The sequence below is a fragment of the Bidens hawaiensis genome, unplaced genomic scaffold, assembly GCF_021521415.1.
Source record: "Bidens hawaiensis isolate Kalapana, Puna unplaced genomic scaffold, B.hawaiensis_p1.1 tig00017050_1, whole genome shotgun sequence".
Classification (NCBI taxonomy): Eukaryota; Viridiplantae; Streptophyta; class Magnoliopsida; order Asterales; family Asteraceae; genus Bidens; species Bidens hawaiensis.
This window is the reverse complement of record NW_027492581.1, coordinates 535-72,623: the sequence shown is the minus strand read 5'-3', so window position 1 is coordinate 72,623 and position 72,089 is coordinate 535. Positions and strand designations below refer to the sequence as shown.

Sequence of the window (72,089 nt, the reverse complement as noted above, 5' to 3'; positions counted from 1 at the left end):
TATCGTTTCCCTTTTGGGTGTGGGGTAATTTAGTGATAAAGTCCATAGCAATGTCTTCCCATTTCCAAACGGGAATCGGTGGTTGCTCGAGTAGACCAAAAGGTCTTTGATGTTCGGCTTTAACTTTTGAGCAAGTAAGACATTTAGATACGAATAACGCTACGTCCTTTTTCATAACCGGCCACCAAAAGGTAGCACGAAGATCGAAATACATCTTATCCGCACCAGGATGAACGGAATACCGCGAATTGTGAGCTTCGTCGAGTATACAAGTACGAAGGTCATCGCGATTTGGAACCCACAATCGATTGAGAAAGTACAAAAGACCATCGGGTTTGGTTTCGAGTTGAAGTTCGGCTCCACATGACATTTCGTCGTACATGTTACCTTCTTCAACGGAGGTACGTTGAGCTTGGAAGATTCGAATTTGAAGATCGGTTTGAACGACAACGCTTAGAAGCAGAACGGATTTAACATTAACCTTTCGACTTAGGGCGTCGGCGACAACATTCGCTTTACCGGGATGTTAACGAATTTCGCAATCGTAATCACTAAGTAATTCAGCCCATCGTCGTTGTCTCATATTGAGATCTTTTTGGTCAAAAATGTGTTGAAGGCTTTTATGATCGGTAAAAACCACACATTTCGTACCATAAAGGTAATGTCTCCAGATTTTGAGAGCGAAAACAACGGCACCAAGTTCGAGATCATGAGTCGTGTAGTTCTTCTCGTTGACCTTAAGTTGCCTTGATGAGTAAGCGATGACTTGACCTCGTTGCGTGAGGACACAACCAAGACCTTGATGAGAGGCATCGCAAAATACCACAAAATCGTCCTTTCCATCGGGAAGGGTTAAAATTGGGGCATTGCAAAGCATGTCCTTGAGAGTACAAAAGGCTTTTTCTTGCTTCGAACCTCAATCAAATGGTTTTCCTTTATGAGTGAGGGAGGTAAGAGGCAAAGATATCTTGGAAAAGTTTCGAATGAAACGTCGATAATATCCGGTTAAACCGAGGAAAGATCGAATTTCCGTGGGAGTCGTTGGAGTTTTCCAATCCTTAACGGCCTCAATTTTAGCGGGATCAACATGAATACCTTTGTTGTTTACGATATGTCCCAAAAATTGAACTTGCTCGAGCCAAAATTTGCATTTGGAGAACTTGGCATAAAGTCGTTCGTTTCTAAGAAGTTCAAGAATGGAACGCAAATGATGCTCATGTTCGGCTTTGGATTTGGAAAAGATGAGAATGTCATCAATAAAGACAATAACGAATTTATCAAGGAATGGTTTGCAAACGCGGTTCATGAGGTCCATAAACACCGCAGGTGCATTTGTCAACCCGAAGGGCATAACCAAAAATTCGAAATGTCCATATCGAGTACGGAAAGCAGTTTTTGGAATGTCTTCTTCGCGAACACGCAATTGATGATAACCTGATCGAAGATCGATTTTGGAGAAGCAAGTTGCGCCTTGAAGTTGGTCGACTAGGTCTTCGATTCGTGGCAAGGGATAACGATTTTTAATGGTGAGTTTGTTAAGTTCCCTATAATCGATGCACATACGAAACGAACCATCCTTCTTTTTCACGAAGAGAACAGGAGCGCCCCAAGGAGAAGAGCTAGGATGAATGAAACCTTTATTGGAAAGTTCTTCGAGTTTGTTCGATAATTCTTGCATTTCTGACGGGGCTAAACGGTAAGGAGCCTTGGCCACGGGTATCGCGTCGGGCACAAGATCGATTCGAAATTCAATCGGACGAACGGGTGGAAGACCGGTGACATCGTCGGGAAAGACATCGAGGAAATCACGAACAATAGAAATATCTTGGATTTTCCTTTTCTTTTTGTCTTTTGTCGCCAAGAGAGCTAGGAGCGGAGCATAGTTTTGGCGTAAGTATTTTTGCGATTGAGAACACGACATGAGATTAAGCCTTCTCGAAGTAGCTTTTCCGAAGACCTTAAGGATTTTACCGTTGACAAGCAGAATGCGATAGAATTTATCGAAGCAAACAACTTCGGCACGGTGCAAAGTTAACCAATCCATGCCTACTATGACATCGAAACTTCCCATTTGCATCGGGATGAGATCGATGGAGAATTTATGGTTAGCAAGAACGAGAGTACAATCGAGGACGACGGAATTTATGGTGATGGAGTTCCCATTGGCGACTTCAACAGAAAACGATCGGGAAAGCTTGGTTCGAGACACGACAATTTTCGACTCAAATTTCAAAGAAATGAAACTTCTATCGGCACCCGTATCAAATAAAATGGAAGCCAAATGTTGGTTCACTAAAAACATACCATTCACAACATCGTTTGCCGCTTGAGCTTGATTAACATTCATCATGAAAGCTCGTCCTTGATTGCCTTGGTTGACTTGAGGTGCTTGCGGCGGTGGAGGAGGTGGTGCTTGTATGGCTTGGATGGGTTGGATGAGTGGTGCATTGAGTTGGGAAAGTTGAGGTTGGTAGGTTTGAACTTGGTAAGCTTGAGTTTGGTAGTAAGGTGCGGTTATGGTTTGGTTAGTAAGGATGAGGCGAGGACAATTGTTGCGAAAATGGTTAGGGTCACCGCAATTGTAGCAAGCTCGGGGTTGTTGAGGTTGGTTTGGTGGGTAGGGTGTATATCGGTGTTGAGTATTTTGGGGAAAAGTTCTTGGTTGGTTTGGTTGGTTAGGTTGGGTTCGTTGTGCGGATCGGCATGTGGTGTTGAGATGACCAAGTCGGTTACAAATGGTACAATGGCGACAAGGCATGTTTGGTGGGTGATTGAGTTGGCAAATGTTGCATAGTGGGGCGGGTACCGGTATAGGGTTTTCGGGTTTGGGGTGGAATTTGGGTTTGTTGTTGAGGTTAGGGTTGGGTAACGGCATAGTTTCGGTAGTTGGTTTTGGGTTTCTTGTTGTTGTTCTTATTGTTGTGACGGGAAGAGTTGGAGTAGTTAATGGCTTCTGGTGCGGGTTCAACCTTGGCTTGTGGTGCGGGCTCGGGTTTGGCTTTTTCGTTTGGTTTCTTGAGGGTTAGGGTACATGCTTTCACATGATTCTCCGATAGCGCACCGGCTAGAATAATGGCATCCTCAAGATTCACGGGTTTGCTACTCATGACTGAGTCCCGGATTTGCATAGGTAAACCCCCAATGTATTTGTCAAGCTCACGCTCAGCCGGGGTAACCAAATGAGGGACGAGAATGCTCAACTCGTGGAAACTGAGTGAGTAAGCGGCGTTAGCACCACTATCTTGCTTAAGGTTCCAAAATTCCTCCTCAAGCTTTTGAAGTTCGTGTTTGGGACAAAACTTCTTCATCATGAGTGCTTTGAGGTCGGACCATGGAAGAGCCATAGCCGTTTCCGACCCTTGGAGATGCATGACACTACCCCACCATGTTAGAGCGGTTTTTCTAAACATGCTTGAAGCGAAATTTGTCTTTTTCACTTCGGGGCACTCGCTATATCTAAACACATTCTCTATAGACTCAAACCATTGCAACAAGGTAGTCGCACAGTTCGTACCCTTGAATTCGGTTGGGTTGGCACTAGTAAATTGCTTATATCTGTAGGATACGGGTTTGGGTTCAACAGGTGCAATAACGGGTGGAGAAGGTTGGGTAGCTTGGATTTGAGTTACAAGTTCGGGAATCACAGCGGCCATTTGCTTGATGATAAAAGTAGCCATACGTCGGTTGGTGTTCTTGCGCGGTCTTAGTGGAGGCATGCTAAAAGATTATAAAGAAATGGAATAAGTTTTAGGTAAAAAGAAATGGATATGAGAGTGTATAAAATAAGAATAAGGTGAAGTTAAATTTTCTTTTTGATTGTGAATCCTAGAGTTAGTGAGGAGATGTTAGTGTTAGATAAAATATAAATCTTTGTATATAAACAACAAACCGGAAACAATCGTAAATGATTTTGAGATTTTGAGGGGTTAAAGCTTAAAAATTTGAGATTTTGAGGTTTATAGAGTCGGAATATCGTACATGAACCACCATGATTTGATATTCTAACTCAAAAAAAAAATATAAAACACAATGTTGGAGTCTAAACATGTGCACAAATCACCGCAACTTTTCATGTTTTCGACTCAAATAACGATAATAACACCATAAATCGGGATACAACGTCATGTCAAAGCACTAGTCCACGAATCACCGTAGTTCTATTGTTTTGACACCGAAAAATTAGGATGGCGACCGGAACGCTCGCATTCGACTACTTAAAGTATTGACATGTATAACACGGTTTGTGGCCTAGAAAACGAGCACTCTAATCCCACCATTCTAGGTAAGTAAATCACCTTCGATTCTTGGGATCTTTTTGTCAAATGATCGTTTTATAATGTCTCGCTTCCTATGAGGGTTACGAACCCGATATAAATGCAACCTTTAAGGGATTATAAACAACGGGATCCAAGTTAATCTTGTAATCCATAAAACACAATGAAAATCTACTTTTGCGTTTTAAGGTAAGGATACCTTGGAAATACTATGAAAGTGTGTGTATTTGAACATTTGGGATATTGGTGAATTTTATACAAGTTTATAAATAATATGCGATATAAACAATCAAAATAGAGTAAACATGTATGAGCACACGTATAGGACCCTAAGCATAACAATACTAGGTCGTTACGTCTAACCACCTATCTTATTGTCAGGGCTCTGATACCAATCTGTCACACCCCGACCAAAGGCGGCGGAATATGCCGAGGCGTAACGATTGTCCATAATCACATGACACTAATTAAAGTGACAGTATTTAATAAACTCATTTCATTTCACAACATCAAAAATATCACATAACAATTATCCATAAAATAACCATAAACAAGATATCACAAAATATGGCAAATTTGATATTGTTCATTTTTACTAATATCCTAAGGTCTTTGATGTCGTTTTCTTCACAATCATAAATCAACCAAGATGCAAACCTGCAACATTTCAGAAAATAAAGTTTGTCAACACAAAGGTTGGTGAGCAATTCATAAGTTTAATCATATTAGTATATAATAAAGATGGCCACAAAACTTGCATACGAAACGATAAATAAAAGTGGTAATTTGGATAAATAGATATCGCTACACACATTAGCGACACCTAGCTATAAGGGGATGCCAAATAGTCTAGGATTTTATAGGTATCGTTAATTGCATTACGTTAACGACACCTTGCTATAAGGGGATGCCAAATAGTCTAGGATTTTATAGTTCCACCAACCAAAAGCGATAAACACATAGGCATATAAGCATAGAACACCAAATCGAGCAATTATTTAGGTAAAGTATACAACTACGTTTGTGGTTTAAGATTCAAATATAAAGCATTTTGTTGAATATGTATGAAATGTCACCCCCAAAATAAAAGATGGAAAATGGGGTATGAAGTACTCACCTTCAAGTGGTAAACTTGAAAGATGATAATTTGGAGATTTGTCGGAACGACGAGTTTAACGCATAATGCCTAAAAAGAAAAGAAGTCTTGAATTTAGAAAGGTTGTCTTGAAGGTCTTTAAACAAAATAAATGTTGAGAAATGTAAATAATTAAAGTTCAAGGTTTAAAATGTAACTATTTAAGAATTTATAATAATAACCCTTTAAAAATGTATGTTTGCTCGAAACCGGGTTAAAGTATCTAACCTTAATATTTACTCAACCTATGTTAAGTAATAAGGTAGGGAAAATGCAAGAATGCAAATCCCTTTGGAATGAAGATACTAAAACGGTTTTTTTTATCGAGTGTTCGGGTTGTCGGTTCGGGTCTTGATAATTGGTCAAACCCAAAGTCAACTTTCCAAAATATTGAATGTTATGAGATAACTCAATAAAATTTAATAAGACTTAACCAAGTATGTTTTAGAACTAACAACGCACGTTAAGCGAGTGTTCGGTTTTGTCGGTCCAAACTTTGTTATGAGATCAAGTTGGACCCAACATTTCCAAGTACTTAAGAAAATATTTAAAAATCAATTTGTAACTATTTTTAAAGAAATATACAAGTCTTGATGGCTAAAAAAACACACTTGTGTGTCTTAAGCGATTAAGAATCGGTTTGGTTTCCACATGTCCAACCACTAAAGAACTTTTATAATAATGTACAAATAAAAAAAATACTTTAAGTTTTACAACCAAAAGTTAACAAAGTCTTTAAACAAAAGTTCGGTTTTCGGTTCGGATCGTGTTTCGGGTTAAGACCGAGGTAAGATTCTACAAACCCATAACCATAGAATTTGTAAAAATGATTTTAGAAACTTAGATCTAACAATAAGCATGTTTAAACAATTAATTAACAAAACTAGTAACAAAGTTCGGTTTACGGTTTAGAGCTATTTACGGTTAAACCGAAGCATAGACTCTTAAAAACCCATAACCATGGAACTTGTAAACATGACCAACAAACTAAAATAAGCAAGATTAATATGTATGAACAAGTTATATAGATGTATATATATCAAGGACACGAAGTCCTCCATGAAGCCTTGCCTTATGAGGTCCGAAACCTCACCGACCGGAATCGGAGAAGTAACTAACAAAGGTAAACAAGGGGTGTATATTATATATATGTTGCACAACCATAAACAAGTATTAATAAGGCTACATAAACTAATTAAGATGAAAGACTAAAATCCTTCAAGAACACTTAAGAAGATAACCTTGAATCTTTAATGTTTGAGAGAGTTTTTTTTTTCTTTTTTGGAGTTGTAGCAAGGGAAAATGAAGAGGAAAGGTGGTATATATATAGGGTAAGGTTGGTGGTCTAATATGGGTGTGAGACACAAGAGTTTTCATGCAAAATGGATCAAGATAAAAACACAAAACAACAAAAAATATAATAAAATAAATAAATAATAAATAAATAAATAAAAATAAAAAATTGGATGTTTTCAAGACCCAACAAGTGTGAAACAATATTGTAACATAAATCCATCATTTTGATTATAACATAAGCTTCGGTTTACAAATCGGGTCGGTTAACATAATAAACAAATACAAAAACGAATACAAACAAGACCTGAAATTGACGAATATCACAACCGGGCCCTAATAATAACCAAGGTATGTAGGGCACCGGACCCTTATAATATCCAAGGTAAGTAGGGACTGGATTCTGAAGTTATCCAGGGTAGGAAGGTCACCGGATCTTTATAGTATCCGAGGTAAGTAGGGTCTGGACCCTTATAATATCCAAGGTAAGTGAGGACCGGATCTTTACAGTATCCGAGGTATGTAGTTAGTAAGTAGTATAAATGTATGAATGTATGTTTGATTAATAGAGGAACAGGTAGGTATTAATACGTATCTTCGGGCGCGTATTAGTAAGTGAATGCATTGTATGTTAATTAACTAGAACTCACTCAGCGTAGTTGACTTTTAGTATGCACGCAAGTGAATAGGATGAGACGGGTGGCTTGAGGGAGACACATGGCGAATAAAGGAAGACTGGCATCGAAGAAAAGAAGAGACACGTGTTATTTATAATTTATGTTTAAAGACTTATGTTAAGTTATTTTAAGACAAGATGTTTATGCTATGTATGAATGGTTGACTTTTAATTCCGCGAAATGTTTTAATTAACTCTGATTTACGAATTGTGTGAATGAGTAAGTCCAACCAGCGAGAAAGTAGGGTTCCCGGGTCGGGGGTCTTACATTACTCTTATAAACTATGGACTGTTATCCATATGTAAAGAGTCATGAAAGTATTTGCATGAGGGTTGGTTCAAATCCTCTAAAACGTTTTGATACAATGTAGTACTAAACACTCAGGCTAAAATACACGTGTCTGGATCCATACATATATGATTTGTAATGGGCACACTACAAACATACTGACCATGAGGCAAGTGACTGTCTCTAGGGCGAGTGAAGTCCGATTATATGGTCTATTGGTATTTTTAGTTCCGATGAGATGAGATGAGATGAGGCCCACTGAGTCGTTGAATGCTATTGGTGTTGTGTCATAACGAAGGTGATTTTGTATTAATGATTGTGATTATGTTATGATGAATTATGAAAATCTTTTATTGAGTCAGCGTTATTCACCAGCATATAGCTGACGTATTTTCCCCACATTTCAGAGAACAGTAAAGGTTAGAACTGACAAGCAAGACAGATTAAAAGATTGAGGACATAGTCATTAGAGGTGATCTGATGGCTCAGATATTTTATTTAAAATATTGTAAAGAATCATATTTTAAAATGACAGGTATTTGAAATATCAAAAACGGGTATTCAATTCCCGAGATTTCAATATAATGATATTTTATTCAAAAAGTCTTCCGCTAAAAAAAACGTAACTCTAATATATTTACAAAACAGGTACCAACTATTGGTCATACGCCTAGGCCCTATGCCGGGGTGTGACAACAGCCTTCTAGTTACATGAACGTCCTCCTCAGGAGGTTGCTCCCAACCTTTTAACAAGCCAGAATCCAGTCCAAACATTTCCAACCTCCATTTTGCATCACATTCAGGTGATCTCTTTACCTTTTTCTTTCTCCTCCTCTTTCCTTTTCTTGTTGTTGTAGCTTCCTTACCATCTCTAACCTCATTCACTCTCTCATTTCATCCTTTTACCTTCATGCTATCATTTAGCTCATTCTTGTCAGTCACAATAATTTCTCTTTTGTGTGATCCTTGCTCAAGGATTCACACTTGTCAACAAAAGGGTTAGTAGCATTTCCAAACAACGATAACCATTTATCACGGTCCACACTTGATTCCCAATACTCCCTTAACACAATCAGTTACCACATGTGCTATGGTAAGAAATGGCCTACCCAATATGACTTGCGGTTGTGTATTATTCACGCGTTTAGCATAGTCAAGTACAAGAAAGTCAACTGGGTAGCAAAATTCTTCTACCCGAACTATTACATTAGTCACCATGCCCCGAGGGAGTATATGAGTTTGGTCCGCCAACACCACGGTGGTGTTTACCCTTTCTAACGGGCCAAATTCATACTGATCATATAAACTACCGGGCAAGATACTAACACATGCTCCAAGATCTAGAAGTGCTCGATCAGTCCCCAATTTGAATTGATAAAAGCGGCACTCCCGGGTCTTGGAGTTTACTTGGGGTGGTATTATTCTCCACTTCCTCATCTCTCATGTTGGTCAATTTACCATTTAAACATTTTTCACAAGTGCAATGTTCACAAAAAGACATTTCATTTGTTTTTAGTTCCGATTCATTTTGGAAAACATTTTGACCGACACAATCACTCTCATCACTAACATCTTCCACCACCCCCTCAAAATGAGGTAAAAGACTTACAGCATTGATCTGCACATTGTTTCCCTTCTTGGAGCTTGAGCAGTAGTGTTGCGGGTTGGTTGTGGTGTCACTAGGAAGCTGACCCGCATTTTTCTGCAATTTAGCCATATCAGAGGCTAGCTGACTAATTTGCTTTGCCATCGCTTCTGAACATTTATCTCTTAACTCGAACTGTCTCTGAGTGTCTTTTTGATTTACTGTCACTAGCTTTAGCAAAGCATCCAATTTCGAGTGCACAAACTCGTCTGAATTACCTGAGGACCCTTTCTGCTGGTCCTGATTTGGATTATCCAATGAACTGTTACCCCAGTAACTGTCTCTGTTATAACCCCGACTGTTCATCTGATTATATGAACTCTGCTGATAACCGCTTTAACGGTAACTTTTCTGCTGTTGGTTCTGACCGAACCACTGAAAGTTCGGGTTTGAGCGACCGGCGGCATTCCCGTATCTAAAGTTCGGGTGGTTCCTCAGGTCCGGGTGATAGGTGTTTGAATTAAACCCTTGGACCTTGGAATCCTCGGTTGAAAGATGAACAATAACACACTGCATATATGAAGATGAGCATTGAACAAAATGCACATTCTCAAAAAACAAACCCACTATACATAAAAGATGAATAAAACAAACTATGTATGAATATGAACAATAACACATTGCGTATAGAGATACCAACATGAACAATAACAAACTATGTAAGTTTTCGAGCAAAACTCTTAATAATCCCAGCTCGAACCTGGATCATCTACAATGGTCAATTGAAATTCAAATTATTATTATTATTTGTTATTATTATTATTATTGACTACACAAGACGGAAAACTTATACCAAAATCAGAGATCACGATCTCCGCTTCTCCCAATCCGCAGTCGGTATCGCAAAATCATCCGGGCATGAAAGCCCTAGCCGGCGGCAATCGCGTTAAAGACCACCAATAGCGACCACCACAATCCGCCGTGGGTCAACTGTCGCTGTTACTAGAGCTTGCCGAAAGTGGAGCCTCGCCGGAAGCAAATAGCATGCGGCCAATATTTACCTTTTTTCTGTGGCCAGATCGTATAACTCTTTAATTGAGGAATATGGATTGAACAATTTGGAATATGGTACCCATTGCTGAAGAAAATATCATGTAACTAATTATGATGGAATACGATCATGATCGGATTTGTAGCAAAAAAAAAAATAAATAGGGACAATAATTAAAAGATTTGTATCGTATGAAACAGTTTGTTGGTTGTATTGGAGGGTTGGTAACACAACAAAATAATTGACAAAAACACGTTATTAATCTTTATTCTGGACACGTTAATTACTATTATCAATTCTGGAATAATACAGTCTTAGTTATATTAGGAATTACACAATTTAATTTATATTAAGTGTAGAAAAAAAGAGAATGGTAATACAACTAGGAACACCTATTTATTATGAGTTTGTTGAACGAAACAACATTCAATTCAGATTTTCTAAAACTAACAATAAGAATATAACAAAGTATTATGAGTACGAATATAAAACAGTCTTTTGAAAAGTTGTCATTAAATAATATAACACATTAGAATGTATAAACAAGTCCGATTTTGTAATAACTAATACCACATCGGAAGACCAATTATAGAATACCACAATGTAAGTTATACTATGTATAGAAAAAAACCCATAAAGATTAATATATTGATCACACAAGGATTAAATAATAAAAAAAATAGGGATGCCAATTAATTCAAATTTTAATTCCATAATTACAATATTTGATTGTTTGCTATCTTACCCTTATGTGTTTTATTAAATCCAACGGTGCAGATTCTTTCTTAAGAAATAATGACTTCTTATTTTATCCTTCCTTTCTCGTAAGTTTGAGTAGTCAGAAGAGCATACAACTTTGCATTGCGATCACATGAAGTGGTCTCATGTTGATTTAGAAAAGTCAAACTGAAATATTATTCATTATTAACCACTCATAAAAATTCATATGAAGATCGAAAATAAAAGGTATAGAAAAATTGTTTCAAGTCATTATATCAATGCATAGTATTAAACTTGTTCTTTTTGTTAAATGATTCATTTGGTTAGAGTGAGGATCATACCAAATGTGTAAAGCAGATGTCAAAGTAGAATGTACAAATAGCCCATCTTCCTTTCTTTTGACCGTGTAGGATTATACTGCAAATGTACAAGGGGTGATCACATTTATAGCAAAATCGACAAGACACAAGCACACTTTTTGTAAAGATGATTATTTTCATCCGCTTGTATCTCCTTAACCAAAACGACTGAATCCTCGTGGATAGCAGCAAGTGCATACGCAAAGAGCTTAGTTCTTCAAATGGGGTTGCAAATTTCCTGGGAAATTTTTCTCTTACACCGACATACCTGAGGCTATTGCTAGCAAGAAATCTGTCTATTTGATCATTGCACAATCCGAATTTTTTTTGGAAAACTTATTTTATTATAATAGTAGATTCTTCTATTTTTTTTCGATATTCTTGGTTTTTTTAGTGTCGAAATCTAATTTAGTGTTAGAAATTTTTAATTTTTGAATAATGAAATGACACTTATCATCAATTATATGTTAATAATTGATATTATCGGTTAAGCGCTTTTAACCGAAACGTATGTAAGGTCCAACTGTTTCTTTGTATAGATTATGCATAACATTTATTGTTAAGGTTATTAGCAATGGTAGTAATATATAGATAACATCATAATAGTAGTAATAATATTTTATCACTATTATTTGTATGAATATAAAATAAAGTATCCACAACCAAAATGTTTGACTTAAGTCAACATATTGTAAGATTGACATTTTAAGTTTTTAACACATTGTTTGACTCATGTCTTGATTTTGTCATCGTGTCACATGAATATAGATGGCATTAAATAGAATAATATTATATGTTTAATGTATTTAGGACATTTAAACAAATATAGAGATATGTTCCTAGTTTAGTAGTTTTCATAGTTTCAATTAAAAAATATATTACTGGTTTTGGGTTATATTTTTACAACGCTTTGATTCAAAATGTGCATAAGAATTGTTTCATTGGTTATTAAGCAGGAAGATATTACAAAATTAAAGAATATAAATCTTTTTGGACCTTGATGCTTATATAACTATACATAGAGAAAGATCGTGTCTGGTTTTTGTATACATTGTGTTTCGCCTTCGAAGTTTATTAAATGATGAGAATGTGTCACATGTATGTTGTTGGTTTTTATGCACACAAGATAAACCACACGCATAACGGTAAAACAACACGGTTAGTCACACAGTTATAATTGCATAACCAAGCAGTTTTAATCATACATCAACAAAATACATGATATATCAGTCCGGTTATATTGGTATAACAACACATGGTTGTTTTTATTTTTCAACTAGCGTTTGAAGTTATGATTTTATTTCTCGAGAATTATTATTATTATTATTATTATTATTATTATTATTATTATTATTTCTTTTCTGAATTTGGTTACAACAGAGTAGTCAATCAGTCCACTTTAAACATTGTTGAAACTCGAAAACTATATAAATCAACATAATCAGATTACTTGTTACTAAATTGATGGCTTTGGATATAAGTTATGTTTCATAGGATCCAAGTGAATTTAATTGACTTAAATAGTGTTAAGTGTTGCTTTTTGTTATTAATTAGGTCACATGGGTATTAATGGAAATTAAAATTGGGAACAAAACTGTATATGTCATTCCCGGTTTGGTTCGATTCGGTTTCTAGATTTAGTAATTAGGGTTGTACCTTTACACGGTTAAACCAAAACCTTACACTATTTAGCACTAGATTTTCCTAAAAACTGTTTTCTAGTTCGTAAGTTGTCACTGTTGACTCTCTTACCCATACTTTTGCCTTCATCACCCCCTCCCCCCACCCCCCGCCGCAAACCTTATCAGTCGCTCTGGTATAGCTGATATTCTACCAAACCAACATTCTTTTATTTTGTTTGTTTTCAACCATTAAATGATACAAGCTTGAAAAATCGTAACATATAACGACAATTTGTGTTATGTGTGTTACAAATCAATATAATTTGCCCTAAAATCATAACCCGTGATCGTGTCACGTTACTATACAACTATAATACAAATATATATACATTTAGCCAACAATATTTGTTTCCCTAATTACAAAATATGCATGATTAGTTTCCAAAATAAAATGTTCGAGAAAACTGAATCAAAGTCGAATAAAATCTATATTTGAATCAGATACCGACACAAGAATACGAACGAATGCAGTTCTCTTAATGATCATATGTAAAGTTTATCCTCCTACTCCTACCAACCAACCAAACATTAATGTGGAAAAGGTACCGATAGTACGTCAAAACTGATTACCAGGAAAAGTGATGAAACATTCAATTATTGCTGTAAAAAAGAAAAATAATCAAAAAAAAGTTAACCAGTTTGTATTGAATAATTCCCTCCAGTAAATAATCTAATAGCCTGCACAGAAACAAAAAGTAAACAAAATATCAGATTCAAAAGGCTGACATGAAGTACAAAAAAATATAAATGACAAGTGAAAAAAAGAAACATGAAATCAAATATAAAATTCAACAATTAATGAAAAAATAATGTTTATACCTATCAGAATTATCAAGCCTAATTCTGGAGCATAAGTCTATATATGTAAAAGTCATTACTTGTAAATGTATCCTGTAGTTACTTCTTCACTGAGAGAAGAAAACAAAAATAAAAAATAATTAGCTAAAAACATATACATATAAAATATAATTAGAAAAATAACAGAAAGTTGTCGTGTCATTTCAAAAAAGGACCAATTTGTTAAGTTTGTGAATAAAACTTTTTTCACATAAGCATTTTTTTCATAAATTTCATGATGTAGAAGCTAGTGAGATTATCAAGAAACTAGAGAACCTTAGATTGAAAACGTGAGGAACGCCGAATCTTAACTCCATCACGTTCAACAATTGTCCCTCCAAAAACCGGTGTGCTTCTTAATATTCTTTCATGAGATTGACCATGAACCGGATCACTTTTGTGGTAACGTTTCTTTCTCTTAGCCTTGTCATCAGATGCTGATTTAGCACATGTATTCTCTTCACTTCTGTAATTTGCATATATAACATAATTACCAAATCGGTATATATACATAGGGGCGGGATATGCTAAAAAGCCTTAAGTGTTTAACAAGCATCAGCCCCACGTATATGGAGGACGAGGGGGACAGACCTCCAACTTTTTTATATTTTTTAGTTTAAAATCTGGACGCCCTGTTGTAAAAATCCGGACTCTGCATTTTATTTTTTAAATATAGCAATACTACACTCAAATTAAATAATTAAAAAATGCTTGATTTTATGGTGTCATTTAAAAACATATATGTTGTTGCATAAAAAAGTTATTGACGTGTTTTTTAAAAGAAAGTTGATAACAGGTCAACAAGGACGGGCTTTTCCCATTTTGCCCCTTCATCCCGTTTTAAAAACATCCGCATCATCTTCAAGTAATCTCAACCATTGATTTGTTTCGATCAAAGGTATCTTCGCACAACTTTTTAGACACCATGCACTTTTTAATTTGCACACACACACACTTAGGAGAATCAACAAAATGTTAATAACTGCAAGAACTGCATTAAAATTTGTACTATTTATTACATAAATTGACTGGAATGCAATCATGCATGTAGATTTCAATATTCTGAAGATATATTTTTAAAAGATATAATACTAATAGTCTTTTATCAAAATGCATATGTGGCATGCGCACAATTCTACAAATTTAAAAAAAAAAATCAGGAGAGATAAAATCAAAGAAATAGTGGGGATAGATAAATTAACATTTGTTTCTCAGTTTGCCTTTTTCGTTGAAGCATTATGTACATGCATTATGCAGTTCTTGTATACTGTTGGTTCTGAAAAGAGCGTGTGTGTGCCGGTGTGTGTGTGTGTGTGTGTCCATACAGACACACACATTAATAACAAAGATTATTATGACAAGAATGTTACCCTGAAACTTCCATTCCTTCGGCAGACGTGATTCTTTCCTGCAAATGTAAACAATGCTGATGTTAAAAGGGGGTATTTGGAATTTTGGATGTGTTTATTTTGTAAGCAATTATGTGGTTACCAAGAAAGGCAACATAAGACAAGAACAGTAACCTTTAAGAAAGTCAACATACCTCGTTTACCACAGTTGACTGATTATGGTTACCACCAGCTTCTTGATTAACCTCAGTAGTGCCATTTAACAAACTTTCAGTACATATTTTTCCAGTTCTTGAACATAATGAACCTTTTTGTAGACTCGACAAATCGGACAACGGAGCTTCCTCAGAATTTTCAAAACTTTCAACTACATTTTCTGAGTTCTGGTCAACCTTTGACCAACACTGCTTAGAACCACTTCCAGTAATCACTTTCTTTTCTACAACCAAAGGAAGAGTTTTCCCAATTTCTCCACTCAATGATTGAATTGAAAATTTATTTTGTACACAAGAATTCATGCTGGCATCCGAACCAGAAGTTTTGTCAGTTGAATCAACTGTAAGGCTATGATTTTTGTATATACAAATATGTTGTCTCAGCCAATCAAATGGTTTCATATTCAAATCAACAACAAAACTGTTCCTGTCTTTGGCTCGCACATGATATTCAAAAGATGGAAATACTGTAGAAGATTTCATGGGTGCAGTATTTGCTGAATCTTGGTGCTTTTTTTCTTCTTCAATCTTGCTTCCAGAAATTGAATTATCTTTATATACACTTTCTTTTGAAGATTTTGTTGTATGTTTGGAATTTCTGTGGTGAGATTTAAATACATATTTTGAACATGATGATAAATCTTTCTTGCTTTGCAACCGCGCTGACTTTCGGAAAGAAGATTTAATCACTTCAGCATCTGGAGCCTGCATTTACATTCCTGGAGTTAATAAAAGCAGGTTTTTCTATAAATAACATATATGTTCAATTTGATTACAAAGATTATACAATCTCAAATTTTCAATGATACTTTATTTTTGTATGAATAAAAAATATGGCAAATATGTTTCTTCAAAACAATTTGATAACAAAGATTATACAATTTTAAATTTTCAATGATACTTTATTTTTGTATAATTAAAAAATATGGCAAATATGTTTCTTCAAAACTAGTGCATTGCTGCATTCACGTGTACAAAATAACAACTAAATATAGAAATACATCTTGATGGCTTGATCATAAACTTCTAAAAGTATAATTGCATAAAGAAACCGAAAAAAAAAGGCATCTATAGAGAGAAGTCATACTAAGAAGTAAATACTAAATAACATCAAGTGTAGGAGTAATATTAACATAGGTTTAAAGTCTAATAAAATTAAGCTTAAAACTGCAGTGCCTTACTATTTATAAAGATTATCTTTCAATTCCTGCTTTAAACAGCATTAGGCGTAAGTCATAACAGCCATCATAACATTAAGAAAGCGTGAGCAATGGCCAATGAAAGAGAAATACCTCAACTCCTTCCTTTTCCATAGCTTTCAAGTGATCATTATCCATAAGTTGGCTGATATTCCAGATGATTCCTGAACCAATATACAACAAAATAAATAGTGCCAAACAGCCACTTGCAACTTTGAACATTTTATGTGGTGTTACAGCTCAAATGCATAGGTTATGGTTATCATGATTGACAAATTCTGTTGCATAATGTTTGTGGCAGACATCACTATCAGTTCTAGGGTTAATTTAGTGAATTTAGTGGAAGGGACATCCTAATTTAGTAATATTGCACTATATACTCATAGGTGATAGTGAACCTATGGAATTTTAACCATTTTTTTTCACAAATAGCAAATATAAGGACAATATAGATCATTTCAACGATGTTTCCACACTTAGCGATGGAATAAAGCTTCAAAGAAACAAGACTCTTTTAGAGTATATCCTACTTCTTTCATGTTTCACTCACTTTCACTTCAAAGTTCAAAACCGGCATCACACTACCATTAAACTCATTCCTAAAGAGGGACAAGTAATTAACAAACAATGTACATAAAGGTAAAGGTGAACATGGAGAGAATCACAAAGAAAGATAGAATAAAGAAAGAAATAATCAACAACAAAAGCTAGCCAACTCATGACCTGCATTGTAGAAGTGAAATCCAGGTACATAAAAAATTATCATGGAAGATCTTTTCCTACAAAAGCCATCAGCATGATATAAAGGTGATTTGAGATTTTCACAGTTTCACAAGTGATCTTCGAAACATGGCAATACATACTCTATAACGGTGGACCTACCACCTATGGATTTGTAACCAAACTTATTTCACAAATCGCAAACATAAAGCAATGATATCGATTATGTCAAAGATATTTATCTAGTTTTAGAGTACTTCCTACTTTCTTTCATTTTTACTCACTTTTACTCACAAAATCACCATCACATTACCATCAAACTCCTTCCAAAAATAGTTCAATACTAATTAACACAATATGTTCTTCATAATAATGAAGGCATGAACATATGATGCCTACTGATTCTTATTACCGCATGTTAAACATAATCTTAACTTATGAATTCTAACTCCAATATTATGCCCTAACACAAAGTACACACGAACCCTATCTCCAAGGTTAACAAATAAACTACTAGATGTGATTCAAAACCTATCACAAATCGGATCCAGCTCGCAAATAGCAACTTCACATTCAATAATACCAATATGCAAGTTGACGTTACAATCTAACGAAGGTATGAAGCTCGGTGACTCATACCAGAAACAATTCTCCACCGATCACACATCCAAGGCCTCTAACCCTAACTCAGTGACCAATACATTACCATACTAATCCTATTGCAATTAGAAAACGTCCGGAATTATAATTCCTAACTCCAATATTATGCCCTAACACATGAACAACTCACATTATATATATCCGCAATGTTATGTGATTCAAAACCTATCACGAATCGGATCTGGTTCGCACATATCAATTCACATTCAATAATAATAATATTATCAAAACCTAAGTTACTCGTGTGCAATTTGACGTTATAATTAAATAAACAGTTATGAAGTTGTACCTGAAGCGATGGTGGTGTTGCCGTCAAAGAGAGTAGAGTGGATGCTCGTTAACGGCTCAAAAGGCAATGGCCAATGAGAGGGTGGGTTTTCATTAATGGGGCACAGGAGCCAAAACTTATCAAATGCTTTTCATTTCAAATCCCCAAATAAACAATTTTTATTTACATTAAATTTCTTTTGAGTGCAGCTGGCCCAACCTAGTTATGCTAAGCCCTTAAGCGTAGAGGTACATAAATCGGGCTTTTTAAATACCTGGTTTCGGGTATGAAACCGGGTTTTGGTATGACCGGATATTGGCAATATCTTAGTCGGGTTCGGGTCAGGGTATTGTCTCTAAAACCATACCCTATGCAAACTTCTGGTCGGTATAGAACCGCGTATTCTAATACCGGATATTTTAATACCCTATTTCTGGGTATTGAAAAAACCCAATTTTCGGGTATTTTTCATGTATAGATTGGATTTTTTTAAGAGGTTGCATGTTTCAGGAGTATTTTTCGGGTAATTTTGTTAATTTCTTGATTTTCCTCCATTTTAGTTATTATGCCATTAATACACGTTTATGACGATTTCTTCCCCTCCAAGCTTAATCAAACCTATATAAACGACCATTGGCTTCTTCTAAATGATTACCCCAACTCAATTTACCTCTATTTCGTGTTTTGGTGCTCAATTGCTCAAGTTTTAGACGGTTTGAATTTTCATAGGTTCTTAAAGTTTGACTTCTCCGGTTCTAACCATTCCATCCACTTTTCGGGTAAGTGTTGAACATAAAAGATGCTCATTTTTATTTTAAGCAAAAGCCCTCAAACAAATTCATGATTGAGGCGATTTAATAACTCAATTTTGTTTTGGTCCGTTAGGGTTAATAAAGTAACTAAAATTGAAGATTTCCGATTTCACCACCTTCTGATTAAAATTAGCTTTCACTCTAGAAGATTTTTAACTTTTTTTTTTCTGCATTTTACATGTGACGGACCAAAACCCGAACCCGAATTCACTGTTTGGATTATGACCCGTCTTAGCTCGTTTAAATCTTGTTTTTATCATAACTTGGGAACCGTAAGGAGTTTTCACATGATCCAGTTGCTAAATGCTCGTTTTTAATTATATTATTATCTATAAAAGTTTTGGGTTTATTTTCTTGAGTTGGCTCAGCTCGCTTATTTCCGCATCTTCATCTTATTTAACTCGCATGCTATTTTAAGGTGAGTAATCACACTTCCCTTTTTTTCTAATTTTGTTTTGGGGAATTTATGCGTACACAACTTTATTATTTATTTATTATACAGGTATATACACAAACACAATTTTACTATTTGCATATTATGATATTGCTTAATTAGTTGTTAGCTGTTATATGACTATGTGTTTACAGTTTTTATGGTTGGTTGGTATCTAATCCTCATCCTCATAGTATGATCATACGCCATCCAAGTAAACATGTCCGAATCTAGTGGCATGTTGAAAATACATTTTTATTTTTATGTTTGCTAGTTGATGTAATACACATTATCGCAGAGAATTGTAACTTTCATCATTATATATAACTTAAAACCTGTGATTACTTACTCAACATTATTGTTGACAAAATATATTTATTTTTACGCATATCGCAGGTAGCTACATGGGATGATTGGAGATGCAAGAAATTAGTTATACCTTAGGCTTAATAAAATAAGAACAATTTCCGTGTATTAGTTGACGTACTAAGTGTTGGGATGATTTTGATCTATGAAACTATTGTATACGTTGATTGTAATAAATAAATTAGATATTGACACTTATATTTATTTTAGTGTCTTTGAGCTATGATACAAATATTGTCGTGCCCCGGCCTGTTCCGCTGTTAGGTTGCAGTGTGACATTTTTCGGGTCCGGTTATAGGTTCGAATTTTTTGCTCACCTCTGTAGTTAAGCGCCTCCAAGTTATCTCCAATTATGGGGAAAACCCACCCGCTCGAATGCCCACTGGTGGTAAAACCCGGGCGCCCTTAGGATCGAACTAGAAATCACAAAGATTCCAGTATTCCTTCATCGAGTCACCCATACCCCCAGTATTGAGCATTTCGATATTAATTTGACACGGATCGGGTTAGAGTAAGTTTATGTCGGTCCGTATATAAAAATAAGCACGTCTCATCGGTATATTCGAAATAATATAAAACTTTATATATTAAAAGTTATAAAAGAAAAATCAAATACAAGTAAAATTAGTTATAGTAATATAATATTAAAAAGAACAAACAAACAAGAGGCTAACTCGTCTTTAACTATGCGTTTGGATACCAACACGTCGTTGACCATGTGTTTGGAGGCCTAACTCATCTTTGGCGACGTGTTTGTAAAACACATCGTCAAAGATGTGTTTGACTTCCTAAACACATGGTCAAAGATGAGTTAGAGAGTGACATTTTTGTAATTCTAAAGTTTGGGGGGACAAAAATGGAATATCTTGTCAAAATAGTTATATTTTAGGAATTTTCTCATTTTAAAAAGGAAAAAGTCTTGGGTTCAAGTCGTACGGTGAAAAAAAATAATATAGGGCCTTCAGGTTGGCCATGGGGTTTTGCCAACTATGATGGATTTCCTTCTGAGTCCTGAGGGTCGAATGGAATTGTTCAAGTGGTTCACTGATGTAAATGATCGTTCAAAATAAACTATTAATTATCAATAATTAAATAGTAATTAAGTATTCGTAATCAAGGTATTACATATCAAAAGCATATTCTTATAATATTATTATTTAACGAGATAGAGACGAATTTATTGGACTTCCCTGATTTGGCATAAGCTTAACAGTTGGATCTACTGGAGTTCCAACTGGAGAGGAATTCAAACAATTGAATTTATTTAATATCTTCTCAATGTAATGAGATTGAGAGATAGCAATTCCATTGCTCCCTTGAGTAATTCTTATTCCAAGAATTACTTCAGCCTCACCTGTAACATTCGTTAACTTTCAAACCGAAACCCGACCCGTTTAAAATGTTTGATGTAATTCGAACTTTCAGTTATTATTAAAGACGGTTAATTTATTGAATATGATCATTATGTTGTTTATGATTATCATGATGTTTTATTAATATTACTATCTCAAGCATTAATTTAAGTCAAGTTCAATTCAATTCATTTATGTTTTGATTACATTTCAACTATTATTATTTTATTAATTATGATTAATTGCATATTTTGAATGACATTCAACTGTATTTATTTATTTTGACCAATTCCATGACTTTTGTCCATAAGACTTGTCTTTTGACTTGGTTTAGGAGATCTTTAATTCACCTAGACTATATAATGTATAACATCTTTACCTTTCATTAATTCTTGGTCAAACCATTTAATTTCATCATTAACTTTTGCTTAAGACTAGCCTTTTGACTAGTTCTTGAAGTTAATTCCTTTTGCCTTGTTATTAACGATTTTATGGCTATATAAACATACCTCCATCTATTATTTCTCTTGCCCAACTCATTTCTCACTCAAAGCCTATATTGCTCTCTAGCTTGTTGCATTAGTGTTAAAGTCTAAGTTTGACCAAGAAAGTCAAACCGTTCAAGTTCTTTTTCTTTGTTATTCCATCCTCGGGTAATTTATTATTTTATGTAAAACACATCACGTTGTCACCTTATGTCGACAGTCATGGTTGTGTTTCACTATCACTTGTCGACTCGTTTAATGTTGGGTTAAAAAAAATTTTTATGTTAAAAAAAAACTAACTTTTGCAAAACTAATATAACCAAACCAAACATTTTCAACATGTCATTTCATCTTATCATTTCAAATATGTTAGACATAAACCCGACTCAAAACCGAGTTCATGTTTGACAAAAAATGAACCACTCGATTAACTTGTTTGCTTAAATAATAATCGGTTCGACAACAAACCGAACTTATTAAAATTAACTAATAAATATTATAACATATATTTTCCCAAAAAACTAAAATAGATGGACTAAAAGTTAAGTAACTAACTTGTTTTTCTCCTAACTTACAAAAATAGAATAAAATTTTATTTTTAACAAACTTTTTATTTATGAATTTATAAACAGAACATGTCGGCCATCTTTTTTTTTTCTTTCTTATCTTTCCTCAAACACATTTTTGACCCTAGTTATTTTCTTATTTAAGGTCGCTCATTCAACCGAACTTTGTCGGTTTACTCGCTTAAAACATCTTCGCTTATTTTCTCTTTTCCCGCTAAGTAACAAGTGAGTTTTTATAACCCCATTTTTCATCTTTTAACGTTTTGGGGTGTAGCACGTCCAAACTTGGTTTTCTTATGTCAAACTGAAATTCACATGCGTGTCTTGTATGTATTTGTTTTGTATCATATTGCTTGTAAACTGTGTGATTATGTGCTAGTTGTTACTGTTTTTGTTGGTGGATACACATACTCATAGTGGGAGGGTCCGACGGGACGTACCTGCGCCGTCCATTTTTTAATGGCGGTATCATACACATACTTATAGTGGGAGGGTCTGACAGGACGTATCTACGCCGTCCATTTTAAATGGCGGTATCATTATCATTATTCTATACTCCAAGTAGCTCGGCGAACGGGGGTTCCTTGGTAGATTTGACTTATGTCAAGCGAACGGGAATATCATGTATTTACTTTTCTTTTGATTTATGATTGAGACGATACATCTTGACTTGTGAATTTTTACCCTTTTCGTATTATATATATGCAAAACTTATGAATTCTCACCAACATTATTGTTGACAAAATATATTATTTTTAAACATGCTGTAGGTTAAAGTTTAAGGATTGAAGACTAGATTAGTTGGACCATTAGGTTATTAGAAACATATCATAATGAAATTTCAAAGTTATTGTATTGTGTATTTGTGATGTAATGAAATGAAATGAATATAATTATTGTCTCTTTAATAGCGTTACGAGCTTATGAGTGATCTGTACGTCACACCTGGGCGTATTCCGCTTTAGCCGGGGTGTTAAATCACCCATATCTTTCATGGCAAATTTTGATAGCAAAAACTCCTTAGTTTTATCAACTTGTCCTTGATCTGTACCAAAGATCAACATGTCATCAACGTACAAGCAAATTATGATTCCTTTTCCAGAAGAATCAAATTTGCTGTAAACACACTTTTTAGCTTGGTTTAGGATAAAACCATCTGACAACACAACCTCATCTAATTTTTGATGTCATTGTTTAGGAGCTTGTTTTAAGCCATAAAGAGATTTAATCATCTTACAGACTTTATGCTCTTGTCCAGGCATAACAAATCCTTCAGGTTGTCTCATATATATTTCTTCATTAAATTCACCATTTAATAAAGCAGTTTTGACATCCATTTGATGAATTACTAGATTATGTATAGCTGCCAGAGGTAGAAATTATTGCAACTGGAGTATAAGTGTCAATGAAGTCTATCCATTCTTTTTGTCTAAAGCCTTGTATAACCAACCGCGATTTATACTTGTCTACACTCCCATCTACGTTCATTTTCCTCTTGAAAATCCATTTGCACCCCAAAGGTTTACAACCTGGAGGCAAATCAGCAAGTCTCCAAGTTTTACTGTGCATGATTGAATCAATCTCATCTTGCACAGCTTCTTGTTGGAATACCGTATGCCCGAGACACATAATTAGGTTAATGTGGCTAGCCGTGTTTGATCCAAGTCGGGTCATACCCAATAACGAGTTAGACACACACCAATTATGTATTTGTTAAGATAAGATCTATAAGACAAATACAGAACACGACACATTCAGAAAATCGGGTTTCTGAATACTTACTTGAAAGTGTTAAATAAATTAATTGGTTAATTTATTTATTCAAATAATTATTATTGGAATGATTATTTAACCATGTGTTCTTTTATAAAATGGTTTATAAAAGATGGGGTGTTTATATATTTTATAAAGTATAAAAAAAAATTAAAAAAAAATAAATATATTTTGGGGCCGGTTTTGGGTGGGCCCCACACCCCAAAGTTTTGGTCAAAGTTGGTAAAGAGTGGATAGAGGTTGAGTGTGGTTTACTTGACTAAAATCTAACCATGGACAAAAAGATATATGATCTCATTTAAAAAGATATGTACACACTTTCAAGTAAGAGACACCATTTTCTCTTTTCTCTCTTGTTTTTGGGTTCGGCCAAAAAGTCAAGAAAGGAGGTTCGGGTCTCGATTATTCGTGTTCAAGCTCCCTAACAAAGTTCGGTGTGTGTTGGAGGCTCGGGGTATCTTCCGGTTGAGGATTTTCCTTTGAAAGTCTAGCATCAACATCATCATCTTCTTCAACATCAAGCACACTCTTAAAAGGTTAAGAATGTAAGTGTTTATAGCTTTGATAGTTTAGTTTTCCCGTATCATTTGATCCTTGCTTCGGGTTTCTAATAAATAGATTATTGGTAATCTTTTAACATGAATAAATTAGGTTGTTCATGTACACATTTCCTATAAACTTGTAATATATACATATATAAACACATGGATACATATGTTTAGTTTGTTTATATCACGCTTCCGCCTTTATTGTGACTAGTTAAATGGTTAACTAAGTTTATAAATTCCATAGAAACCCAACAAATGGCATCAAGAGCCGGGATACGGAAAACTAAGCTTCGGGTTTTCGGTTTTATATTTTCCCCTTGAAAGATTTTATACAAAAATAAACATGCATGATTTTTTGTATTTAATCTTGTTATATTTTTTTGGCTTTGTTAAAAAAAAAATAAAAATAAAACCGAGTGAAATGGGCCGAAGCCCATTTTGGATGAATGGGCCGAAGCCCATAAGACCTTTCATTGGGCCGAAGCCCATGTGTTTTGGACATGTGGGCCGAAGCCCATAATCAAGTTATTGGGTCAAGCCCAAATGGGTTGGGCTAGGCCCGATAAGGTCAAGGGGTTTTGGAACGGGTTCCTAAGGCATAACGGGTTATGTTTGTTAAAACTAGACCGAGCCGTAGACCAAATGGATGTTTGTTGTGATTGTTATTAATTATTCAAAGTTTCGGTTTGTAATAATTAATTAGGGGCAATTTTGTAATTATTTATTCATATGGGTATGTAATAAATAGATTATTTGTAATATCTTTATTTTATAGAAAAAAATGTATTAGGACATTTGTTTTGTAAATTTAAAGAAGATTGCAAAATTGGAAGTTTGGGCCTTATTGGGCCGGGTATGGTGATAATGGGTCTCACAAGCCCATTAAGGGGATTCAAGCCCAAAAGGACCTAAGCCCACCTATTGAGCCCAAATGGAAGCTTATGGAAGCTAAGGCGCAAGTTCAAGCCCAATGGATCACAACGGGGTTGAAGAAGATGCTCGAAGCATTTGGATGCGGGATCGAGTGGGAGCTACAACATCCATGTGTCATGTGTCCCTTAGGATCGGACCTAAGACACACACTTGTTTCGGCTAACAAGTGTGGTCTAACTTAGTGGCTCGTGTCTAGTATAATTGTGTATGCTTGTTAATTGATTGTTTGATTATGTGGTTGCTAGATATTAGGATATCAACTTCGTCACATAGAATTAATTAACAAAGCATAGAACGGGTTCTAATAATTATCGGTAATTACGTGACACATAGTTTAATAAAATGGATTTATTAACTAGCCGTCTCACGCCCATAATAAAATGGTTTTATTATAAATTAGAATTTTGAAAATGGTTTCAAAATAACCATGTTACTAAATGCATGTTAGAACATGATTTAAAGTTTTACAACTAGAATTATTGAAACTATAAATCCCTTTTAAAATTAAGGATAACAAGTTAAACACCATCCTTTTGTATAACGCTTAACATATTAGTAAGCTCTTAGTGGGAAAAAGGTCACCTAACCACGTAGAGTAAATTAATATGTTGAGGTAATATTGGCATATAAATGGGAAAAAGGTCACCTAACCGTTTGTATGTTGATATTACAAGTTGATACAAGTAGGACGACTTAAATTAGAACCATGTGAAGAGGGTCACCCAAGCATGGGGTCTAATAGGTGTTGATGGGATAAACATGCCGACACGAAATATGATTTCGAACCGGTCCCACAAACTCTAGAAGTTGCAAAAGGGTTTGCAATTGTTATGAATAACTACCTTGATAAACCGACAATGTGAAAAAGGTCACCTAACCGGAGTCGGGTTTATCGTTGGATTCTAGATTTTAATTATTAATTATATTTGGTATATATAAAAGGGTATTAATAATTAAAAAGGGTAAAAACACTAAAATGAACTTAATTAAAATTCTGCAGATGGCCGCACACGTCGACGACAACATAATCCCTAACGTCCAAAATGTATCTCTCCGATTATTCTCGCTAAAGACCGTCTTAACCACAATAACTTTCGGATTGGTTCCGAAATTTAAGGATTGTTCTAAAACAAGAAAAATTATATCATGTTTTGGAAACACCTATCCCCAATGAACCGGAAGAGGGAAGTGAGGTCGAATATATGAATTGGGTCCAACACACGGAAGATTCCATTCAAGTGTCATGCCTCATGTTGGCGACTATGGTTCCCGAAATCCAAAAGGATTTCGAAAACCATAATGCGTACGACATGATTACTCAACTTAAGGAAATGTTCCTTAAGCAATCAAGAGTTGAAAGGTTCGAAACGGTTCGAGCCTTGCATGCATGTAGAATGGATGATAATCAACCAGTTTCAACTTATGTGCTTAAGATGAAAAGTTACATTGATCGCCTCGCCAAGCTCAATTGTCCCATCTCAAAAGAGTTAGCAACGGATTTGATCCTTAACTCTTTGTCGAAAAGGTTCGACACTTTCGTGTTAAATTATAACATGAACGGGTGGGACAAAAACATTGGAGAACTTCACTCAATGCTTAAAACAGCCGAGGCGAGCATGGGTAAAAGGGTTTTACCCGTGTTTGCGATCAATGAAGGTAGATCCAAGAATCGATTTCAACCCAATCCTAAGGCTAAGGTAGCAAAAAGAAAGGGTCCTCCTGTGCATCTTAAGGGTAAGGGCAAATCACTGGTTATGGCAAAGAAACAAAAAGTTGTGGAACCGAGGGGTCATAAGGATGATCCTTGTTTTGGTTGTGGGGAGACCGGACATTGGAAACGCAATTGCCCGGTCTACCTAAAAGAGCTAAGAGACAAGAGGAATGCGGGGCATGCCTCGGGTAATGTCTTTATGATTAATATTGAGCTAAATCTTATTTCTTCTAACACATGGGTATTGGATACCGGATGTGGAACTCATATTTGCAATTGGTTGCAGGGGTTCAAAAGGAATGAAGACTTAAAGAAGGGCGAAGTGAGTCTTTTCATGGGCAACGGTGCAAGGGTGCACGTGGTCGCTAGAGGAGACTTCACTTTATCGCTTCCAAGTGGTTTGGAAGTTGTTTTGAGAAATGTTTTGTATGCTCCTAGTTTGACTAGGAACATTATTTCCGTGCACCTTCTTAGACAATGTAACTTTGACTTTAAATTTGTAAAATCAGAAATGCATGTATCATCTAATGGTATCTTTTATTTTAAAGTTGTACCAAACAACGGTATTTATGAATTGGTTCATGACAATACCTCAAATAGCTCATTATATCAAACTTCCACTAAAAGACTCAAAAAGGATTTGAGTGATTCCTACATTTGGCATTGTCGTCTTGGACACATAAACAAGAATCGTGTAAATACTCTCCAAAAGAATGGTCTTTTGAAAACAAATGAGTTAGGTTCGTTTGATGAGTGTGAATCTTGTATTCAAGGCAAGATGACCAAAGAACCTTTTAAAGGTACAAATGAAAGGGCTAAGGACTTGTTAGGTATCATACATACGGATGTATGCGGACCTCTCAAGCCCACTAGTAGGAATAGTGAAAGGTACTTCATTACCTTTACCGACGATTTTAGTCGATATGGGTATGTGTATCTAATGAAACACAAACATGAAGCCTTTGAAATGTTCAAGGAATTTCAAAATGAAGTACAAAATCAGCTCGACCGAACAATCAAGGTACTCCGCTCCGATAGAGGAGGCGAATACCTAAGTGATGCTTTTCAATGTCATCTTAGAGATTGTGGAATTATTTCACAGTTCACTCCTCCTGGAACTCCTCAACATAACGGAGTATCCGAGAGGAGGAATAGAACACTGTTGGACATGGTTCGATCAATGATGGCACGAAGCTCACTACCGCCATCATTTTGGGGATATGCGCTACTTACAGCGGCTCGTATTTTGAATATGGCCCCGACCAAAAAGGTGGATCGAATACCCTATGAAGTGTGGCATGGAAAGGTTCCATCCTTTTCATATTTAAGGGTATGGGGATGCATAGTTTATGTTAAACGTGACACCCCAAATAAGCTTGAGGCTCGATCCATCAGGTGTATCTTCATAGGATACCCAAAGGATGATATAGGATATATATTCTATGATCCTAGTGAACAAAAGGTGTTTGTTTCACGCAAAGGATACTTCTTAGAAACTAAGTTCCTTATGGAAGGACCTAGTGAAAAGAGAGTGGAACTTGAAGAGGTTCAAGAATCACTGGATGATACACAGTTGGTCGATACTAGTTTTCAACACGAGGATGTTGAAGGTGATCAAATGGTTGATCATACACACGTTGCTCGCAGATCTAGTAGGATTAGTCGACCTCCCAAGAAATATGGATTTCTCGTGGATGATTGCTACTTGGTCGATTCGGATGAACCGATCTCCTACAAAGATGCTATGTCACAACCTGATTGTGACAAGTGGCTTGAAGCCATGAGCGCCGAGATGCAATCCATGCAGGATAACTAAGTTTGGGAATTGGTTGATCGTCCACTTAACTCCAAACTGGTTGGATGTAAGTGGGTCTTCAAGAAGAAGACCGATATGCATGGAAATTTATATACTTACAAAGCACGACTTGTAGCAAAAGGTTTCACGCAAACTCAAGGGATTGATTATGATGAAACCTTCTCGCCGGTCGCGATGCTTAAGTCGATCAGGATATTATTTGCCATTGCAGCTCATTTTGATTATGAGATATGGCAGATGGATGTCAAGACCGCTTTTCTTAATGGATATCTTGAGGAAGATGTCCATATGGTTCAGCCTGAAGGTTTTGTCGATCCATCTAATCCTGACAAAGTATGTAAGTTAAGGAAATCAATCTACGGGTTGAAACAAGCATCACGGATGTGGAATCATCGTTTCAATGAAGAAATCAAAGCGTTTGGTTTCGTCCAAAACGGTGATGAGGCGTGTGTGTATAAATGGGCTAGTGGGAGTATAGTCATGTTCCTTATTTTGTATGTCGATGATATACTTTTATTTGGAAATGATATACCAAGTATGGAAAGCGTTAAAGCGTGGTTAAATAGTCGTTTCTCAATTAAGGATCTTGGAGAAGCAACATATATCTTGGGAATAAAGGTCTATAGGGATAGACAAAGGAAATTGATCGGACTCAATCAAAGTGCATACATTGATAAAATCCTGAAAAGGTTCAGAATGGAAAACTCTAAGAAAGGTTTGGTACCTATTCCTAGAGGAACCGTGTTAAGCTCATCCCAAAGTCCTAGCTCTAAGGAAGAGCAGGATAGGATGAAGCATGTTCCTTATGCTTCGGCAATAGGATCTATTATGTATGCAATGATATGCACCAGACCGGACGTCTCGTATGCTTTAAGCATAACGAGTAGATACCAGCACAACCCATGTGACAGTCATTGGATGGCTGTCAAGAATATATTAAAATACCTTAGAAGGACTAAGGATATGTTTTTAATATATGGGTCTGGTGAGGAGGAACTCGTCGTAAAGGGTTACGTGGATGCGAGTTTCCAAACTGACCGAGATGATTCTCGGTCACAGTCGGGATATGTCTTCATTTTGAATGGAGGCGCTGTCTCTTAGAAGAGTTCGAAGCAGGATGTTGTCGCGTTATCCACTACAGAATCTGAGTACATCGCCGCTTCAATGGCAGCCCAAGAGGCTGCATGGATGAAAAAGTTCATCATGGATCTAGGGATTATCTCTACCATTCAGGAGCCCCTAAAGATATTCTGTGACAATGAGGGTGCTATTGCACAGATCAAGGAGCCTCGTGCTCATCAGAAAACGAGGCACATTGAGCGCAGATTCAACTACATAAGGGATGAAGTTGAAAAAGGAAAGATATGTATTCATAAAGTTCATACCGATCAAAATATTGCGGACCCACTCACGAAGCTCCTCGATAGGCCAAAGCATGAGGGTCATGTTTGTGCATTAGGACTTCGGTATTCTAGTGAGTGGATTTAATCTGTGTTTAGTGTTTGTATAAGAACAAATGTAATGGGTATCTTATGATAATTAATTATGTTTTAATTTTTCAATGAGTTATGTTCTATATTTGCATGTTTAATCCATGAATGACTTATGTTGTTCTAAACGTCCGTAGTCGATCATGCTTGTGGGAACAAGTATGAAGGTAAGACTATTATGAACCCGGATTGGTTGATATTCATGTGATGAATATAGGGCATAGGTTTGCCACCAAGGTTCATAGATATTTGTGGGATACAAATATTGGACATGATCCGCTCTCAAGGATCACTGCATGGAGTTAGTGCAACTGATCATAAGTAATCCTTGAGTAAAGGCGAGTATCATTGTGTCCTTTGACCTGAGATGCATATTGGATCTGGTTTTTCATCAAGTCTGATAACTTGACTCTCTTCTTTGTTATTTCGGTAACACGATGACGTGTAAGAAAGAGCTCAGATATCATATGAGATGTCAACGAGGATGTATGCAGTCAAGATGGGATTTGTTCCTCTTATGTGTTGAGAGTTTAGATGTCTAAGGCCTGTTAAGTTAAATCATTGAGAGAATGATCACTCTGTGTCTCTTCGATTTGACAGGACATCTAGTAACAAAGGGATGTAATGATAAGACTTACCTATATCATATCAAGTATGGACTTGAAGGGGATGATGTTATTGAATGGCACTTAGTCAAACATACTAGGGGTGGTGACCTGTTGTTAGGCGGTATTCACCATTAGCATTAACTTCTTATGAGTCACGTGCAAGTGGGAGATTGTTGGAATACCGTATGCCCGAGACACATAATTAGGTTAATGTGGCTAGCCGTGTTTGATCCAAGTCGGGTCATACCCAATAACGAGTTAGACGCACACCAATTATGTATTTGTTAAGATAAGATCTATAAGACAAATACAGAACACGACACATTCAGAAAATCGGGTTTCTGAATACTTACTTGAAAGTGTTAAATAAATTAATTGGTTAATTTATTTATTCAAATAATTATTATTGGAATGATTATTTAACCATGTGTTCTTTTATAAAATGGTTTATAAAAGATGGGGTGTTTATATATTTTATAAAGTATAAAATAAAAAATAAAAAAAAATAAAAAAAAATAAATATATTTTGGGGCCGGTTTTGGGTGGGCCCCACACCCCAAAGTTTTGGTCAAAGTTGGTAAAGAGTGGATAGAGGTTGAGTGTGGTTTACTTGACTAAAATCTAACCATGGACAAAAAGATATATGATCTCATTTAAAAAGATATGTACACACTTTCAAGTAAGAGACACCATTTTCTCTTTTCTCTCTTGTTTTTGGGTTCGGCCAAAAAGTCAAGAAAGGAGGTTCGGGTCTCGATTATTCGTGTTCAAGCTCCCTAACAAAGTTCGGTGTGTGTTGGAGGCTCGGGGTATCTTCCGGTTGAGGATTTTCCCTTTGAAAGTCTAGCATCAACATCATCATCTTCTTCAACATCAAGCACACTCTTAAAAGGTTAAGAATGTAAGTGTTTATAGCTTTGATAGTTTAGTTTTCCCGTATCATTTGATCCTTGCTTCGGGTTTCTAATAAATAGATTATTGGTAATCTTTTAACATGAATAAATTAGGTTGTTCATGTACACATTTCCTATAAACTTGTAATATATACATATATAAACACATGGATACATATGTTTAGTTTGTTTATATCACGCTTCCGCCTTTATTATGACTAGTTAAATGGTTAACTAAGTTTATAAATTCCATAGAAACCCAACACTTCTTTCCAGAAATTTGTATCCCTTGAAGCCTAGCTTCATTGAAAGTCTTTGGATTATCCTCCACATTGCAGCAATATTGATATTGGCATTCAATGTCATCCTTTGAACCTTCCACTAAGTATAGTTGAAAGTCATCTCCAAATGACTTTGCCTTTCTAGCTCTAGTACTTTTCCTATGCTCAGTAGGAACAACTGTTGTAACACCCTGGTTTAAGCGGAAACGCCCGAGTGTGACGTACAAATTGTTCAAAATACATGTGACACTATTAAGTGACAATATTATCATTAATTTATTCAAACTTTGAACACAAGTTAGAAACAAAGAAATACATTCAATAAAAGGAAAACTAAATCAACTTATTCATTTATTTTAAATATCCTAAGTCTATGTCTTCATTGCGCTTCAACCCCTAATAATCACATCTGTAGCATGTATATAAAATATGGTCAACTAACAAATAGTTGGTGAGAATCACACAGTTTAATATAAATACTTAAAGAAAATAATACAATTCTATGAACACGTGTACAATGCAAGCAATGTACTTTCCAGTTTGTAACAACCAACGTACTCGGATAAATGCATGCAAAGGTCCTTTCCAGCTGGGTAACAACCAATGACTCGGATAATGAGACCATTTTTCCACTCATAACAACATGGTCCTGAGCGCAAAGGGGGCGTATGATCATACTTATCGAAACCACCACTTAAAATTAAAAAGAACGCAAGTAAGCAAATAAACATACAAGTCCATAATACGAATTGCAGTTTGAATAAAGAATAACTAGTAAACGTTTGAATAGGATATACATGTTACCCCAAAATTGTGAAAGCATTAAAAAGGGGTGTAAGAAACTCACATCGAAATCGATGATAAACTTGAAATAAAAATCAAATGCACGTTAAAGAAACCAAAGCAATCGAACTTCACGAACTATAATTAAAAATAAAAACAAAATCTCACTAACGGGAATTATAAAAGTTAAATTATTTGGTTAAAGGGATATTGCATTATTTTGATGTATTTTATGGGATTTTAAAATATTTTATATTATAATATTATATTAACTTTAACTGAATTTTTAACGCACTATTTAAATATTATTTGATAACAATCTAATATTAATATGGGAATTACGAAGCACGGATTTTATCATAACTTTATCTTGAAAATCATCAATTTAGTGTATTATAAAGTTAACAAAAAAGAATTATAAAGCTAACGAAAATGAATTATAATATTAACGTTTATATTATTTAAATATTATTTCAACTAATAACTTATTATTAATATGAGAATTTTATTATTATTTATGAAGCACCGATTTTAAAATGTAACTTTATTCTCGAATAGGATAATGTTAGCATATTATACATATTAATGGTAACGAAAACGAATTATAAAGTGAACGAAGTGGAAATGATATTTTCGGGTTTAACGAATTTTAAAACTTAGTTTTTAGGTGAAAAAGATGAAATTTGATTTATATTTAACTAGATTTTATCCCCCATATTACGGGGGTTGTTTTACATTATTCGTTTTTAATATTCATATATGTATATTTGGATTTTAATTTTGTTTATTGTAAGAAAGTTAATAATTAATATACTTGAGGTTTGATGATAAAATGGTTTCACAAATAAATGATATGTTATAATCCAGGTTAAAAGCTATCTGGGTTTGGTGATACCCATTACCCGTTTATTTTCTTTATTATAAAATTGTTTCTTAATTATAAATAATATCTTTTTTTTAAATAAAATAGGATATTAATTTTTAGTATATTCCTATTTTATAGGATTTTCATATCAAATATTTTATGAGATTAATTTTTAATACAATGAGATGTTATAACCCGTTTAAGAGCTATCTGGGTCTGGTGAGACCTTTACCCGTGAATTCGGGTCAAATGCGTGAGAAACCTTCATTTACAAATAAAACAATTTGATGGCTTGAGAGAATGGTTGTTTTATATTTTTCGTTTTTTAATATTTATTTTTTGGATTTTAATTTTCTTTATTGTAAGAAGGTTAATAATATACTTAGGGTTTGATGATGAAATTGTTTCATAAATGATATGTTATAACCCATTTAAAAGCTATCTGGATTTGGTGACAGATGACCTGCTTATATTTTTTACTATAAAATTGTTTATTAATTATAAATAATATCTTTTTCTTTTTAAATTGGATATTAAATTTTAGTATATCCCTATTTTATAGGATTTTCATAAATAATTGGTAAGATTAACTTTTAATTTAATGAGATGTTATAACCCGTTTAAGAGCTATCTGGTTTTCGTAAAACTCATACCCATGAATTTGGGTTAAATCAATAAGAGGTCTCTATTTAAAAATCAAACAATCTGGTGGCTTCCATAAAAGGGGGGAAGCGACCACATCGCGACAAATAGGATTTTAGGGGTTTCGTTTATATATACTATAGATTTTATTTAATTTATAATAATTTAATTTGATTTATGAAGAAAGAAAAAAAATGATTTAACAAAAACAAAGACCAAAACGGCCTAACCTAGGTTCTAACACGGGTCCTCACATCCATACACATAGGTACTAACCATCTGGTCTAACTTATCAATTGAGAGAACACCAGAAACAAAAAATATAAATACAATGTTCAAGATCCATCTTCTACATCAAGAACCCTAGCTTTCAAAATCCGTTAATTCCATTCCATGTTTGTCAAAATTAAGTTAGGGGGTTTTTGTTTACGACTTACAACGATTCATAAACATATAAAAGTTACCTGGAATTATGACGATTTGATGGGGAACCGCAGTGGCCGGAAAAAACAAATTTTGAAGGGTGATTTCATGATTTAGAGAGGATATTAGGTTAGAATGATGATTGTCACAGGTTTAGAGGTTCGATAGGTCCTATTTACAGATGCAATTGAAACGTATAGTGTTTATTGATCGTTTATTGGTTTTTAAGTTAATTTCGGCAGTTACGGTCAAATCACGCAAATTAGGTTGTTGTTAGGCTTTATTATGGATGATTAATGGTAGTTGCTATAGTCTAAAGATGTTACAAATCGTTAATTGGATTATTAAGCAACTTTTATGGGGTTTAGCGGCTCGCCGGGGCCGTTTCTAGATCGCCGGAAGTTCGCCGGATTTGGGGGTGCCGGAAAAACGACCGAAGGGAAAGAAGGTTTTTAATATTAATAGAACTAGGCTACAGCCCATGTTCCAAGCGGGTGAAAAATATAATAAAAATAAAAAATTATTATATGTAATACGTAAATTCAATTGTTTCATATAAATTTATTTATAAAATGACTTTTTATTAAGTTTTATGATATATTATGCACTATAATTTTTAATTGAAAACCAAACCTTGATGTTTGATTGATTTCAAATAAAACATTCATACTGATATTGTTATATTAAATATTGTGTGTATAAAACTAATATTTATAACAAAATGTTGTTATAGATTTAAAAACTTAATTTACAAAGACTAAGTTTTTATTGTAAAAGAAAATAAGTAAAAATATACTATATTTTAAAATAAAGAGAAACGATGAACAATCTTAAATGGTTGTGTTAAAGAGATATGAGAAGACAATGTCATATTATGAATTATAAAAATGTTAACAATTAAATATATTTTTGGTTTTACATTTAAAGAGAAATCACATTTATATATGTTAAGTCAAGAAATCAAACACAATTACCATTTTAGTGGAGTTGGTAAGCACATTTGGTTTGAAACATGAGGTCTTGGGTTCAAAACCCATATCACACAATAATATATTTTTCAAAATTTTATAAAGCCTTAGGGATAATGGGTTATAATATGAAAACGGGTCATCGGTCATAATATAATAGGAAAGAGTGACATAACATATACTTGGCATCCTATGTGGAGTGTCTAGTTAAGTGTCATCTGGACAACTTGTGTTGCTTTAATAGTAAAGTTGGATAGATTTAAATCAAATGTTACACTTTAGCCCCTTGGACTTTCATATAATATTAAAACATAAATTAAAGTATAATTACTAAGGTGCTGTTTGTTTTTTTAGAGGTAAAATGTCTGCAGTCTGCGGACCACATGTGCAGTCATCTGTAGCAGAAGAGGTGGACCAAACCTCTGCAGTCTGCAAGAAAAAGACTGCTTGTTTTTTAATGTCTACAGACTTCTAAAATAAAACAGAAATCTTTAAATAAGCTGAAATTTAAATAAAAAAGGCATTAAACATCGAAATTTAAATAATAGTCAAACAAAAGTGCAATAATATTCATAAAACAACAAGAACATTTTTTTTAAATAATTTGTTTGATACTTTGCATTAACTGCTCCGCAATTTTATTTCGTAACTGCGTCATATATTCACGATCTGATGCAGTGCCATGCGCTTCAACCTCGTCTTCATCAGCAACATGCACATGAGTATTTCTGAATGACACATTGGGTTGATCGTTCAAACAACTCACCAAATATTTGATGTGAAAATCTTATAAAATATGGATATACTAAAAATTAATATATGAGTTTTTTAAAATATATTATTTATAATTAAGAAACCATTTTGTAGTAAAAATATAAGCGGGTCTTGTGTCTCACCAAACCCAAATAACTTTTAAATCGAGTTATAACACCTCATTTCTTTTTGAAATCCTTTTATCATCAAACCATAAGTATATTATTAATGTACTTACAACAAATAAAATTAGAATTCAATGTATATATATATATATATATTATAAACGAATAATGTAAAACAATCCCTGTAATGCGGGTGATAAAAACTAGTTATATTAGGCTATCAGGTGTGGACCTCCGCTAGATTGATGACATGGCGAGCGGTGCCGGCGGCGAACACCGCCCCGCTGTTGACGGGGCTGCCCGGCGGTAAAATTATAGTAAAGAATTTGCCGATCAAAATGCCGCTCATCTTCTCCCTTTAAAGCTTCTGCTTTCTTTTATCCTTTTTTTATAACAAAAATTTTAAGATTGGAAAATATTAAGTTGGAAAAGATATAGAGAAGGTTGTTTGGTGAAAATAGATGGTGAAGAGTACAGGGAGAGAGAGAGAAAGAGTATAGGGAAGGTTCTGCTTCTTTTTATCCCTTTTATTATTATTATTACTATTATTATTATTATTAAAATAAAAGTCTTTTACACCTAATTTATAAATTTAGTTTTACTTATATTAAACTAATTATATATATATATATATATATATATATTAATATTATTATTTTATTTAAAAAAGAAGGAAAGTGGTAAATTGGTAACTATTTCCTTGATATTGTGGAAGGAAGTGAGGTAGAGTGAGGTATGATGTGGCGTTGACATGGCGTGGAGTGAAAAGCAAAATGATATCCACACCCATTAGTCTTGTAAATAAAAATCTAATTAAATAAGTAGTGTCAGGCATTTCATTCTCATTTACATGTCATCGATGTGTATGAATTCAATATCTCATTATGCACGCCATGTGACACTCGACCTATCTCTTGCTTCTATATTAAAATTTAACTTTTATAGTATTATTTTGTTAAGTTGTGACTCTTAACACGAACAAACAAGCCGTCTCTAATTTGTTCATACATCACTAGATAACCCATTAACCCCTTAAAGTCAATACCAAATCCTAAGGAAAATGAAACCCTCTACGCTTATGGATGTCATATTCTGATAGATAAAACTTATAGAAATACGGTCAATGATTAGCTTTAAGAAAAAAATTAGTAAAGGGCATGCTATTTCTAAGCCATCCTCAAATGCAAAAACACCACCTCCATCTCAAATGGTTCATTTGAAAAGTAGAGGTCGCCGGTGGTGCGGCGCCAGAGTTGGAGGCAGCGGCTATTGCGGCGCTGGAGGTAGAGGTCGCCGGTGGTGCGACGCAGGCAGTGGAGATCGCCGGTGGTGCGGCGCCGACTGTGTAGGAGATGGTAGGAATGAAAGGGGGGCTAGGGTTTTGAATGAGATACCTGTTGGAAAATAAAAGATGCAGAAGACTTGGAAGGGGGAAGGTCCATGTCTTCTAGGATAAGAGGACGCGAATACGTTTTTTAATGAAATGTCTTCAGGAAAACAAACAGTCTGCAAGCTTAAAGGTCTCCGTGTGGTCTGCGAGGCGCAGACATAAGAGGCAAGGAAGATCTTTTGTGAAAAAACAAACACCACCAAATTAAACCTTTAACTTTGGAAAGCTTTAATAATGCTATAATAGTTTAAATATTTGGATAATAACATATTATACTCGTATGGTTTGCAACTCGCTTAACTTTAATAAACTTTGAACCTTAAAACGTTAAATCCCAGAGTTTCGATAATCAATTAAAATGAGTAAGAAAGTGAACGAACAACAACTTAAATCCTTGTGAATATTATATTAACGATGAACTTTAAAAACGAATACGATGAGACAACGAAATAGTTCGGTTTAACGAATCCGAATATAAATCCACATAAATAAAGATGACTAATGACACATAAAATACGTGCAACGAAAATTAATTAATAATATGTATGTATGCACATACATACATACATATATATATATATATATAACCGATCCATAATCGACTTGCTATAACCTTCATAGCCGATTAACTGAAACCGCCAAACCAGCCCATGCACACCCCTAATTGTAACATCACACATCGGCTGAGGTGGAGAACAAAACTTTCTTTATAATAAGATGGATATCCTTTCCATCATAACGCGTTTTAAATCTTAAAAAGTCATTGGCTAATTTCTAATTTTGACGCTAGAAAAAAATCCAATCAAATTTTTACACACTCCAATCCACCATCTCACATTCTCACTACTCCACTCCACTGACACTCATTCATATTCATCCAGCAACTGTTGGATGCTAATTCTTCAGGTTATTCTTCTTTCTACTTCATTTTTTAGTTAGGGTTTATATCTATACGCTATTCATTTGTCATTACATTACATTACATACATATTTGTTCAATTTCGTGTAAATTGCCAATTAATTAAGTTCACCTGTTTCGAATTTATCAATTCTGTTAGAGTTCGTTAAAGTGATGGTGTCAATTGGCATTGCATTGCAGTATTATTGTACTGAACTCCAAATATTGGCTAAGGTTTGGAGAATTTGAATTAAAACCGACCTAATTCTATAATTCAAGACGTGCAAACGAGCCGAGCTGCTCGAGATCGGATCGATGAAAAGCTCGAAACGAGTAATGCTCCTTTAGTTATTTAGCCCGAGCTTCAGCCTTGTATGGGAAGCTAGTGTGTTATTAGGTTGTACCTCTTTTGGACTTCTATGTATTAGTTTCACACTGCATAGCCGAGGTTATGAGAGCTCGAGCTCTGCTTGATTATTATTTATTAATTAATTAATTTGTACACATTTTTAGTTGTTTTTGTATATTTTGAGAAAGACCTTAAACGAACCTAAGCTTGGCTCGAGCTCAGTTGTGCAGTGTGAAATTACGAAAATCAATGCATAGAAGTCCAAAAGTAGTAAAACTTCAAAATACAAGGCGTGATGAGCCTAAACGGGCTTCTTACACAAGACTCAAGCTCATGCTCGATAACTAAACGAGCTTTATTTGAGGGTCCAGATTGTTTCAAGCCTTTTATTGATCCGAGCTCGAGCCGAGCTTCTCATTCAGGTTTTTTCCAAAATATATGAAGTAATTAAAAACATGTATAAGTTAATAATAAACGAGCCAAGCCCAAGCTTTAAAAGAAGATTCGTGAGCTGAGCTCAAGCTTTAGAAAAATAACCCGTAAGGAGCGGAGTTTGAGCCGAGTCGAGCTCAGGGTCGGCTTGTTAACACCCCAGTCGATGATGAAATTTTTGCACCCTTTTAGCAAACTCAGCATTCATTGAAAACTGGAATTCTTACTGCAGTCTAGTATATCTAACAATTTCAGTAATAATTCAATCACAGGCTTGAAGGCAAAGTTGAATTGAGTACAACGATGGGGGTTTCTGGAAAATGGATTAGAGCGCTTGTTGGATTGAAGAAACAAGAAAAATCACAAACTTCAGGAGAAAGTGAACATGTTAGTATTTACATCAGTTTTTTTATTTTTTATTTTTTTATATGCATGTTTTTATTCTAATTTTTGTTTTGTCATTTCAGAAAGTGAATACTGGCAGGTTTCGTCACAGAAGGAAAAGTTCTGTAGAGATAAACAGTGACATTTTCCTGAATAATCTTAATGTTGAAGATGTGAATAGCAGTGCAATTCAAGATGTTATAAATTCACCTTCTACTGCACAGCGTTTGCAAAATTCATCTCAGATTGAACAACAAGTGAGAGAATACTGGGCAGCCACGCAGATCCAAACCGCATTTCGAGGAGTTTTGGTATTATTTGTTTTACTGTTGTGATTTAATGCTTTTTGCATTTGTATGTTACCACTTTTATGATGATAATAATAACATTCAGGCTAGGCGGGCCCTACGAGCTCTAAAAGGGTTGGTTAGACTACAGGCTCTAGTGAGAGGTCATGCTGTGAGAAAACAAGCTGCAATTACTCTCAGGTGTATGCAAGCATTGGTTCGGGTTCAGGCACGGGTTCGAGCCAGGCGGGTCCGGGTTGCATTGGAAGGTCAGTCAGAACAGCAAAAATTTCAACACGAAGCTCGTGTTCGTGAAATAGAGGTAAGTATTTAAACAATTAATATAATGACTTTTTACCTTTTAATGGAAAATTAATATATTGATATTATTGACAGCAAGGATGGTGCGATACTGTTGGATCTGTTGAAGAAATTCAAGCAAAGTTGATAAAGAGACAGGAAGCAGCTGCTAAACGTGAACGAGCCATGGCGTATGCTCTTGCTCATCAGGTAATATTAATTACCAATATATCATTTTTTGTATGTGAGGGCAATATGGTCATGAACAATATTTTGGTGTAGTGGCAAGCAGGATCGAAACAGCAGGTAACTACCTCCGGATTTGAACCGGATCAAAGTAACTGGGGTTGGAACTGGTTAGAAAGATGGATGGCGGTTCGTCCATGGGAAAACCGTTTTCTTGACATGAATACAAGTGATGAAGTTATGGTTCAAGAAAACGATATCATTAATCAGTTAAAACAAGTTCACAAGAAACCCGTTGGTTCGAATCTAAATTCACATTTGGGAAATGAGAAAGTGGGTCAGTCTCAATCTGATGGCTTTGATTCTTTCCCTGCTATATCTACTGGCATCCAAGAAGTTACTGCATCGTTGTCTGTCAAGTCAAAGTCAAAGCCATTAAGGGATTCAGGTCAATCAAGATCCCATAGCAATCCTAAAGAGAGGTCCTTGGCTTCGGGTAATCAGGGAAAGAAACGCCTATCACTTCCCAGTAATGGTTAGTCCATCTCTCTCTCTCTCTCTGTCTACACGCACACACGCGCGGCGCGCGCACACACACATACACATATATAGATAGATGTGATCAATCTACTATGCGTAAGATACTACTTCTAAAGAAAATTTGGTGTACTATTGTGCTATATTTGTTTACTTCTAAAAGTTTACATTATTATTTACTTTAACAATATTGTATATTGTTAAATCCATTGATACTGGAGTTTTTACGCCTTAAAAGTACACATAGGATGGGTTTTAAACCGTTCAAACTTGAACTTGAACGGTTTAAACCGTCTTATGTGTACTTTTTTTTTGCATAAAAACTCCTATATCAACGGATTTCAAGGGTGCAAACGAGCCGAGCTACTCAAGGTCGGATTGATAAAAAGCTCGAAAGGAGCCTGAGCTCCAAATAAAGCTCATTTAGTTATCGACCCCGAGCTCGAGCCTTGCATGGGAAGCTCGTTGAGACTCGTCGATCTAAACGAGCCTTGTGTATTTTTAAGTTTTACCCCCTTTGAACTTCTATGTATTAGTTTATCACATTGCACAGCCGGGCTTAAGCTTGTTTAAGATTTTTCTCGAAATATATACAAATAATTAAAAACGTATATAAATTAGGTAATAAATAATAAATGATCCAAGGCTGAGGTTGAAAAAACAACTCACGAGCCGAGCTCGAGCTTTAGAAAAAGAGCTCGAAACCTTTTGACCCATTGTCTTCTAAGCTATTTTTTATCTGACCCATTAGAGATAAGAGCATAATCTAAATCAAGCCGCTCATATGTTAATGGGTAAAAATCATTTGGCAGGCAAGACGAATAAAGGCGTTGGGAGCTCAAACAGCAAGGTTTTCCAACAGACAAAAGCCAATTAAGATTATTTTCAGTTCAAACTTAAGTCAACAAGATCATACAAACAGCTGCTGATAGATGCTTGTACATACATGGGTTATTTTGCGCATCAAGTTGGAAGCGAGAAGTTGAGTATGCTGTGATTGCCGATGTTGTGTCGTTAATTTGTAACTACTGGTGTGTATTTTTATTTACTCGAAATCTGTTTTGAGTTATTGTTTGGTGTATATTGATGAACTCCATTTCTAGTTTAGTGTCAATTCTTATTCTAGAATGTAAGATGTCATAGTAGTCTTTTCTTTAGATCATGGAGCGAGGTCGGGCGGGAATGTGAAAGGGGATAGAGCCGAGGGGGCGCCCGCCTTCCTTAAGATTGTTGGCCATGTTTTTATTTTAAAGTAGTCAGTGTAGGCTACAACGGAGATTACCACAAGTTATGATGCACCCTAACAATTAATGCCATTAAGAAATATTGGATTTTAATAATACAAACAATGATTCAGTACCAACAATAATGCATGTTATCACTTTGGCTAGTGATAATTCTAACTTTAACTTTCATTGTCACGGATAATCTCGGTAGCATAAGCATCATAGATGTATATTTAGTTTCAACTTGATTTCACTCGCAATGATGATTATGTTTTAAATGGGGAGACGTATAAGCAGAACCGACAACCGAGTGTAAATCAAATATAAATCAAGTGTAAGTTATGATGATTAGGTTACTAGATTGTTCTTAGCATCAAAAGAAAAGGCTGAACTATTAGTGATCAACAAAGAGATGTACTAGATGTATATTACTAGATTGGAAGAGATGTATTAGATGTATATTACTAGACTGGACTAAAAGACATACTTTAGTTTAGGGATCAACCAGTGGCGGAGGCAGGAATATTTTTCTATGGGTTCGGGATTTTTCGGTGTTCAATTTATTTCTAATGTTAAAGTTTTCGGGCCCGGATGGGCCTGGTCGGTCATTTAGCCAAATAACTAAAACGCAATGTCATTACCATAACAAAAGTACATCGTCACCATTAAAATAAAAGACAAAGCCATATGAAATAAAAATAGTTTACATATTATAATTGTTACCTACGCGTTTTCATGTATTGAAAACGAATCATAACATCTTCGATTACGACTAACAAAAAGAACTCATTTTCAATATAGCAAATGCAATCATCATTCATATAACCGCTACCCATCCGAGTAGTTAAAATATGTTTTTAAAATGATGATAGAGGAAATCCAAATGAGTACATTCTTATGGGTAAGAAATAGGGGCGACGAGAGGAACTTGATTGGTCGAGTTTGTGCAATTTTACATTTAAAAATTTTGAAATTTGGTGTTGTATGTTCCTCCGTTTCAAGCTTCTTGCTAGCTATTGGAGTTTTTTAATAATATTTTAGCCTTTAGAAAAATAAAGATAAATATGGATGAATGATGACAACCATAAACAAAATACGGTTCTACAAATATTTTTATAATAAAAACAATAGTTGTCTGAACATTTATATTGTGAATTAGAAATATTGGCAACACTTATCATACCATCTATTTCTCTATGGGTGCTCTAAAATTAAGTGACATGTACTCAAACTATCAAAAAAACAACGATAAAGTAGCTAAGGAAAACGACATCGTTGTCTCTTTGTAAAATTTAAGTTTTTGTTTTTTCACTGGTGAGCGGTGAAATTTTTGCGGATACTTCGAGACAATGGGTTTGCTCGCTGAAAAAGAATGGGTTCGCTCGTTATATGACACCTGTAAGTTTTATATAAAACCGAAAATGGACCGGGTTCGGCCGAACCCGGTGAGTTGTAAGTGGCTCCGCCACTGGGATCAACTAATGTTATAACCATAGAATTTGGTACCAAGTACTGGTACCCATACTAACCCGATGGTTTCGGTATGGCACTCATTACCCATTTTTCCATAAATTCGATACAGTCTCGATACCATATAGAGATGAACGTTTTGTAACGAGTACCGGTACCGTACCAATAGATTAAGTACCCGCTTTTCGTGAAATTCGGTATCGGTGTTTCGTAAAAATAATTTAAAATTAACAACTATTTATTTCCACACAACATATCATTATTAATATCTTATACCGAAAATATTAGAAAGAAATAAAACATTTGTATTAAAATTTTACTAAAACTAATTAACCCAAATAATAACTCTACAGAGTGCCAAGCAGAGATGCACAAAACCGTTTTTTTTATTAAATTGAACTGGTTTGGTCAAACCATGGCCAAAAATAATTTGTCTCAAACCGGTTCAGTCTAGAAACCGGTTTAGGAGCATGAAATTTTGAACTAGTCCAAATTACCCGGAGCCGGACCCGTAAAAAAAAACCCGAAATTTTTTTATACCCGAACCCGTACCCGTACCCGACCCTACCCTATCCGTAGGGTACATATAGGGTATGCATTTCAGTACCAAAACCTGTACCCGAACCTAACCCGATTTGTACCCGGTATTACCCAAAAATCGGAACCGGTTCCATACCCGGAACCGGGTTTTTCTAATACCCGATCTATACCCGAAATTACCTTAAAAATACCCGAAAATACCCCTAAAAAGCACACCCCTTAAAAAATCTAATCTATACCCGAAAATAAGGTTTTTTTCAATACCCGAAAACAGGGTATTCAAATACCCGGTTTTAGAATACTAGGTTTTATACCTGACCCGAACATGATGCATAGAGTATGGCTTTTAGACCCGATCATACCCGAATGTCTTGTGAGTTAGGCCGAGCCCAAACGAGAGGCCCACGAAAACCCATCTTCTTTATAAACAGAAAGCTAAATAATAATAATAACAGTATCTATCTAGGGTTTACTTGTGCATTTTTATTTTTGTGTACCAGTAACCGCCGCTACCAACCTCCCAATTTCATGGCTGAACAAGTAACTATACTGTTTCACATTATTATTATTATTATTATTATTATTATTATTATTTCAATACCTTCATTTCTCATATTCTAATAATTGCAGACCGAGAAGGCGTTTTTGAAGCAACCGAAGGTGTTCCTCTGGTTAGAAAACAACGAGCTCTAAGCCGCCTTTAATAATTGTTTAATTGTTGATTAATTTTGTATAAATATATAATAAATGTTTAATTACATTACGCAGCTCGAAGAAGAGTGGAAAAGGTAAGAGGCCTGGAAAAGGCGGCAACAGGTTCTGGAAGAGTATTGGACTAGGCTTTAAGACTCCACGTGAGGCTATTGAAGGTAGTCTTGTTATTATTTGCTTTTAGTTATGTTAGTTGTATGTGTTTAATTGTGTTTTTGTGCTGTGATTTTATTGAATTGATTCAAGTTGGATCATTTTTAAGAAATTGTTTTGTAGGTTTAGAATATTGGAATACATTTTGGCCTGTAAATGAACCGAACTAACACGAACTCGAACACAAACTTCCCGCCGAACAGCTCACTGAACGTTTGGTTTGTTTACAGGCCCGGCCTAGTATACTATTTTATATTTGTTATTTTGCTGGTTAGACACTTGCATCTTAGATTAAGTTTTTATTTATTGCGGTTGTGTTTGCTGCTATTGGAAATGCATTTATCACCCACAGTGGCGAATATTAGAATGACTGAGACAATGTCTTGCCCCGCATCAGCACTTGAAGTTACTTCAATTTAGGTTCATTTAGGTTTACAGTACACTAACCATAAGACCGTTTTCAGGCTTTGAGATATATGAAAATAATAAAAACCGTGTATAAATTATCCGTAAGGAGCCGAGCATAGTTACCAAATTCGCTAGCATACCCGTATTTGCACGTGATGTACCTAAATCGGAAATTGTTTCCATACCGACTGCCACCGAATTCGCGATCCATTTTGCCGGTACGTCGCTCTGATTAAACCCTAAACTGTGAACCAGAATCAATGGCACGTTGCTCCGACTGAACCAGGAATCGGCATTAGATCGATGGTAAACTACTAAAGATAGAAGGGGGTTTAATTGTTGAAGTACACAAACTAATTTTACCCTTTTTATGTAAAAACTATCAAGTTTCAGTGACTGAATGTAAACTATTGAAAGATAAAGGGGTTAATTGTTAAAACAAGAAACCTATTTAAACCCTAAAAGTCTAAAACGCAGTTATGCACGAAACCCAGCCGCTTTCTTTTTCCTGACTTCCGACAACTATTTTCAGCCAAAATTGTAGGCATTGTCGTCGGATTTTCCACCAGAAACCGCTATATGGTTGCCAGGTACGTTGTAGTGGCATGTGGTCGCCTCGCAATGTTGTTCACCATATCGCCTACCGTAGTTGTCAATAGCAATCACAGTGGGCGCTATAGCGAATAGCGTGGCAAGACGACCGTATGACGCTACAACTTACTTGGCGACGAAAGCGGTTTCCGGTGGCAAATCCAATGCTGGTGGCGGCAACTTTTGCTGTAAATACTAAATAGGTTCCGGAAGTTAGGAAGAAGAAGAAAGCGGCTGGTTATCGTGTGCAACTGCGTTTTAGACTTCTCAGGTTTTAAATAAGTTTATGCGTTTTAACAATCAACCCCTTTATTTTTCAATAGTTTACATTCAGTCCTTAAACTTATAAATCTATACAGAAAAGGTTTAAAATTGACATTATATAAGTATATAAATTATAAATAGCAATTTAGTGTATATATAAAATTTTCTACTACTTTATTGCTAAACACGAAATAGCGGTTGCTATTTACCGCTATTCGCTGTGCAGCATACAGGCAGTCTATCGCTATTTACTGCTATTGATAACTATGGCGCCCGCTATTGACAGCTAAATGATAGTTGTTTTTTTTTCTTGTGGCTTCATTTGGTTAATTGATGCTTTATGATCATAAAATTGTTTACAAGATGGTATTGCACATAGTCATTTTTTTTCTCTCACTTTGTATATATTATATATATGTTTTTTAACTTTAGGGACATACATTGACAAGAAATGCCCTTTTACTGGTGATGTGTCCATTAGAGGGCGTATCTTAGCCGGTACTTGCCACAGTGCTAAGATGGTGAGGACTATCATTGTACGAAGGGACTATCTTCATTATGTGAAGAAGTACCAAAGGTAAAGATCCAAGCTTATGATATTTGTTTCTTAAATAGAAGATTCAAACTTACAGTTCTTTATGTTACAGGTACGAAAAGAGGCATTCTAACATTCCTGCTCACATTTCACCGTGCTTTCGTGTGAAAGAAGGGGATCATGTTACCATTGGACAATGCAGGTCTGTTAATTCTTCTTAATATTTGAATTTATTGTTATTTTTACAAGTTGATTATTCTTTGTTTTCTAAAGGAATCTAGGATCGAAAAAAATTCATGTGAGATTTAAAATTTGAGGTTGATAAATAAATTTTTTTTTTGTCTAGATCATTTTGTTATTAAAAACTAATTGTTTTTTTATGCATTTGGTTTAAATATTTGGGTTACATATGTATATATTAAATTCTTTTAATATACTTAGAATAAAAAATAAAATTTTAATTCTATGAATTCCGTATAATTTGGTTTTTACTACTTGCGAAAACATAAAGCCAAAGTGTCAGCTTTTCTTTGTTTTGGATCAGTGTTTTGGTTTCATGCACCTGTCTTTTATTAATCTTTGGTGTCAATGTTATGTGTATTCAGGCCGTTATCAAAGACGGTGAGGTTCAATGTGTTGAAGGTGATCCCAGCAGGATCTTCAAGTGGTGGAAAGAAAGCATTTACAGGCATATAGGCAGTGGCTACATGTGCGCTGAGCTTTTTTTGCTTATCCATGTAACAAAAGATTTTGAGAAGAAAATTGGAGTTGTGGTTTTACTGAAATTATTATTTTGTTGTTTTTCAGTTTATGTCGGTACTTTTCATAGTTATTATTTTGAAAAAAAAATATATTCCTGTGGTGATTTGGCATCTGCCCTTTTGCTAGCAAATCTAGTTGAAATTTTTATGACTTTAATAATAATAATACATATCAGATAGAAGAATGAAACTTACTACTGCTGTATTTAACAAAAATATATTAAAAATATAGTTTATTCTTGAAAGACCCATCTCAATATTTTAATAGCATATGCTAGTTAGTAGCTATATCATAGCATTAAAGACTGTACACAACAATTTCAAAACGAGGAAAGATCTACGAAGTTGACAAAAAACCAACGACAGCAAATAAAATAAATCATTGGTTCGCTTAACAATGTTTTCGACAACACGGTCGAAATCCCAATACTTGTCGGTAACAAATGTTAACTTGTTATGCATTATATCCAAATGCTAAATCTCTTTACTAATACATGTTAAGCGTGCGTTTGTGTTTAACACAACCTTTAATCCGCACGAAATATTACTCGTATTGACCCGAACCTATTTTGATTGCATGATTATATCCCATAATAAGTTGGAAACCAACTCAAAAGGTTATAGAAACTAACTTGTGTAGAGTCGTAAGTTTTAACCACAATGCAGTAAAATGCAAATATACAATGCTCTTGTACCGGGCTAAAGGTGACGATAAAAAGCTGCAATATTCAACAGCTAAATGAACTGTGATGTTGCATATTTCAGTACAACTCGGTATTTGTAGGGCCCGCCTAACCTCGCTTCACTGGCCTTTGAACGTATGACTTGTTAGGGTCTTCTGTCTTCAGTTTTGGTGGTCAAAGTTCACCTTTCTTCACCTACACCCTTATCAACCCATCTGTTAGTTATTTCTAATTACAGATGGCCCTATGCGTTTACTTATGAATAGGGGTGCAAATGAGCCGAGCCGCTCGTGAGCTACTTGAGCTTAAATTGATAAAAAGCTTGAAACGAGCCGAGTCAAGCCTCAAATAAAGCTCATTTAGTTAACGAGCCCAAGCTCGAGCCTTGTAAGTGAAGCTCGTTTAGGCTCGTCGAGCCTTATCGAGCCTTGCGTATTTTTAAGTTTAACCTTTTTCAACTTCAATGTAATAATTTTACACCTCACAGTCAAGCCCGAGCCAAGCTTAGGCTCGTTTAAGATTTTTCTCAAAACATATAAAAATAATTAAAAACGTGTAAAATCTGAGCTGGGCCTGAGCTTGAAAATAAACTAACAAGCCGAGCTCGAGCTTTAGTAAAAGAGCTCGAAATGAGTCGAGCCCAGCTCGTCTCGTTTACATCCCTACTTATAAATAAACTGATACGGGTTATGTTTTATCTCTAAGGGGTTAAATAAGTAATATAAAAAAAGATTAGCTTCAAAAATGGGGTCAAATGGACATAAAGCCACCCAAAGTGCACTTTTAATGCATAAAACCTCCGAATCAATTCTAATGAAAAAGTGGTCTTATCGGTCAACTTTTGTTGTGATTAATTCGGCGACCACTGGATTATGACTGAAATAATATAACTTTTTCTGTAAATTTTGCACGCTACTTATATATAGAAAAGTTCGAATGAAGTAGTTTACCTTCTTTCCCCCTTTCATAAAGTCCCTCCAGCTAGAAACCTGATTAAAAAAGAAATTTAGAGGGATTAGTAATTTGATACAAGTAATTATAACTGCATGTTGAACATAAAATAAGAACAAAAATAAAGAAGTAAAATGCGAACCCTGTTTTCCCTGGTTCCTTCCCATTGCTCCTCGTGTTCACGCTTTCTTTGGATTCTTCCTCGTCTTTTTTCAATCTACCTTCCTCTTCAGAAATCTACGCAAGAGTCAGAAAAGTTAATAAAATTAGAACTTGATTTTTAAAAAACTCCATGCTGTTTTTTATTCCTTTTTTGGAATTAACAAATTGTAAATGAAAAAAATACAATTAAGTGGGTTCTATTCAAGCATACCCACATCTGCATTTTCCTCCTTCGCCATTCTTGGTCGGTTAGTGTTTCCCGAACTTTCAACTTTAGCTGAGCCTGAAATTCATCCGATTTTTCATACTCATTGCTCATATTTTCCCTGTAAAAAAAGTTTTAAAAAGCAAAATAATATCATAATCTCCATGATAATAATCCCCATAAGCATTGCAAAAAGTAGAAATTCTAATAAATGGTAATTAATAATGGAAAAACCAATATTAGAAAGAAACCGACTTGCCACAAAAATTAGAAATCCTAATATGAATGAAAAACACCTTCATACATTGAATTGACAAAAAGCTGCTTTTTCAGATTAACATTAATGTTAATAATACAGGAAAAAAAAATTATGCTATAACATTACCTCATCAACTAGTGATTTCAGCTTAGATGCAGTGTCTTTCTTCAGTTGTTTTTTCCTCTTAGCTCGAAGTTCTTCTGCAAATGAGCCAAGTGCATTTGTTATTATCATTCTAAACGAATGCATATGATGGTTCAAGAAATAACAAACTACAAACATTCCTAATTCAGTATTTCCACGCACAATCATGAATCATGACCTGAAAGCAGGTATGCATACACAAAACAGAGTAGTCATACTTTTGGCGAACAGGTACTCACACATATACATAAATGTATATACATATACACACACAATTAGGTTTATAAATCTCAACTATTGCATCATTTTGGACCTACACATTACCTAACCAAATACCTGGCAAACTTATAGTAAAGCTTTACTATTAGCAGATTTCAAAATGGTCCTCAAACCACACCTGGCAAACTTATAGTAAAGCTTTCTTGTGCCTACAGTTCTACACACCTATTTTCTTATTCAACGCAATGAAGCTTTATAATCGTAACCATACCAAATATATCTTTTAGCAAATTTCAAAAATTTGTTAGCAGAAACAATGTCAGGTCATAAATAGGAATAAGAAAAATGCAGTTACTGCCTGATAACTTACTAGAAATAAATATAGTTTAACAGCATTAGTAGTTAGCTCATAATGCATATATGACGGAGTCATGGAACACTCATTATAATATGGTAAATGGTATGCAGTATGCCATGAACAAGCAGATATGATTCAACATGAAGACATTAACTATTGGTAAATAACCTAGTACAGTGGAAACATAAAGTATCTTTCCTACAAACCTCTCGCCGGTATGATACAACATGAAGACATTAACTTTTGGTAAATAACCTAGTACATTGGAAACATAAAGTAGCTTTCGAACAAACCTCTCGCCGCGTTAATTTGGTTTACGAGATACTCTCTTTCTTGAGGATCAAGTAATAGTTGTTGAGCTTTTGCTAGGGCTGCATAAGAGAGTCAAAATTCTGTTATTGCAGATTTGCAGTGCAATATGTGCAAACAAGAAAGCAAAAATCTAAACTAAAAAGTTCACACTAGTAGGAGTCAAAGTCAAAAATACATTGTATATACCAGAAAATGCTTCCTTTGCCTGGGGATGCTTGCATTTGTCAGGATGGACCAACAACGATAACTGCATATCACCAATACAAAGATTAGAGATGTCATACACAGACTAATTATGAATTATCAAACACCATACACTATAAAAATACAAAGAAATTACCTTACGATATTGCTTTTCCACATCTTCTGGAGACGAATCGAATGGTAGATTAAGATACTCGAATGCGTTTAGCTTAAAGCATGATAGAATCCTGTGAAATTGTTATTCCAAACACATATATTAGATAATGATATAAAACCTCAACTTGCATAGCACATACATAACTCATGAAGAGACATGATTGGCTCAGCAAGTCAAACATACATTTTTTTATAATTAAAACAATTGTATTTAAAATAAAGGAACTACATGCGTCCACTTAAATCATGGGATTAAGCGCTACAAGATGGCAATATTATCTAGCTCTGCTTAGTGATTTTTAGAACACTTCTAAATACCTTTAGTTTATCTTGCATTAGTCTAAGAACACAATCAATACTTAACTGATCAACCAAAAATGCCTTAAAAGGTTTAGAAGTACATTTTGGTTTGGGGGTTCTGATTGAAAATTCAAGCTTAGAATACTTTGTTAGAACAATCATGAAAGTTTGCAGGTAGGCCTGTCAATATTTATTTACACAATTGTTATCACGTTCCTCTTCACAAGTTCATAGATATCCTTTAAAGAGAACTTGTAACAGTGACTAAGTTCAAATAAATTAGTATCTTGACCGTGTCACAAAAACTGACTAGCTGAATCTCAACAGCATAATCATCTGATACAAAAAACTACCTTCTATGTAACTAATGTACTAAAAAATATAACCTACTAATTTGCTTTCTTCCTTCCTCTTGTGATAAATCCACCACTGTTATCAGTGTCGAAGCTTCAAGCTTGGGCTAAACCATAGGTGTGACCGAAGTCACTGAGTGGTGACCAAGCTCAATACCTATAAAAATTTTCGAATGAAATCGTGAAAATTTACACTGCGAAGCGAAAAAACAGTGGTGACCGAGGAGACCTCAGGTCTCTCTTATCCTGCGCCCTTGACTGTCACAATTCTAATCTCAAATAAGGTCCCGATTAAACCAAATACTTGATTCATGCTTTTTTACTTTTAACATTTGACAACCATGATCTCAAATGCAACCAAGTGTTGTTTGAAGCAAAATTGTCACAAGTTCAAACAAAAAAAAAGTTCAATATACATCTATGTCATCAAAAGCCCTTCGGTCATGCGCCTAGACCCTCAGCCGAGGTGAGGCGCAGAGATAGCGCCTCCTTGCCATTCAGGCAACCTTCGGTCATGAATCCGGCCACATTTTGTCAAAATCGGGGCAAACGAGCTTTAAACATGTCTAAAACCCCAAGAGTGGTAAGTTTACGCTATGCACTTTGCTTATCTTGTGCCTAGGCCCGGGCACCTTACGCCTTTGACAACTACAATATATGCGTGACCTAGGGTTTAATGGTGAATTCAATCTAGGGCTCTAAATGAAGCTTCAATGAAATTTTAGCTATATGCAGATTCATATAAACACAGTTTCATAATAATCTAATGCAAATACTACGACAAATTCAGAGTAATAAAGCAATGAGTAACAAAATCACATACGAAAACGATGAAAACAGATACCTAACGATATATGTGTGACCTAGGGTTTAATAGTGTTCAATCTAGGGCTCTAAATGAAGCTTCCATGAAAATTTAGCATATATGCAGATTCATATAAACATTTCATGGACAATAAACTATTAAACAACAAATCATTGCTAATAATACGACAAATTCAGAGAAATTAAGCAATCAGTAACAATAAGACATACGAAGACGGTGAAAACGGCTACCTAACGACTTCGTTATCGCGTTCAGCCTCGCTGACTTCAGCGTAGAACTTCTTGAGAAGCAAATCGTCGTCGATGTTATTGGCTTCTCCCATCGTTCGTCAGATTTGTTAGGTTTCCGGCGATATTATTATTATTATTATTATTATTATTATGTTATTCGCCGGCGTCAACTAAGATTAACTTGGTTAGTTAAATATTTACGGGATTTTGTTTTTTAATATTCTAATTATTACTAACTTTTGATTAGCTGATTTATTAAATGATAAAAATAAATAACGTCCGTTATTTCAATTGTGATTCTCAAAATATTTATGAATTAATTGAATGTAAAAAGCAAACGGGTAAAATTACTAAAATAGTATGGTTTTAGAAACGTAGGGTGTGGATTTGCAAGAAATTTAAAAAATGAGCTAAAGCTACGTAGTTGGTCAAACTTCATGTATGAAAATGACACTATGTTATAAAATCCACACTATGTTATAACCCGCTTCATAAAATGATTTTGACTCATGACCCATGGATAGTTATAATGAATGTGATGAGAGATTAGAAATTATGAGAAATATAGGCTTGACATCTAAGTTTCAACAGTTTCTTTTATTAGTATTGTAAGATTTCTAAACTGTTATTTATTTGTTGTGTCACTCCCTTACTAACGGATGACTAACGTCATTAATGGAGGAGATGTTGATGTGGATGTTTTGTGATTGAGCTGGCAGCCTCACCGAAAAACCATTGTGAAAGCCACATAACCATGTGTGTGGTTCAGGTGAGCGGGTGCTTCAGTAATGTGTATGTACTTTGCTCACATGAGTGAATGACACAACACCCAACAAGCTAAAAATCCTTTTCGCTGACGCTACCATACTGAAGCCGTCCACGCTGAGCCCATACGGTTGTGGCGTGCATAACCACAGTGGCAGTGGCAGAGAGGCCGCTAAAACCCCATATCATAGTCTTGCACATAAATGATAAGATTAAAAGGCCAATTCCTTGACTATGTGTTGAGTAACTTCAAGAGCAAGAAATGACCTCATATTTGCAAAAAAAAAACAAATAATAAATAAATGTAACTAGTTTTAAGACCCCGTCACGTTGCGGTGAGTTTGTTAATCTTAATAGGCTTCTTGTTAAAGTAGAAGCTATATTAGTTTTTAGGCTATTATAATTCATCTAGTAGTGCTAGAAGAAGCACTAATCTGAAGGGGTAATTTTGACCCATTCACTTATGGATGGTCGATTTAGGTTATGTGTCATATCTAATGCGTCATGAAGTAAAAGTTTACTTGAAAGCATCACATAGAAAGAAAAATAGTTGGATAAATTAATTTATATCTGATTTAACCAAAATGGCAAAACCTGTAAAACAAAACTAAAATCAATTTTCCTACTAAACTCCATCAATAGCCATTGTAATCACATAAGCCTACACCATTTCTTTAAAAATAAGAGAGAAATGACATTAGAATTTTATATATATTGTGCTAACTGATTTGGCCATAATGTAACTCCAAGAGGTTTCTTGGTGTTGGTAGATTAAAAGTTTTAACATGTTCATCAACGGAACACTACTAACACACAGCTATGGTCACTTTATTCGTCGCATAACCATTTACCCATTTACATCTCAAAAATAACAACCCTAGTGAAAAAGTGAATGCAAAAAAGCAAATATATAATTGAACTTTGAAAAAAATATCAAAACATGCCATCATAGTTTTTACAAAACAAAGAGGCTCAGATACATAGTTTGTCATTGTCATTAGCCCATCACTAACAAAGCACGGCTCAATTCCGCTATGGCTACAACCAAAGTTGACATGCCAAGTAGCAGGCCATCATCATCGCCGGGTAATTCACACGCACCATCAAAAGTGTGCAACAAAATAAGCAAAGGGTACAATAGACAAAGCTCAAGAAAGTTGTCTTCTAATATATACATAGTTTGTCATTGCCATCATCCCATCACTAATAAAGCACAGCTAATGCCGTTACGGCTGCAACCGAAGTTGCGATGCCAAATAGCAGTCCACCACCACCACCACCACCACCATTGCCGGGTAATACACACCCACCATTGTAGGATGAATGGAGAGCGATAACAACTAAACAGATGATGAACTTTACCACAAAGAAAGACAGGTGTGCTGCATTTTACCACCCTGAAAAAAGGTATAATATCTAAAAGCGCACTACGACGACACCACCGCCACCTAGTGTTTTGTAACAGATTCTGCCAACAGTAGACCGTAGCACCACCGCCACCTAAGGAGTCTTAACAAACGCGACAGCATTAGGTCAATCACCCCCCCCCCCACCGCTTTCCGGTAGTGTACATCTGATCACAAACTCATCAGACCGTCATTGCTTCAATGGTGGCCAAACGGAGGCCATAATCGTCATCTAAAGTAGATAAAAAAAAATTTAATTTATGAGTATAGGCATTTCATCGAGCAACTTATGAGCACAAAAACAATGTCATCAACATCATCAAAACACATACAACAAAGCAACAAAAACACAGATGGTAACATGAGACAACCAGCCCGCCGACACGACACCACCGCCGCCTAAACCAAAAGTCGCCGGTCACCGACACGGCTGTTGCCTATGGTTTACAAAATCGAACCCGACAATAGAAGAATCGGAGCCGTAATAGACAAAAATGGAGCCACAACATCACCGTCATACTTCCGCCACGACAATAGACCACCGGTGCCTGTTGATTTCTCAAGCAATAGAGAGAAAGCAACCTGTGACGGTGGTTCATGGCCGACGGAGATGCCTTTTTCCGATTCCATACATCGAGAACGTAGATGAGGACCGGCAGTGGTGCGGTGGTTCGTCACCGGGAATAACCTGGTTATGATAGAAACCATAATAGTGTAATACCCATAGAGGGAAAATAAGACAGCTGTGATGAAAATAGGCAGATGTCATGACACGTGTATGTTGTAAAGAGATGTCCAACAAAATAAGAAGAAAGTACAACAGATAAAGCTCAAGAATTGTAAAAGAGAGTGTACAACAAAATAAACAGAAGGTACAACAGGTGAAGCTCAAGAAAGTTGTCTTTTAATATTTATATATAATTAATTATACATAAATTTTATAAAAAAAAATAGAGAGAAAGTGATCATTGAATTGGGTTTAACTCAACGAGCCGGTGGTGAAGCGGTAAGGTAGAGACTTGGGTGTTGTTTGTTTTTTCATAGGTAAAATGTCTATAGCCTGCGGATTACATTTGTATACATCTGTAAAAGAAGAGGTAGACCAAACCTCTACAGTCTGCAAGAAGAAAAATGTTTGTTTTTTAACGTTTGTAAATTGCTAAATAAACTGTTGGTGGTATCCAAACTATGGTAGTGGGTGGTGGTGCTGCTGGATGGTGATAGTGGTGGTGGTGGGTAGTGTAGACAATGGAGATAGGTGGTGGTGATGATGGACAGTGGAGGTAGACGGTGGTGGCGGATGATGGGTTGTGGTGGTGGAAGACGGCAGTGGTGGTGGTGGTGGCGGACGGTGAGTGGCGATGGTGGACAGTGGGTGTTGGTAGATGATAGTGTTTAACCCTCTGCAGACCTTAGAAGTTCATAGAAGTTAACGGGCTAAGTGTGCACCAAGAAGAGTTCGCGCAAACGTTTTTAATGATATGTTTTAGAAAAAACCAACAGCATGCAGATGGCAATGCCTGCTCCATTTTCAAAAAAACAAACAGCACCGTGTTTCATGTAACCTAGGTTTAATTCTTGCACGTTATTTAGTTTCACTGGCACTAGGTGATGATGATGGAAAACTAGACGAAGACGAGACATTCACTAGATTTGGATAATTAAATTGAACAAGTTTTATCTAATAGAAATATCATGCATACGAGTACTTCCCAAGACCAAAATAGTAAACGGTGGCTAATTTTTTGTTAGAAAACAAAAACAATACATCGAAAAAAGAAAGAGAAAGCGGGCATTGAATTCATTTCCGGCCGTCCGTACGCACCTCCACTACACCACATCACCAGTCTGGTTACAAAACCTAACTGTCAAAATCAAAATCTTCAATCAGTGTAACCGTCGATCCATACAATAACCATTTTCATCTGCTTATAACCTTCAATTCAATTCAATTCAATTCAATTCAATTCTACCTTCTGATATATGAATTAGGTCAAATTTAACCGCAATCGATCACCGATGTCAGAAGACGTGCTTATGCACTTGACGTCAAACTCCTCTAACCAGTCCGATCAATTCTTGCCGTCAAAACTCGCCAAACTCGAAGCTCGTATGGTCGGTAAAACCTCTGCTGCACAGCCACGCTCGTCGGTTACTACTTTTGGAGCTAATGCTGTTGCTGCTGGAATTTGTGCTGAGGAGGCGTTGGAGTCTAGCGATTCGGAAGAGGATGATAATGTGAGTCTGTTGAAATTGATTGTTTCATATTGTTGCTTTATATAGTTGAAGTGTGATTTTTGCATGATGTAGAAGCAATGTCAATGTTACATTAGGTTTAACCTCTGGTTATGGAGTTTAGGTGCTAATATTATCGAAAATCTAGTTTAATTGCTCGCAGTTTAATTACATGTTATTGTTTCGTATTGTTTAAGTGTGATTTGTGTGTGTGTGTGTGCATAATGTAGAAGTAATGTTAATGCTTTGTTAGTTTTAATTTTAGATTATGGAGTTTGAGACATAATAGGGTTCTTAGGTGTTAACATTATAGAAAACCTAGTTTAGTTTAGCACTCTTAGTTTCCGTGCCTGTAGGGACAGGGTCGTCGGTTTTTTTAATGCTATTTATTCCAGTTTTGGTGCTAATGTTATTGGTGGAATTTGTGCGGAGTCGTTGGAGTCTAGCAATTCGGAAGAGGATGATAATGTGAGTCTTTTGAAATTAGTTGTTTACAGCTTTGTTTCATGCAGTTAAAGTATGATTTGCGCATAATGTAGAAGCAATTTTCATATTATCTTAGGTTTGGTTTTAGATATATTATGGAGTTTTAGACATCATATGTTTTCTGGGTGCTAACATTATAGAAAGCCTAGTTTAGTTGAGCACTCTTGGTTTCTGTGCTCGTAGGGACACGATCGTTGGTTACTAGTTCTGTTGTTTCTGCTAGTTTTGGAGTTAATGTTGCCGCTGGTGGAATTTGTGCAGGGTCGTCCGAGTCTAGCTATTCGGAAGAGGATGATAATGTGACTCTTTTGACATTAGTTGTTTGATGTTATTGATTCATATAGTTAAATGTGTGCTTTGTGCTTGATGTAGAAGCAATGCCAATGTTATATATGGTTTAACCTCTGGCTATGGAGTTTAGGTGCCAACATTATCGAAAACCTAGTTTAATTGAGCTTAGTTTAACTACATGTTATTGTTTCATATTGTTTAAGTGTGATTTGTGTGTGTGCATGCGCATAATGTGGAAGTAATGTTAATGCTTTGTTAGTTTTAATTTTAGATTATGGAGTTTGAGACATAATAGGGTTCTTAGGTGCTAACATTATAGAAAACCTAGTTTAGTTGAGCACTCTTAGTTTCCGTGCATGTAGGGACAGGGCCGTGGTTTTTTTAATGCTATTTTGGCCAGTTTTGGTGCTAATGTTAATGGTGGAATTTGTGCGGAGTCGTTGGTGTCTAGCGATTCGGAAGAGGATGATAATGTGAGTGTTTTGAAATTAGTTGTTTACAGTTTTGTTTCCTGCAGTTAAAGTATGATTTGCGCATAATGTAGAAGCAATTTTCATATTATCTTAGGTTTGTTTTTAGATGTAGATTATGGAGTTTTAGACATCATATGTTTTCTGGGTGCTAACATTATAGAAAGCCTAGTTTAGTTGAGCACTCTTAGTTTCTGTGCTCGTAGGGACATGATCGTTGGTTACTAGTTCTGTAGTTTCTGCTAGTTTTGGAGTTAATGTTGCTGCTGGTGGAATTTGTGCGGGGTCGTTGGAGTCTAGCGATTTGGAAGAGGATGATAATGTGAGTCTTTTGAAATTAGTTGTTTGATGTTATTGATTCATATAGTTAAATGTGTGATCTGTGTGTGCATAATGTAGAAGTAATATTAATGTTTTGTTAGTTTTAGCCTCAGATTATGGAGTTTTAGACATAATAGGGTTCCTAGGTGCTAAAATTATAAATTTTAGAAAACCTAGTTTAGTTGAGCAAAGAGCATTCTTAGTTTCTGTGCCTGTAGGGACATGGTCGTTGGTTTTCTGATATTTTTGCCAGTTTTGGAGCTAGTGCTGTTGCTGCTGGTGGAATTTGTGCCGAATCGTTAGACTCTAGTGATTCGGAAGTGGATGATAATGTGATTTTTTGAAATTACTTGTTTGCTGTTGCTGCAGAAATTAAAGTTTTCCATAGTTAAAGTGTGATTTGTGCGTAATGTAGAAGTAATTTCAATATTTTTTTAGTTTTAGCCTTAGTTTTTGGAGTTTTTAGACATAATCGGGTTCTTAGGTGCTAACATTAGTTTAGTTGAGCACTCTAGTTTCTGTGCTTGTAGGGACATGGTCTTCGGTTTTGTTTTGCTATTTTTGTCAGTTTTGGAGCTAATGTTGCTGCTCGTGGAATTTGTGCCGAATCGTTAGACTTTAACGATTCGAAAGAGGATGATAATGTGAGTGTTTTTGAAATTTGAAATGTGTTTGCTGTTGTTGCAGAACTTAATGTTTTTCATAGTTAAAATGTGATTTGTACGTAATGTAGAAGTAATTTGAATGTTTTTTTTAGTTTTAGCCTTAGTTTATGAAGTTTTTAGACATAATCGTGTCCTTAGGTGCTAAAATTATAGAAAACCTAGTTTAGTTGAGCACTCTTAGTTTCTGTGCTTGTAAGGACATGGTCGTCGGTTTTGTTTTGCTATTTTTGCCAGTTTTGGTACTAATATTTCTGCTGGTGGAATTTGTGCCGAATCGTTACACTAGCGATTCGGAAGAGGATGATAATTTAAATGTTTTGAAATTACTGTTTGCTGTTGTTTCAGAACTTAATGTTTTCCATAGTTAAAAGTGTGATTTGTGCATAATGAAGTAATTTTAATGTTTTGTTAGTTTTAGCCCCAGATTATGGAGTTTTAGACATAATAGGGTTCCTAGGTGCTAAAATTATAGAAAACCAAGTTTAGTTGAGCGTTCTTAGTTTCTGTGCCTGTAGGGACACAGTTGTCGGTTTCTTTTTCTGCTATTTTTGCCAGTTTTGGAGCTAATGTTGCTGGTGGAATTTGTTCCGAATACTAGTGATTCGGAAGAGGATGGTAATGTGAGTGTTTTGAAATTAGCTATTTGATGTTATTGCTTTAAAATTTTCATATAGTTGAAGTGTGATTTGTGCATAATGTAGAAGCAATTTTAATATAATCTTAGTTTTAATTTTAGATTATGGAGTTTTAGATATCATAGGTTTTCTAGGCGCTAACATTATAGAAAACCTAATTTAGTTGAGCACTCTTAGTTTCTGTGCCTGTGGGGACACGGTCGTCGGTTTCTTTTTCTGCTATTTTTGCCAGTTTTTGAGCTAATATTGCTGGTGGGATTTGTGTTGAATTGTTAAGAGTCTAGCAATTCGGAAGAAGGATGATAATGTGAGTGCTTTAAAATTGATTGTTTGCAGTTGTTGTTTCATATAGTTGAAGTGTGATTTGTGCACAATGTAGGTTATGGAGATTTGGATATAATAGGTTTTTTAGATGTTAAAATTATAGAAAACCTAGTGTAGTTGAGCACTGTTAGCTTCTTAATAATTTTAGTTAATGTTGCTTATATGTAGGGCTGTAAACGAACCGAACGAACACGAACAAGGCCTTGTTCATGTTCGTTTGTTAAGAAAATAACGTGTTCTCGAACGGTTCACGAACACTTACCGAACGAGATTTTATGTTCGTGTTCGTTCATTAAGGAAATTAACGTGTTCACGAACATAAACGAACACAAATAAAATTGGCAGAGCCTAGAGATTGAGACCGTTGTATTCATCAATGCGAATAATGAATGTCTGTAAACGAATCGAATGAACACGAACAAGGGCATACTCGTGTTCGTTCATTTAACTTTAAAAGAACACGGACACTTAATCGAACAAATATTTATGTTCATGTTCATTTATTTAAAAATGGACATTTGTGTTCGTTTGTTTAAAATCTAAACGAACATAACCGAACAAAGATAAACGAACATGTATGAACAAATGTAAATGAACACAAATTAACAAATATAAAACCTTTAAGCAGATGATCTATCCAGATAATATTTAATTATTTTCTATTAATACATAAACGAACATAAATAAACAGACATAAACAAACATAAACGAACGTTCATGAACGTAAATGAACGAACAGAACATGTGTTCATGTTCATTTGTTTAATTAAACTAACACAAATTTTCTGTTCACGTTTGTTCGTTTATTAAATAAACGAACATAAACGAACTTCCCACCGAATGGTTCACGAATAGTTCACCGAACGTTCGGTCCGTGTACATGCCTACTTATATGTTTTCCAAGTTGAATAGCAGACAAAGTGAGTTTTATTATAGTTTCTATTGGTCTTCGGCTACTTATTTAAGGGGATTTGTCATAGAAAGAATGAACAGAGGAGCGGCGTTCTTGACAATGTTGTGTTTTGCGCATCTCATATGCATGTCATATGCTTTCACTGAAAGCTGATTTTATGAAAGCTATAGATATAATAATTTTTTTATAAATATGCTTGAAAGTCAGTCATTAATAAAATTTCTGTCACATTGTAATTGTTTTGTTTTTTACTACAAGAGATCTTGACTTGCATTGTTTGAACAGCAGACCTTTTGTGCCAAAAGAAATCATAAAATGGGAAACATGATAACAAACATTACGAGGCAACTCCTAGGGAGTTAGAAGTTTAGAACAGCTGTTTTTCTGTTTGTGTCATTTGACATCTTTTAAGTTTATTCCTTTCAGCTAACCTTTAATCTTCATTTCTTTTCCAGAATGGGAGAGAGTTTCTCATACAACCTAACTTTCAGAAGCGTAGAAAGCTTGCAGATGATGCTGATTCGACTGCATCGACTGCAGCCAATCAAGTTGAGGTTGGTTTTTTGCATGAAACTTATGACCAAATCATATAAAGATTAACGCTAGTTCTGTCTCATTATACATCTCTAACTTTCATGATCTACTTTTTTTATTTTACTCAGTCATCTATAGTAGTAATCATTCTGTATGCAAGTATTCTTTCTTAATGTTGAATTCAGAACAATTTGCATAACATTTTTTTTTTGAATCAATTCAGGTAGTGACGGATACGAGACAAAAAGTTATGGACACTGCGGAGGTTAAGAATGGCTCAGATGCAAATAGGAGAAAACAAACCCGTGGTAAGGGTAATTCTACTTCAGCCAGAGGACGCGGGTCTCTAGTTAATGACCAGACAAGAATACAAAATTCTACCTCAAATGGTATTGTTGAGAACTTAAATCAGAAGGTATCGTTTCTGTCAGAAATTGAGTTTAGAGTCAACCTTGTAATCTAATTAGTTTCTGTTGCTACATTTTGTGATCATGGTTTGGCTATCTAACACGCGATTGTCATTCTTGTGCTGTTTCTAGTTGTGGTTTAGGATATGATATATATTATATATGTCCATAAGCAAGCACATGTTTCTAGAAAGTGCATGTTTGTTTTCAGGTTAATCACATTGAAGTAACTACCATTTTCTCGTGCATGTATCCAGTGTCATAAATCTTGAAAGCCTAACTTTAGCGTATATACAATGGGCAAAGTAACTTGATGTTAATAATGAAAATTTTGGTACTGTTTTCGTACCCTTTTGCTTGTGTATGTTACATGTGCAACTTTCGATTAGCCGGTGATAGTCTTTTCCTAAAAAGTAATAAATAAACTACTTTAGAAAGATGACAGTGGGCTTAATGCTATGCACCACAACTCTTTTGCAAATTTGTTGTCCTGGCATTATCAAACGTAAATAATATGTTTACGTAGAAAATTGGTGGGCAATTACGAAAAGTGATGATTGTTTGAGTTTAGCTTTGATTATGATATATGAAATCAACTTTAGTTTCTTCCCAACATCTTTCACGAATTAGAAATTATGGTGTTTACAATCCAAAGATTGTCATTCTTGTACTGCTAATAGAAAGTACTCTTTCCATCCCACAAAATATTGGTGGGCGACCAGTCTCACAAAATAACATAAGCATCTGGTTGCTCTTAATATGGCTAGTATACTCGTTAATTATAATAGTTTATTAGAGAAATTTTAGGCCAAGTCACACAAGTTAAAACTACTGATGCAATTATTGGATGAGAAACAAGTAACTTTAAAACTAAATGCCCCTAAACGGAAGCATTACTGCTAAAATGGGAATGAGATACCTAAAATGGAAAATGTAGCAAATTAAACGAGACAGCAGAAAGAGTTGCCTTAAGGTAGGCGTCCTAGATGGGTAGTGAATAATAGTTAGGCTCTTCGATCTTGAATGCTGCACATATAGTTGAAAATGCATGCCTGTAGCTGATTAATGGTACAACTATAGTACATTTATTAGCGCTAGAGAATTTTGGTTTGTTATTAAGTGCCATAGGGTTTACATTTTCTGTTTTCTGTCATACTCCACCCTGGACGGATGACTAGAAATCTACTCACCTTCTGGGAATATGCAAGCTAAGATTTTTAAAATTTATTAGCATTAATCTTTGCTTGCCTAAAAGTCTACTTACTTTTTGGGAACATGCAAGTTTGTAAAATGATATTTTCCTTTTCTAGTTTCACAGTGCTTGGTTACTCTTGTTCCTAAAAAATGTGGACGCCTTTTCTTCTTATTTAGCTGTGGTATGAATTCCTCTCTGTCAATATATTTCAGGAGAGTAGCAGGTCAAAAGAACAATTTGGGCAAAATGAACGTGCTTCATTAGAGGTATTTTGTCTGCCTACGTCGCCTACACGCTATCTAGAATGTTATTTTTTTTTTCAAAATGCAGATTTCATAGTAGTATTTTTGAATCAAAAAACACAATAACACACTTAAATACAACTGAATTTGCATAAAGTACTGTTAAGGCATTTTTTTATGAATGGAAAAATATAACGAATGATTTATGATATGTGAAGTATCCAGGAGGCTGTAGGTTTTTGTCTAGAGAATTCAATTTTCAGTGGATTAAAATGGGATATCAATATGATAAAAGTATGCCCCATATAAAACCATTTCTTTTTAACTTTTATATGGACCATAGTTATCAAATGCGTTAGTTGCACTTAAGGCGCAAAGGCCTCTCCGAGGGCCTAGGCTCTAGGCGTAAAAAGAAGCGCGGGCCTAAAAAAAAGGTGCACTTAAATAAAAAAAATCGAAAACAAAATTTGTAATGGAAAATATCAATTTTTTCAAATATGGCTACATAAAAGTTTCAAAATTCTTCTACAGTTCTACTAAATAAATACTTCCAATAGACATTGCAAAATGGCTGGTTGCCGGGTTGGGTAACACGTCAAAGTTGGTTTATGTGAAAATTTTGTTTGTAGGGTTCATGTAGACCCTTCATTTCTAATAAAGGTTAATGTGGCTGATTATGATAACCAAGATTATCACAGTAATAATCTAATCTAAAAGTTTAATAAAAAGATCTAATAGACTGCATGCCATAAAAATAGAAAGCAACTTATTTGACCATTTTGGCGTATTTTAGATATAACACAACCCATGTTGATCTGTTTATAAGTTAAAAGGGCAGTAATTGCCACTTCTAGTTACACATATCAACTTTAATGCCATGTATCTTGGCATGTTTGTATCTTGGTGCCCTTTATTTTTCTTATTCTTACCTGAAATCTCTTTTTCTAAAGGAGGAAATCACATCTTTGCGTGCCAAACTAACAACACTGGAGGATGACTTAAGAAAAGCACGCCGAGAGGCTTCAGAGTATCAACATCTATCCGAACAGTTGGAAAAGGTTAGTTGCCGTCAGCTTTCTATTTAATATTGCAAGAACTGTATCATACTTGCTACAATCCATTATCACTACTTACTGTTTTTTTTTGTTTTATTGTCTTGTACAGGAACATAAGGAACTTAAAAGTAATGAACAGCAAGTGAAACCAAAAGTGAGTTTCATATTTGTATTGCTGTATTTTGACTTCTGTCAACCAGCACTTCTAAAAAGGAAAAATTTACATATAAATTTAGTATAGTTATTCACTTTGCTAATAAGATTATTAATTGCACATTCGTGTATCACAGAGAATGAAAGTCATATCTGATCTGCTGATATCTGTGTCTAAAGCTGAGAGACGAGAAGCAAGAATGAAAGTTAGACATGATTCTTTGAGACTTGGGAATGTGGGAGTTATCAGGTAATATAATATCAAGTAGAATTCATTATCGTTTACCTAAAATAACTAGATATGTTTTGTGTTTTTTTACATTTTTTTAGATGATAATCATCTGATATTTAAACTCTTTTACATTTTGGTCAATTGCAGAGCTGGAACGGTCATATCTGAGATTTGGGAAGATGGGCAAGCAATTAAGGATATTAATGCTAACCTGGTGTGTTCTATTGGATCCTTGGTTTAAATTTGATAGTGGTTGCTTTATTATTGTACTAGAACTCTAGAAGAAAAATGCCATTTATTACTTTGAAAAACAAATACTGAAATGGACTGTAACATGCACATTACTTACATTCCTTTTTTCTGCTTTGTAGAGATGTTTATTAGAATTAAGGGAGGTTATCGAGAGGCAGCGGAAGTCACTAAAGAAAAAGCAGCCTGGTAAATTATCTATCATTTATTTACTTTTAGATTCAATTAACTTCAAATCAAGCATGGAAGTTAATAGTTTTGCTATGGTCAATTTGAAAATCCATTTTTTCCCTCTAAAGATAAAGGCGATGGGAGTGAAATCGAATCAGGAGGTCCAGAAGAAGATGCCATTATTCAGGATGAGATTTACAAATCCCGTCTAGCCAGCATCAAACGTGTAAGTTTTCTTATTTTACAATACAATTTCTAACTTCAAAAAAAATTAATTAAGTTTGTATATTACAGGAAGAAGAAACCTATGTGCGTGAACGGGAACGCTATGAACTAGAGAAAGGTCGGCTTATACGTGAAATGAAACGTATTAGGGACGAAGATGGTTCTCGTTTCAATAATTATCAGATTCTAAATCATCGATACGCCCTCTTAAATCTTCTCGGAAAAGGAGGATTCAGTGAGGTTTACAAGGTCAGATCTCTCTCTCTCTATTTTTTTCTTTTAATTAATTATGGTGAATAAACATATATGCACTGATTTAAACATTTGTTTTTTCAGGCATTCGATCTGGTGGAATATAGATATGTTGCATGCAAGCTTCACGGTTTAAACGCTAACTGGAGTGAAGATAAAAAGCAAAGTTACATACGCCATGCTATACGTGAATACAACATTCACAAAACCTTAATACACAATAACATTGTCCGGTTATGGGACATCTTTGAGATAGATCAAAATACCTTTTCCACGATTTTGGAGTATTGCAGTGGTATGATTTCAGTAATATGAAACCGTGCATAGATGATTTCTTATCATTTCTTTGTTCATTGTAAATACAGGTAAAGATCTTGATGCTGTTCTTAAAGCAACACCGATACTACCAGAAAAAGAAGCTAGGATAATTATTTTTCAGATATTTCAAGGCCTTGTTTACTTGAACAAAAGAAACCAGAGGATTATTCATTACGATTTGAAACCCGGGAATGTTCTTTTTGACGAATTTGGTGTTGCGAAAGTCACTGATTTTGGTCTTAGCAAGATTGTGGATGATGATGTTGGATCACAAGGCATGGAACTTACATCTCAAGGTGCTGGAACATATTGGTAAGTTTTCATATTTTTCTATTCGTTTAAAAGTTATTTTTTATAAATCTCATAATAATAATAATAATAATAATAATAATAATAATATCATATTTACATGCTCAGGTACCTCCCACCAGAATGCTTTGAGTTGAGCAAGATCCCTCTCATTTCATCAAAGGTAAGTGATATATATACTCATATACATCATGTTTGACTTATTTTATATTTTTGTTCTTACTAGTTAAAATTTGTAAAAATTTAAAAGGTTGATGTGTGGTCGGCTGGTATCCTATTGTACCAAATGCTATTTGGAAGACGCCCTTTTGGGCATGATCAAACACAAGAACGAATATTGCGTGAAGATACAATAATTAAAGCCCGAAAAGTTGAATTTCCTTCGAGACCTTCTGTGTCAAGTGAAGCAAAAGTAAGTTCATCCCATTTCCTCTCTTTCGTTTTTTTTATTTTGTTTTCTTTAATTATATTATTTTTCTTTGTAGGAGTTTATTCGGCGGTGCTTAACGTATAACCAGGAAGATCGACCCGATGTGTTAACCATTGCCCAAGATCCCTACCTCATATACTCCAAGAAATAACCTCAAGATATTTTAGCACCCATTTGCAAAAACATGTGGTGCCTTGATCTATTGGGCTGAAAAGTATAGCAGCCCAACGAGACCGTGTGGCCCACGGGCCCGACGAATAGCTACTCGGGTAATTTTTTCAGATTATTTGTGAAGTGTTCAGTTTTTGTTTCTCCACATGTACTCTTTGTTGTATGCACTTTTTGCAGGTAAATATAGAATGGTGGGAACTTGTTTCTGCAAAGGGTAAATGCATGCTTAGTTTCATTTCAATAGGATTGATTTTATGTCATTAATTTGATTTTATTTTCTTTGTTATGATTAGTAAGCATAATTAGTTTATATGGCTAGACAAATTTATATAAAACTAGCAAGAGAAGGGCGCTAAAATTTGCGAGGATTGATTTCGATGACCTGTGCATTAGTATTCACGGAACCAAAATGTTTTTGTTTTAGGTCGAAATGTTAATAAACATAAGGACGTCGTTACGACAATCTGAAATTTTACAAATCATATTTTAAAGATTGTAAGAGGGAACAAAAAAAAACTGTAAAAAAGGAAACTTTGAAGCGGTTATGAACTTTTGTGCTTTGATTGCATGTACGTTATCACGTACAACTTGGTTTTAAATAAAATTTACACCTAAACATATTTAAAATTAAACACTCGCAGTAGTATTTGAAATTTTATAAAACATTATATTTGATAAGTTATAAGAAAACTATAAAACAAAAATGTATGAGTGTGCCACGTGTTAAAATCTGGTCGGACGAAAAATTGTGAAAAAGTAGTTTGATTGGTTAGAAATGAGTCTGTTCACACACCTACTAACCTCACGTCCGCCAAGACTCTTGCACTTTGACGCCCCTCACGCCCCACCCGTTTTGGGGTTTAGCGGTCTATGTGACGGACATGGACAAGGGCGTTAATACATAACACATAGTCTAATATTAACTTTTTAAATCTCTTAATAGCATTTTTGTTCATTGTATGCTATATAAATACTAAATATCATATTTGTGTTTTCATAATATATAAATTAAATCATTTATTTGCTAGCAGTAGCAAATAAAATATAGGAACAAACTCTTAACTCTTGTAAAAGTAATTAAGTATTTACCAATTCAAAAATGTTATTCACCTACCAGCTTACTATGAATTATCACACATTATTATTTATGCATATAAGAGCGTTCTCATCTTATCCTCTCTATCTCTAAATAAAAAATTATACTAAAACTCACTATATTTTTTCTCTCTATTTTAATTAAATAATATTTTTTATACCTTTTATCATTACTTTTTTTTTTCACCCACAACCACTTTCAAAATTTATTGAAAAATTATAGGGGATGAACAGGGACTTTTTAAATATACAGAAAAATAACTATTTTTTCTAAAATATAAAAACTCTTCACTCACAATATCCTGAATCACTCTCTAAATTATAAGAATAAAATAAGGGGTTGATGAGAATGCTCGAAAAGGCAACTGACAATTGCTTCACATGTTATTTCACATGTTACTGTTTGATGAAAAGCATTAAAATAATATTAAAAGGTATTTGATGTCCCGAAGCTTTAAACCATTTAATCACATAACCGATTAACCTTTTTTACTCCTATTAAATTCCCTCAAACTAATTTTTTTTTACGACCAACGAATTAAGTTTGATTATCCGGGTCAACCCAATGATAAAAGATAATCCCATATGCCTGTGATCGCATATAATGTTGGGTAGTCAAAGTCCACAATTTCCTGTTTCAGGAAATCCGCTGCCCAAAAGTCGACTGCGATAAAACCCAATTGAGATCATATTTGAATATGAGACCTTACAGTATCGAGCCAGAAACTTCATTTTTTCTCAATGCCAATTGAGCTAAAGCTCATTGAATCCTCCAACCTAGTAGTCTTTAATTCATCAATTTTTTAATGGTTTTTATTTTTTTCAACAATTCATGTTTGCTAACTTAAAAAAAGAAAAACTAAATACACGGTTGTAATTGTTTTTCCTTTCTGGTTTTGCGCAGTTGGTCCTCCGAGCTCGATGGATGGTTTGTTGTAGCTGCTTTATTTGGTTTTAATAAAATTCAAGTTTCAAAAAAACAAAAACAGACGGTTGTAATTGGTTTTATTCTCGACGCATTGACTTCCTATATAAATTTGATTAAATACATAACTGTATTTAAAATAAAACATTTTTAGTATCACAGACTAGGGATGAGCTCGGTACCGTATCGGTATCGAAAATCCCAATCACAAAAATCGCAAATTTTTGGTACCAGGTACCGGTATTTAAGGTAAAATTCAGGAAATACCGGTACTGTACCGTACCGGTACCGGTACCATATCGGTCTCGATAACTCAAAACCTTGGTACCGATTCGGTACCGACGATACCAAATCGGTACCGATTTCGGTACAGGTATTAATCGGTACCATACTGATTTTTGCTCATCCCTATCACAGACTATATCGACTTACCATTATTATACAAGTACTATGACGAATCAAACCGATACTGACCGAATAACATAGATAGCGCTGTCGATATTATGTCTCAGTATCAATTATCGTTTTTTGTGGTTTACAATAGTCTGTTTACCATCGCCAATAGAACGAACAACTTGGGGGGGGGGGGGGGTGGATCCTGTTAGTTCTTACCAAATGAGTTTAACTAAAACTGATAGATACTAAATTTTCTTATAACACACTAATAATTCAAACTTGATCAAAATAATATTTTCATTTTGACGCAATTAAGAGGCAATCTGTACAAGAACCATCAAATCAATTTACTAAAATTACATATTAAACTTTTGTGTCAGAGTTTAAACTCTTTATTACAATCTCATCAACTAAATTCTCAACTTGGTTGATAAGACTATACTAAAGAGATTAAACACTACCACACAAGTTAAATACATCATTTCAGTCAATCATTTTGGTGATTCCTAAGTAGATTCCAGACTTGCAACCGTCCATTTACCATCGTCAATAGGAAGCACAACATCTCCCTGAGTCGACATACTATCAGGAATGCCAGGGTACAATCTGATCTTGTCGCATAACGAGAATGTGCCCATTGACTTGATTGGATTAGGCTCGATGATCGTTGACTTGATCGAATTAGGCAAAATGGGCATACTAGACTCAACACTCTTGTTTAGGGCACCTGAACCAGAAAGATAATTTATCAAGAGTTTGACAAAGTGAACTTAGAGTAAGGAATTTTGACTTTTAAGGTCAATGCATTTATCCTAAGCACTTTCTCATCATTGAGGTGGAAATGAAATGCTATCATGTAAGAATTTGGTAAACAAAATATCATCATCATCATCATCATCATCATCATCGTACTCAGTATATCCCACTAATAGCAAAGCTATGATAGGGTCTGAGGAGGGTAAGATGTAGATAGCCTTACCTCTACCCTATAAGGATAGAGAGGCTGCTTTCGGTGAGACCCCCGGCTCGATAGTAGTTTTGCATCAAGCCTTGGACATAAGGCACATAGCACTCAATCATCGGGACACCGGCTGATCGGTGCATGTACCCTTGTTGGTAAACAAAATATGTTATACAGGTTACACCGGCTGTACCCTTGTCGGTGCATGTACCCTTGTCGGTGCATGTACACCGGCTGATCGGTGCATGTACCCTTGTTGTTTACATATTTTATATTGGTAAACAAAATATGTGGATTGAAATTTGTTAAACAGGTTACTTATAAAAATTAATCAAAGATTAATGCTTTTTTCTAGAAAAATGTTTTAATTGTGCCATAATATTACTTTCTATGCATATGACATAATAATGTAATGAAACGTATAATATTTTATTCATTAAATTATTTAACAAACAATATATAAATATTGTGTAATAATATTGTGTTTCTCAATCATATTTAACTCAGTTACTAATAAGAAAACTAAATTCACAAGA

The 72,089-nt window shown here is 35.0% G+C and overlaps 3 protein-coding genes, 1 long non-coding RNA gene and 1 pseudogene across 6 annotated transcripts; 3 read left to right on the top strand and 2 right to left on the bottom strand.

Moving 5' to 3' along the window:
- Nucleotides 1–13,921: 13,921 nt before the first annotated feature.
- On the bottom strand, nucleotides 13,922–15,818 carry LOC143552901 (uncharacterized). Its single transcript, XR_013138726.1, has 3 exons — nucleotides 15,272–15,818; nucleotides 14,178–14,367; nucleotides 13,922–13,972 (listed from the first exon to the last, which is right to left on the bottom strand). It is a non-coding gene; the product is annotated as an uncharacterized LOC143552901 (long non-coding RNA).
- A 24,477-nt stretch (nucleotides 15,819–40,295) lies between these two features.
- LOC143552900 (protein IQ-DOMAIN 5-like) lies at nucleotides 40,296–42,699 on the top strand. Its single transcript, XM_077043011.1, has 6 exons — nucleotides 40,296–40,394; nucleotides 40,475–40,702; nucleotides 40,785–41,000; nucleotides 41,075–41,188; nucleotides 41,261–41,699; nucleotides 42,514–42,699. Exons 1-6 carry the CDS (start codon nucleotides 40,311–40,313, stop codon nucleotides 42,576–42,578), a joined length of 1,146 nt encoding a protein of 381 aa, XP_076899126.1. The 5' UTR covers nucleotides 40,296–40,310; the 3' UTR covers nucleotides 42,579–42,699.
- A 2,766-nt stretch (nucleotides 42,700–45,465) lies between these two features.
- On the top strand, nucleotides 45,466–48,356 carry LOC143552899 (small ribosomal subunit protein uS17). The gene is made up of 6 exons (XM_077043009.1): nucleotides 45,466–45,477; nucleotides 45,568–45,608; nucleotides 45,706–45,806; nucleotides 47,497–47,641; nucleotides 47,712–47,801; nucleotides 48,205–48,356. The coding sequence occupies exons 1-6, from the start codon at nucleotides 45,466–45,468 to the stop codon at nucleotides 48,293–48,295; spliced, it is 480 nt and encodes a 159-aa protein (XP_076899124.1). The 3' UTR covers nucleotides 48,296–48,356.
- A 711-nt stretch (nucleotides 48,357–49,067) lies between these two features.
- Nucleotides 49,068–53,814, bottom strand: LOC143552898 (J domain-containing protein spf31-like; annotated as a pseudogene). Its single transcript, XR_013138725.1, has 9 exons — nucleotides 53,723–53,814; nucleotides 51,994–52,084; nucleotides 51,840–51,900; nucleotides 51,635–51,712; nucleotides 50,747–50,820; nucleotides 50,368–50,482; nucleotides 50,137–50,231; nucleotides 49,994–50,032; nucleotides 49,068–49,238 (listed from the first exon to the last, which is right to left on the bottom strand). The product of XR_013138725.1 is annotated as a J domain-containing protein spf31-like (transcript).
- Nucleotides 53,815–57,884: 4,070 nt separating this feature from the next.
- On the top strand, nucleotides 57,885–68,455 carry LOC143552926 (serine/threonine-protein kinase TOUSLED-like). Of its 2 annotated transcripts, none has more exons than XM_077043031.1 (16): nucleotides 57,885–58,131; nucleotides 62,689–62,787; nucleotides 62,991–63,182; nucleotides 64,582–64,635; nucleotides 65,562–65,669; nucleotides 65,776–65,820; nucleotides 65,957–66,069; nucleotides 66,199–66,265; nucleotides 66,423–66,489; nucleotides 66,600–66,697; nucleotides 66,766–66,945; nucleotides 67,033–67,243; nucleotides 67,314–67,578; nucleotides 67,684–67,738; nucleotides 67,826–67,987; nucleotides 68,061–68,455. In XM_077043031.1, the coding sequence occupies exons 1-16, from the start codon at nucleotides 57,913–57,915 to the stop codon at nucleotides 68,154–68,156; spliced, it is 2,031 nt and encodes a 676-aa protein (XP_076899146.1). In that variant the 5' UTR covers nucleotides 57,885–57,912; the 3' UTR covers nucleotides 68,157–68,455. The 2 variants fall into 2 exon arrangements, with proteins under 2 accessions (XP_076899146.1, XP_076899147.1); XM_077043032.1 differs by lacking the exon at nucleotides 57,885–58,131 and adding an exon at nucleotides 59,362–59,378 and having other exon boundaries at nucleotides 68,061–68,454.
- Nucleotides 68,456–72,089: the final 3,634 nt, after the last annotated feature.

What these genes read in the sequence shown, in the direction of transcription:
- LOC143552900 (XM_077043011.1), top strand. Translation starts at nt 40,311, where the DNA reads ATGGGGGTTTCTGGAAAATGGATTAGAGCGCTTGTTGGATTGAAGAAA. An exon ending in CTTCAGGAGAAAGTGAACAT is followed by an intron (nt 40,395 to 40,474) that starts GTTAGTATTTAC and finishes TTGTCATTTCAG; the next exon opens with AAAGTGAATACTGGCAGGTT. An exon ending in CGTATGCTCTTGCTCATCAG is followed by an intron (nt 41,189 to 41,260) that starts GTAATATTAATT and finishes ATTTTGGTGTAG; the next exon opens with TGGCAAGCAGGATCGAAACA.
- LOC143552899 (XM_077043009.1), top strand. An exon ending in CAACCGAAGGTGTTCCTCTG is followed by an intron (nt 45,609 to 45,705) that starts GTTAGAAAACAA and finishes TACATTACGCAG; the next exon opens with CTCGAAGAAGAGTGGAAAAG. An exon ending in TATGTGAAGAAGTACCAAAG is followed by an intron (nt 47,642 to 47,711) that starts GTAAAGATCCAA and finishes TTTATGTTACAG; the next exon opens with GTACGAAAAGAGGCATTCTA.
- LOC143552926 (XM_077043031.1), top strand. Translation starts at nt 57,913, where the DNA reads ATGTCAGAAGACGTGCTTATGCACTTGACGTCAAACTCCTCTAACCAG. An exon ending in AGGATATTAATGCTAACCTG is followed by an intron (nt 66,266 to 66,422) that starts GTGTGTTCTATT and finishes TCTGCTTTGTAG; the next exon opens with AGATGTTTATTAGAATTAAG. An exon ending in GATTCAGTGAGGTTTACAAG is followed by an intron (nt 66,946 to 67,032) that starts GTCAGATCTCTC and finishes TTGTTTTTTCAG; the next exon opens with GCATTCGATCTGGTGGAATA.